Here is a 72,089-nt window from a genome sequence, read left to right as displayed (position 1 = left end):
CAATTTCACATATCTTCCACTATAATAGGGTTTACACATGCCCGAGAAAAACCCATTAGCCACAAAAGTGTCCACATGAATCCAAAACTGCTTTGATAGAAAATGTGGTTTTAACCTTGTAAATTTAATTACTACAAATAAATTCTTAATCAAATTGGAAATATGCAATGGTAAACACTCACATTAACACACATATTTACTTGGAAACCTGAATTGGGAAAACCACAGACACACACACACACATATAACCCATGGAATTCATAAAATACCATTCCATTTACCCTAGATTATAATAAAATTGTAGTTCCTTTACTGAAACTACAAAATCATGGGATAAACCACCATATGCCACAAAACCACTAAAGGAGAAAACCGTGTGCTCAAAACCACTGAAAATGGATGCATAAAATAACCTTTTGTTTTGTTTATTTATTTATTTATTTATTTCTTCTTTCATTTTTTTATTTTGGGGTTCTACCCTTGAACCCCTACATAGGGGGACTTTCAAATCCCTACAACCTCCCCATTATTCTCATTCCTCTAGAGTGCTTCTTGAGTTAAGGTGCACTAAGGCCCTTTGGGCATGCGACAACCGTGAGGTTCCTCACAATGGTAGTGACCAACTTACAAGTACTTGGGTCTTGTACTATGCATCTATAACTTATAATTTTATTCATGTGTTAGTTAGATTATGTGTGCAAAATCCAACATGCAATCATGGCACAAGTATAGTTCCCAATATTCAATTAACTTTCATCTCATGTGCAAGAGTCCAATCATCACATCATTATAATCATTATTCTACAATCTTATGTCACATTCATACAATACAATAATGCTCACAAATGTATTACAAATACAATACAAAGATACAAAAAATCCATGAGCTAGGCCCTCGACCTACTCCCAAAACTACAATAAACCCACTCGATTTAAAAAAAAAAACAAACAAACCTTAAACATACAAAATGACATCCCAAATTGATCCAACCTTCCTTTCAAGACTCGGGTGCAAGAAATTCTCGATGTAGGCATGCGAGGTTGCGCCACGACACCTCTCAACCCTGTACAAAAGTGAAAATATCAAATCTCGTGGCTCACTCCTCCAACTTTCTTGCAAGGTAGTTCGTTTCAACTCCTTAGATAATCTCCATTCTAAACTTAAAGGCCTTCCAAATGGTGCAAGAATAATATCAATTCAACTTCATATGCAAAACTTATGCCTCCCACAAGTTGACCTATCATTATTAACCACCATGGTTTGAGAGGATGCCACATAATTCTCTTTTACTTATGCAAAATGGGATATCCACATGTGGATTATGAATAATACTATAGAAGGGCCAAAGTTTTAACTCTAGCTGAGAGTTGGAGTTAAACCTAACCGCTAGTGGGATACTGGGCTATTTAAAACAAGGCCGCTGAGAGGGGAAGGTGTTCCATTCTATGGATTTGTATCTTATTATATAGTAGAGAAGAAAAAGGAGAGTGTGAGTGGAAGATCACAACAAAGGGGTTTATTGCTCTATATTATCCTAAAAGCACATAGGTCTTTGGTAATTCCACAAAGAGTGTCTTCTCCTTTGTACTTGTAGTGTGTCCATACTAGAAAAGAGAGCAGAGTAACCTCACGTTCTTGCTAGGTTTTCACCTATTATGTTTTATTAAATAAAATACTTGTTTTCATTGTGGATGGTGTATGATTATATTTTTTTCCTATAATTTTCTACAATTGATATATTTCATGGCATAATAAAAAATAACAATTAATAAATCTGGAATCTAAAAAAAATTAACCTTCGTAATATAGATTTTAGTTTATTTATCAAAGTTGTTGTGGTGAAATATTTAGCATAATATCCAAAATAGTTTACAAATCACATACATCCAAGGTTATAAGGCTTTTTGGTTTTGAGAATATAGTTTCCAACTTACAAAGGTATGTGTATTGGCCCACAATGCAAGAATATGTAGCAAGGTTCATTAGAGGAGCATAGTCTATTGTACTAGGAATCTCAATAACATGAAATAGGGACTATACCATCCTTTACCTATACCCACCTTTCCTTGAGAAAGAATTTCCATGGATTTTGTGGGTGGCTTACCAACAAACAAGAAGGAACATGACTACTTGTTTGTGGTATTTGATATGTTTAATAACATGTGCATTTTCATGCCTGGTAAAAAACCATCAATGGGAATGAAGCAACAAACTTGTTCTTTGAATAGGCCAAGGTGCACTTTGGGATATCAAGGAGGAACATTTTAGATAGTTGCACCAAATTTATCAATTCATTTTGGAGTATATTGTGGGATGAGATGGACATGAAGTTAAAGATGTCTACAACGTTCCATCCATAAATAAATGAGAAAATGGAAGTAGTCAACAAGACTTTGACGTAGATTTTGATGGGTTACAATAAGAAGAATACAAAGACCTTGGATGAAAATATAATCTATATATAACACTCTTATAGCAAAGAAATCCACACTTATAATGGTAAGTCCTCATTCAAATATTGTTTTCAATATTTGCCACCTTCACTTATGGGAAAAAAGGAGTGGGAGTATTTCACAAGGGATGAATTAAGAGTAGAAATTTTTGTTGACAAGATTAGATAGATCCATTTACAATTATAGGAGAAGTTGAATAAGTCATAGGAAAAATACAAGGCCAAGTATGATCAAAACGGAACAAAGAAGTAATTCATAGTGGGAGATAAATCATGGTTACAACTAAATGAGGAAATACTACAAAGTCCTGGTAAGAAATTCAAGTCTTTACAATATGGTCCTTCCGAGATACTAGAAAAGGTGGGAGATAATTCCTATAGAAAACAGTCAACCCATATACATGCACATTTACTCCATGGTTAATGTGGAAAACATCAAAATATATGAGCCTTCCATGGTAGATGAGGAGGAGGGGAATGCCCCACCTTCCATAAAAGACTTTGCACCAGATGCTCAAGAACTATTGGAAAAGGACATAGCTTTACAAAAGAGGTATAGAATTACAAGTTAAGTGTAGCATGACCTTTGGAAAAATTGATTGAAATGGGAAAATTATAGGAAAAGTGGAATGGTACTCTAGGAATAAGGTAGAGGAAAAAAATTCTCACCTCATGCAGTAAAAGGTTTTGGGGACCGAAAGCATCAAAAAATGGTAGGTGTGATCTATATTGAATAATTACACTGTTTTTCATCTATCTTGATGCCTTTAGAGTAGGAAAATTGGAGGAATCAACTTGCAATGTAATTTTTATCAGTGAGTCCCAATTTGGAGAATTGAGTTCTAAAACCTTCTTGGGTTATTTTGAGGCATTAAATGACATTTTTTGGGTCAAATCTCTCTCGCTTAAGCATAATATTCCATGAATTATTTTGGACTCATATATCTTTCCAATGATGCAAGAAAGACATTAATAATTGTTCACATGAAAAGGTTATGACTCCCAAAAGTTGACCTTTTGATTTGAACTTCATGGTTCAAGAGGACAACACATCAACCCTTGTTACTCATGCAAAAGGAGTTAGACATGTGTGGACTATGAAAAAAACTATAATATTCAAAGTTGTAACTATAGTTGAGAGTTTAATGAGTCAAACATGGCCACTAGTTGGCTATTAGGATATGTTAAAGTTGGGCCTCTAGGAGGAAAGGGGGTCTTATTCTTTCTTGTTGTATTTTGTTCAATAGTGGAGTAGAGAAAATATCAGTAGGAGTTAGAGAGTATAATAAAGAGGATTAGTGTTTGTAATAGCCTAATAGGCCACAAAATTCTCAAGTAACTCCATAGAGAATGTATTCTCCTTGTACTTTCATTATTTCCATGCCAGAAAAGAGAACAAAGAAACCTCACCTTTCAACAAGGTTTTCTCTTGTAGGGGTTTCCTGAAGAAAACCATTTTGTTCACTATGATTGGTGTGCGACTGTATTATTGTTCTCTTTTTATGTGTTTCATATATTTCATGCATAATAAAAAAATTAGTAATTACCAAATAAAAAATCTAAAAGAATTTAACCTTCATAGTATAGAATTTAGTTTATTTTATTAGATATGTTGTGATGAACTATCCAATAGAATATCCACAATAATTTACAAATTAATTTTGACGTCTACCTTTGTAGCTAGGGATTTCTTTTAGTATCCTTTTTTAAGAAGGAGCTTGAATCATTGAGTTCTCATTTCTCAACATCATTTAAAATACCCCCTATTTTTATTTAATCAAATGTTTAGTTTTTCAAACACACTCATTTCATTTAAATGTTCTTTATAAAAGCCAAGGAATAGGGGAGGGACTCATAACAAGGTGGCACTAGCTCAAGCTTCAATTTGTTTAATATTTAATTTTCACTTCTTTTCCCCTTTAGATATTATATAAATAACCATGGGAAGTTTATGTTCAATTAGGCTTTCAATGGTTTCATGCTTACATAAATAATTTAATAATGACTCTTGAGAACATAAGCATGAATGGAGAAAAGTCATTTTTCATGAATGAAATGAATGTGAAGGGACAAGGTGGAAAATGATATCTGCGAAAGGGAGATGAGATGGTACCTTAGGAAGTGACCTAGTAACATAACCCGACCATGGGAGATGACACCTTTCATGAGCATATGACATCCTACATAGTATAATATGAAAAAATATATAAACTGAGGGGAGTATGAAGTTTAGTAAATCCTACCTTGGTAAGCATTGTTGTCACCAATCACCAAAGGCCATAACAATGTCCAATAAAATATGCATACACCCAATGATCATGAGAATTGCATTACATTCTACCATATGAGTTGAATTATACTTTTGATACTTCATGGTTGATCTAGCATGAGGGCATGAAGGAGAAAATGAGTGGGCTTTCTGGATGTGTGATGACCACAAGTGAGAATAAAATATCTAATATGTTTAGTAACATACACCCTTGGGGGTGCCTCTTCATGTGGTTACCCCTTGGGGTTGACATACCCCAAATTTTCTTGTATATAAATCTTTGAAATATGTAGAACTTAGGAAATTTTTTTCCATGGTTATAAGTATGTAAATAACATGAAATAATGCATATTAAATACTCTACTAGACCTTTGTTGTGCATTGCATGTTTTATTTCAAACCCAATTACATTGGAAAATAATATTGTTGATACTTTATGCTTCTAACATTGATTTTGATCACTATATCTTAATTTGGATTCAACAATATGGATTGTGATATATACACCAACTGCTTATTCCCTTCACCTCCAAGTTTTATGCTTGAATTTTCTATTTTAAAAAGATTCAAGGAGGTAGCTTGGGTAATTTGGAAATTTTCCTCTGGCACTTTTTGTGTGATTGAAATGGACATTCACCAAAATTTGTTACAAAATTTATTATTTATTTGTATACTAAACTTTGTAAAATAAATGTGGTGGGAAAATTAAGAAGGAAGGAAGGAGATGGAAGGGGTAGAGGGAAGGTGATATAGGAAGAGAAGAAAGAGGGGATTAAAGATCCACATATGGATCAAAGGATGGGTCTAAGGGGGAGGCCCCAAAGATCTAAAAGATTGAAATCGATTTTGGGGGAGAGGCCCCCAAGATCTGAAAAATTGAAATGCCAAAATAAAAAGAGGAGAATGCCCAATAAACAAAACCATAAAGAATTTTTTTATCAAAACGGAGAATAATTGTAAAGGCTACATTGTGGTGGACAAACTGTCCTTTTACAAAATGCAACTTGTTGCTTATAGCCTTTTTCGATTACAATACCACGGGTAAATTCCATGGGTGAATGAATACCATGGGTGGATGTCACAATAGCATGGGAAAATACCATGGGTGGATAAATACCATGGGTGGATGCCACTTACTATACCATGGGTGGATGAATACCATGGGTTGATGCCATTTTCCATTCGGATCATTCCTCCCTCCTTAAGAAGAAATGGTCCCCATTGTGTGAAGTTCCCTCCTGTGAAGCCCTTGTTGAATATGAAGAGCCACTGAAGAGAAGGGTTTTATGTGGTTAACCCATAACCATGATGAACGGAGATTTGAGGATAGAGATACCCTGTAATGCTTGTGACAAACTGTGATACTAACAGTGTGCGACCTAGCAAATGGACTTCGATGAAGTGTGGTTTTGTGGATGACCCATAACCATGATGAATGAAGATCTGAGGTTAGAGATACCCTATAATGCATGTGACCAACTTTGATACTAACACTATGCGGCCTAGCAAATGGACTTTGATGAAGTGTGAGTTTGTGGATGACCTATAACCATGACAAACAAAGGTCCGAGGATAGAGATACCCTGTAATTCTTGTGACCAACTGTGACACTAACAATGTGCGGCCTAGCAAATGGAGTTTGATGACAAGGATTTTGTGTGGCTGGCCCAAAACTGTGATGTTGATTGTTGATGAAGTAGCAGGTGCCTACATAGCCTGGGGTGGGAGGGCACATCTCCAAAGAACTGAAGCCAAATGTTTCTATGTTTAAACTAATGAATGTTAAGCAGGTGCCTACTAAATCAGGGTTGGAGGGCACATCTCCAAAGGGAACTCACTCTGAATGCTACTCTGGAATAAATGGACATAGCTCGGTCAATATAACTTGGAATATCTATTATAACCTTTTTTTGTAAACAAAATGACCATTCTGCACCTTCTCGTGAGTTGGAAAGGTTTATATGGATACTTTGGAATCTCAAATTCGTGCTGCAACTGTTCCGCTGTCACAAAAGTTCTGAAAAAATAGATGATTTTAAATCAGTGATATATCCCACATCGGAACTCCGATTCAACCCATTTTTTTTTGAAATTGGGTGATCTTTCAATAGGAGCTCAAATCTACAATCATTGTTATGAAATTCTTCACAAAAACTACATAAAATGATAGGAGAGTTGTCATCCACCAATTGTCGTAAGAAAACATTCTACAACTTAGCTGATTTTAAATCAACGATATCTCCCTCATATGAACTCCAATTCGATTGCTTTTTTTTTTTTTAATTTGGGTATTTTTTCACAAGAAATCCAGATATGTTATGTTTTTTTGTAAATTTTTCACCAAAAATTTCAAATCTAATCTAAAAACTTGCCGCCCAAAAACATTCCTACAAAAAAAATGAAAAAAGAAAAATTCTTCCCGCTTGGACCAAGAAAATGCTTTGTGGAGGACGTAGGACATGCCTGTATTGATACAAAATTTGAAATTGAAATATGCATCAAACCCTCATTCCCATGGAATCATAACCTACTCTGATACTACTGATCCAGATCTTGAGGGTAGGCCCCTAAGATCTAAAAGATTGAAATGGATTTTGGGGGAGAGGCCCTCAAGATATGAAAAATTGAAATGCCAGAAGAAAAAGAGGAGAATTCCGACTAAACAAACCCACAAATATTTGTTTTAATAAAACGAAGAATAACTGTAAAAGCTACATTGTGACAAACAAACTGTCCTTTTACAAAATGCGACTTGTTACTTATAGCCTTTTTCGGTTACAATACCATGGGTAAATTACATGGGTGAATGAATACCATGGGTGGATGTCACAATACCATGGGTGGATAAATACCATGGGTTGATCCCATTTTCCATTTGGATCAAAGGGAAAGTGACAATTAAAAGGAATAAAGAGTTCTTTAGATTCCATATTGCACCTAAATAATGAAGGATGAAGTAGAGGAGATGGATGGGCCAAAGGGACGTGAAGGATGAAAGAATTGGAGGAAGGTAAGGAAATGTAGTTGGGTAGATCCACATCATGCCAAAATTGAATGGATGATGGGAGGAGTAGGATGGGGTAGAAGGTAGAATATTGAACGAAGGGAGGAAAGGAGGGTTGTGAGCTATGCAAATTTCCTAAAGGATGAAGGGCGAGGAAAAGAAAGAGGGATGATGAAAGAGAATAAAGAGGGGCGAAGAACTCCACAACATACCCCTCTTGAATGGATGATGGGAAGATATGGATGGAGTATAAGTGGAATATGATGTAGGTTTTAACCCTGTATAATCAATTACTACAAACATAGCCTTAGTAAAATAAAAAATATGAAATGGAAGACACACATATTAATGGATATATTTTACCTTGGAAACCCAAAACAATAAAACTAGAAAAAATTTTCAGTATATTCTCCTTTACAATGTTAATATATATATATATATATATATATATATATATATATATATATATATATATATATATATATATATATATATATATATATACATCACAATATCCAGAAACCACAAATCCATTTACCATGTATTAGAATAAAATCACAATTCCTTGAGTGAAACTACAAAACCATGGGCTAAACCAACATGCACCACAAATCACTAAAGGTTAAAATTGTGTGCCAAAAACCACCAAAGAAAACACAAAAAACTCCCTGGTATTTTTCAGGGGAACCACCCCCAAACCCCTTGAGTAGGGGGGGATTCACCGCCCTGTCCCCCCCCCCCACCCCCCCCACAATCCTCTTTCTACACCTAATGTAATATCTAACATGTGGAGGTATTCATGCAAAGAATATAAGACATAACAAACATTTTCCCACTTGTTTTTTTCTTTTCACACAAGGGGTCACAAGAGTACATGATAAAAAATCTAACCAAATAATTTCCATCATTTCTATACTCCAATAGAACTTCTTAGTGGTCATATATTTTATTAATAAATATACACCTTTATTCAAAGTGTCTACCTTCACTAGTAGCACCTTCTTTTATTCAATCATATCTCTCAGAAAGTGATATTGAACATATGCTTTTCATTAGAATGATATAATGAGTTCTTTGATAAGAAGATTGCACTATGATTGTCATAAGCTATCCTCATAGCTTGCTATATGAACCCAATACCTGAACACAATCTTTGCAACCATACTACTTCCTTTCATACACGAGTGACTACCATTTATTCAAATTTTGTAGTTGAGAGTGCCACTACATATTGTCTCTTTCTCATCCATTTGATTGTTCCTCCAAATAGGTTAAACACATACCCACATGTAGACATTCTAAAATCTAGATCAGTAACGAAATATGCATCAATGAAGTCATGTATGTCCAACACTTTGTCCATTCCTTGTCTTCCTTGATAGCACAATCCATCACTAATAGTGCCATGAAGATACCTGTAAAACCTATTTACTATTGTCCATTTCTCTTTCCCTAGTTTTGACATATACTTGCTCAATACTCCCATTGCATGTGTAATATATGATCTAGTACAAAACATTACATACATTAAACTTCCAACTACATTAGAATATGGAGCATGAGACATGTCTTCTTCCTTTTCTTATATCTTAGGACATTGATCTACATAATCCTTATGGATATAGTAATATGCACCTTTACTTATTTACTTTCCTACATATTAAACCTTTGTAATATTTTCATAACGTACTTCCTCTGATTTAATCAAATTTTCCTATTTTTCCGATCTCTTCTAATTTCCATGTACAAAATGAAATTTTGCAGTGTTGAGATCCTTCATGTCAAATTTAGAGGACAACTGAGTTTTCACTTCCTAGATGATTTCCCTATCATTTCCAATAAACAACATATCATCCACATATGAGATCAAATAAATAAGATAATCATCAACTAATTTGAAATATACACATTGCTTAACTTTACTCCTTTTGAAGCCAAGTCCTAATACATAAGCATCAAAATTTTCATACCACATCCTTGGTGGTTTCTTTAACCCATATATGAGTTTTTTCAACCTACACATTGACTCTTTCTTTCCTTTCACTGCAAATCCTTTTGGCTACTTCATGTAGGTTTTTTCTTCCATATCCTCATATTGGAATGTTGTCTTTATGTCCATCTTTTCTACTTAAAATTAAAAGAAGTAATAATAGACAAAATAAATATAATATAAGTTAACTTGGAAATAAGAGAAAATATCTCAACAAGTCAACTCCCTCTAGCTGGGAATAACCCTTTTCTACTAACCAAGCATTGTATTTTTCCACTATGCCTTCTACATTCAACTTCTTCTTAAACATCCATTTGTTGTCAATGAGATTTCTTCAAGGAAAAAACTCCACTAGATCCCAAGCCTCATTCTTGTACAAGGATGCCATTTCTTCAACCATGGCTTTTTTCCAGAGTTTTCAATCCTATGAATCCATTGCCTTTCTGCTATAAGGTCTATTCATTATCCTTCAATTGAAAATCTATCTTTTTTAGTTCTTTCTCCCTTGGTAGAATATCTTGTTTGAAAACATCTTTGATTTCTCTAAATACCACATCTCCACTATACACAACCTTCTTATTTTATGGGTTCCAAATATTATAACCTTTCAAACCATATTTATATCCAATAAAGATACACTTTTCATATTTCTTCGCCAACTTACTCCTATTCTCTTTTGGAATGTGTACATAAGCATTACATCAAATATACTAAGAGGTTTAAGAGGGGGTTTCTTACCAGTTTGTACTTCATGTGGAGTCTTTTTGTCTAACCCACCTGAGGGTGATCTATTTACCAAGTAACAAGTAATGTCTAATGCCTTTGCTTATAATTCTTATCCTAACTCGAGTACACCACTAAGCATACTCCTTAATTTCTCCATTAGGGTCTTATTCATCCTTTTTGTAAATCCATTATGTTAAGGTGTGTATGGAGTAGTATTTTTCCTTACTATACCACACTTCTTAAATATTTTTTGGATTCATTCCCACAAAAATTGACATCGTTATCTGTCCTCAACACCTTAATTTTCTTCTCTGTCTAATTTTCACAAGAGCTTTAAACTCTTTGATTTTTTCAAAGAATTTAGATTTCTTATTTAGGAAATAAATCCATGTATTCCTTGAGAATTCACCTATAAATGAGAAATATTACACAAATTTACTCGATGATGGAACTAACGCAGGTCTAAACACATCACTGTGCACCAACTATAATATTCCCTCTGCCCTTGTAGCACCAAAGGAGAATCTTACCTAATTTTTCTTCCCATATAAAAAATGTTCATAGAAATAAAAATCCAAAGAGCTATTAGACATACCTTATACCATACCATTACCATGTAGTACTTGAAGGCCCTTTCTTTGGTGTGTCCCAGTATTTTTAAATATTTTTTGAAATCATTCCCACAAAATTTGGCACCATTATCTGTCCTCAACACCTTAATTTTCTTCTTTGTCTCATTTTCACAAGAGATTTAAACTCTTTGATTTTTTCAAACACTTTAGATTTATTATTTGGAAATAAATCCATATATTCCTTTATAATTCATCTATAAATGAGACATATTACACATATTTACCCAATGATGGAACTAACACAGGTCTAATTACATCACTGAGCACCAACTGTAATATTATCTCTGCCCTTGTAGCACCAAAGGAGAATCATACCTAATTTTTCTTCCCATATAAACAATGCTCATAGAAATCAAAATCCAAAGAGCTAGTAGACATACCTTCTACCATAACATTACCATGCATTACTTGAAGGCCCTTTCTTCGATGTGTCCCAATATTTGATGCCACAACATAGTATTTTCTCCAAAGATTGTAGGAGTTTTTCCATATTCATCTCCAATCGTAAGAACAAAAAATTTGTTGCATCCATCACTGACAATGACTTAAAAAAACTTATAGAGAGTTCGAATCTGAACTCCCCTAAATTATATTGTTGCTCCTTGAACCATTCTATAGGTATTCTTTTCAAACATTATTTTTACACTTGCATTGATCATGTTGTTTATATAAATTTGTTTTTTTTCCAATTCTAGGATGTGTAGAACAACAAGGAGTGTTAGAATCCATCGAACCATGACCTCCAACTTAAATTTTCCTCATCATATGATTTTGGCTGTCAAGTCATCTCCTAAGAAAACATCAACACCACCATATCTTTCATTCCTACAAAACCACTCCCTATGAGGAGTGATATGAAAGGATGCAATTGAATAAACTAGCCAAAGACATAATTATATTGTGCTCTTTGGATTTCAATTGAAATCGGTCCAATATTCTATCGACATCCTTTTTGGTGTAATGCCTAGATCCACAATGATTCATTGATCTTTGTCCATGAATAGATCCCCCATTTTGAGCTTCTACAACTCAAAACTCTTCCCATTGAAGTTGTTGATTTCTATATTTAAACTACTCACCATTTTCTTTTACCTCAGGAATCAATTCTATAGATTTTCCACTTTAATAGGGTCCACCACATGCCCGAGTAAAATCCCCTAGCAACAAAAGTGTCCCCTTGAAGTCGAAACCACTCTGATACTAAATGTGGGTTTTAACCCTACACAATTAATTACTGCAAAAATATTCTTAATAAAATAGAAAATATGTAATAGCAAACACATACATTAACACATAGGTTTACCTCAGAAACCAAAATCGGGAAAACTCGTAAGATTTTTTAGTATATTCTTCTTTATAGTTTAACACACACGCACACACACACACACATTGTATAACCCGTGACATCCATAAATCACTAATCCATTTACTTTGGATTAGAATACAATTGTAGTTCCTTGAATGAAATTACAAAATTACGGGTTAAACCACCATGTGTCACAAAACTGCAGAAGAAGAAAACTATGCGCTAAAAACTACCAAAAACAAATGCATAAAACAACCCAATTTTTTTCCTAGGGTGTTGCCTAGAAGCCCCCTACAAGGGAACTTTCACCCCCCTAACCTCCCCATTGCGCTTGGTGCAGTATATGACATCTATGGAGGAAGTCATGAAAAGAATATAACACATACCCAAACGATGAAAAAAAAGAAAAAGAAAGGAATTTTTTTTTCGAAATATCCACCTTGAAATATTATAAAACTATTTTTTTTAGTGTAAATGTAGATATAAGATTAATCACTGATGGATTATTATTTTGAAAATATATTTTTATATTAATACCTTACATATGACCATAAAAAAAATGAGAAATAACAAGTGCTACGTAGTAGCTAGTCCCTGCCACTTAGTTTAAATATAGGGGAATTGGAGTTTGGATTGCTAAAAGGTGAAACTCTAATGAAACTATATAAATTTAATTAGTGATAGGCCGCTTAGTTTAAATATAGGGAAATTGGACTTTAGATTGCTGAAAGGTGAAATTGTAATGAAACTATATAACTTTAATTAGTGATAGGTTTAAGTCCTTGAATCAATTTTTTAGCAACTATTATTAAGAAAATAAATTATAGTTACAAATTACAATTATAGATGTCATATAAAAATATAAGACAGTTTGAAAGTAAAAGCAATCAAATTTTATAATTCTTTATTGTTCATGTAAATTGTCATGAAAATTGATTGAAAATTTGATTTACCTAATATCAAATGCATCATAGTTCAAGGCAATTACAGATGTAGTAACAAAATAAAGCTAAGAGGACAAAACGTCATTTTAGTAACCTTGCCCACATTTGAGACTACCAAGAAAAACTAAATTATATCAAAACAATGGTTGAAAATGAAGTGAAAGTGTGAATTAACTAAGTTAATCCTGTTAGACCAAACAATGCGCAGCGGAAATAAAATTAAACAAACATACACAGCGCATTAAAAAACCACAAAACCATAACACACTGATTTAACGTGGTTCACCCAACCAATCTGGGCTACGTCCACCAGAACAGAGGCATCGGCAATCTTATTATTCAAAGGAGATTACAACAAATTCTAATTCTTCACACATACTCTCAGCTCACCCTATTTTCTCTACACTCTTTACACACACTCTCAATCTTCTACGGGATTACAATTTTTATAGCTAGAGTATAAAACTGAATCATAAATTCCCTCACAACAAATATAGGATGCACTAACTCCTCCTCAAAAAATACTGGAGCTAATATAGCAACTAATCATATTGTTGTCACATACATGAGATCTTTTCCAAAATTAATTAAAACAGAAAAATCTCAACAATCTCCACCTTGACAACAATTAGCCTGATACCCTGTTCATTTATTATTTTTATCTTTTCTGCAAGCCAAGAGAATCCAGACACCAACGTAGCTTCTCTAACAAAACTTGTTTCGTGAACACGTCTGCACAGTTTTCTTTTGTATGCACCTTTTCAAGAGAAACACCCCTTTCAGTGATAACCTTTTTCACAAAATGGTACTTGATAGGTATATGCTTTGATTTACTATGATAGGCCAGATTCTTAGCCAAATGAATTGCACTTTGACTATCACAAAATAACTTGATGTTGTCCTGTAACCTACCAAACTCACCAATCAAACCTTTCAACCAAACCGCTTCTTTGCAAGCATGTGAAGCAGCTATGTATTCTGCTTCAGTAGTGGATAAAGCAACAATATTTTGTAGCTTTGACATCCAGCTAATAGCTCCACCTGCAAGAGTAAAGACATACCCTGAAGTTGACCTTCTCTTATCCAAATCACTTGCAAAATCGGAATCAACATATCCGCAAACAAATTCACTACTTCTGTTATAAGTGATACAATAATCACTTGTGCCTCTCAAATACCGAAGCACCCATTTCACTGCTGACCAGTGTTCTTTTCCTGGATTTTCCATATACCTGCTGACAACCCCAACTGCATGTGAAATATCTGGTCGAGTACAAACCATCGCATACATCAAACAACCTACTACATTGGCATATGGAATTCGAGACATATATTCCTTTTCTTCATTTGTATTAGGACATAAACTTGAAGAAAGCTTAAAATGGGAAGCTAAAGGGACTGAAACAGGCTTCACATTGTTCATACCAAACCTCAAGAGTATTTTATCAATATACTTCTGTTGTGATAGCCACAGCTTACCATTGCTCCTATCTCTGAAAATCTCCATGCCCAAAATTTGTCTTGCTGCTCCTAGATCTTTCATATCAAATGTCCTAGCCATCTGAGCCTTTAACCTATTGATCTCTGTTATGCTTTTGCTTGCTAAAAGCATATCATCAACATACAACACTAAGATAATGAACATGCCATTACTTAATTTCTTAAAGTAAACACAATGATCATATTCACTTCTTATATAATTTTGACTCAACATGAAAGAATCAAGCTTCTTGTACCATTGTCGAGGCGACTGCTTCAGACCATACAATGATTTCTTGAGCCTGCAAACAAATTTCTTGTTGGGATCTTGAAAAAATCCTTCCGAATGTTCCATGTAAATTTCCTCGTCTAAATCTCCATGTAAAAATGCAGTTTTAACATCTAGTTGTTGTAATTCTAAATCAAGTAAAGCAACTAATGCTAATACAATTCGAATTGAAACAATTTTTACAACTGGTGAAAATATCTCATGAAAATCAATGCCTGCTTTATGAGAAAAACCTTTCGCTTCCAGCCTTGCTTTGTACCTGTCCTTTGAACCATCAACACCCCTTTTCAATTTGTACACCCATTTACATCCCACAGTTTTTCTGTCTTTAGGAAGTTCTACCAGATCCCATGTGTCATTCTTGTCTAATGCCATCATCTCGTCCTTCATAGCTTCTTTCCACTTTTCACTTTTAGAACCTTCTACAGCTTCCTGATAGCACAATGGTTCATCATCGTTAGTGGTTAAAGCAACTAAAGTAACATAATCATCATACCTTCTAGGAGGACGTTTAATTCTTGTGGACCTCCTTAAAGATGTTTCTGGTACTTCCACAATTTGTTGATTATTATTTGTAGGAACTTCTTCATGATAAGCATCTGAATCATGTTCATGATCTACTTGTTCATGACCTGCATCTGAAACTTGTTCATGACTTACATCTGAACCATGTTCATCTTGATCATCATCAATATTTGGACTGTTTTAAAACTGAATGTGTTGAAGCTTAGATACATTATCCTGTTTCAATTTATTATCTACATCTGAACTTTCAAGTGAGGATTCATTAAATTTAACATCTCTGTTAATGATGATCTTGTGAGTAGTATGATCCCACAATCTGTATCCCTTAGTCCCATCACCATATCCAGCAAAGATATATCTTTTTGACTTAGGATCTAATTTAGAACGCTGATATTTTGGAACTAGAGCATATGCATCACAACCAAAAACTTTCAGTTTAGAATAATCACAAGGATGACCTTTCCATACCTCTTGAGGAATTTTGCATCCTATTGCAGTTGATGGTGATCGATTTATCAAATAGCAAGCTGTAGAAACCGCTTCTGTCCACAATTCCTTCTACAAATTGGCGTTACTCAGCATACTTCTTGCTCTCTCTAAAAGAGTCTTGTTCATGCGTTCAGCAACTCCATTTTGCTAAGGAGTATACACAGTGGTTTTATGTCTTTCGATCCCAGCTTCCTTGCAATAATTATCAAATTCCTTTGAAGTAAACTCACCACCATTGTCAGTTCTTAAACATTTAATAGTTCTTCCAGTGATGTTTTCAACTAATGCTCTAAACTGTTTGAAAACTGTAAACACATCAGACTTCTTCTTTAACATGTAGACCCACACTTTTCTAGAGAAATCATCAATAAAAGATACAAAATATGACGATCCGCCATATGAGGTTATAGGAGATGGACCCCAAACATCAGAATGGATATAATCAAGGATTCCCTTACTAGTATGCTTTCCAGTTTTAAACTTCTACTTGCTTTGTTTCCCAAACAGACAATGTTTGTAGAAATCTAACTTAACATATTTTAGACTAGGAAGTAAAGTACAATCAGATAAAATCTTTAAACCTCTTTCGCTCATATGGCCCAACCTTTGATGCCATAAACAAATAGAATTACTGTCATTTTCAGACACTATAGAAACATGATCTGACTATGTTCTTCCTTCGAACTGAAAAAGATTTCCAACCTTCTTTGCTTTCATTACTAGTAAAATTCCTTTATAAATTTTCATTACTCCACCTTGAACAAAGGTTTTATATCCATTTGTGTCCAGTACTCCCAATGAAATGTGGTTTTTCCTTAGTTCAGGTACATGTCTTACATCAGTTAAAATTTTATTTGTCCCATCAAACATTTTAAGCTGAACGGTTCCAATTCCCACAATGTTACATGTGACATCATTTCCCATGTAAACTACTCCATCATTGATTGGTTTATAAGTTTTAAACCATTCCCTATGAATACACATGTGATTTGATGCACCAGAATCTAACAGCCAATGTTGATCATGACTAGACAAATCAACTGATAACACTTCATCACTCATACCTGTCTTGGATGCCGAACCTGTATTTGTCATGTTTGCTTCTTTCTTCTCTGTTGAAGAGTCTTCTTTGGAGGCCTACTGTCTCTTCCAACATTCCTTCTTCAAATGTTCCAATTTGCCACAAAACCAGCACTTTACCTTACTCTTCTTCCCTTTCGATTTTGAACGCGAGTCGCTGTGCTTACCAGAGCATCTTTCTCTAGAACGACCTCTAGCCATCATTGCTTCTGATGTAGAGGTTTCGGAATTCGACCTCTTCCTTGTCTCTTTGGTCAACAAAGCTCCAACAACATCATCAAATTCAAGGGTTTCTGATATACTTAGACTTATAGAAATAACAAAATGATCCCATGACTAGGGCAACGAGCACAATAAAGTTATAGCTTTATCTTCTGATTCAAATTTTACTTCTATACTTTCTAATTGCACCAGGAGAGTATTAAAGACATTCAAATGATCAGTAACAGTTGTACCTTCATATGCAGACTGTACAATTGTCACTTCAGAAGAATCCTATTGATCAAGGATTTTGTCATGTACAGCTTCTCAAGCTTTGTCCACAAACCAGCAGCAGTTTTCTCTGACACGATGTTAAACAAAACATCATCTGCCAAACACAGTCGAATACCGCTCAGAGCTCTTCCATCCAATTCATTCCATTCATCATCTGTCATGGTGTAAGGCTGTTTGGATTTTCCCAACAGCGCCTTCGCCACGCCTTGTTGCACAAGCAAATCATGCATCTTCACTTTCCAGATTTCGAAGTTATTTTTTCCATTGAACTTCTCGATCTCAAAACGAGCACTTTGAGTTTTTGCCATGTTGTATCAAACAAAATCTCCAATTCCAAATTAAAAAATTCCTCTATCGTACCGTGTAACCACAATTTGAAAAAAAAAAAACAAAAAATTGCAGGTTTACCAGAGAGAAAAACTGCCTGGCGCTCCTTGACAGCGGAAAACCCGCGCCTAAAACACAATCCACTGCCTGGCGCTCCTTTGACAGCAGATGAACCGAGCCAGAATAAAATCCTTGTAAGTGACAAAAAATTGGCGCGCTTAAACCCATCGCTTCCGCGCCAATCGGGATAATGGAGCTCTGGCGCGAGTATTAAACTCGGATCTGCACCAATTGGCATGTCTGTTCCAAAATAAAATGCGCTAACCCGTTCACTGTCAGAAATTGGCGCGACTGTCTCTGCCGAAACCGCGCCAATCGCCAAAACTCCACCTTCAGCAGCTCTGTAACACGCACCAGCTCCACAACCAGAGACCTGTAGATTATGGGCCCTCCACGCTTCTACTGCACCGCTCTGATACCACTTGTTAGACCAAACAATGTGCAGCGGAAATAAAATTAAACAAACATACACAGCACATTAAAAAACCACAAAACCATAACACACTGATTTAACATGGTTCACCCAACCAATCTGGGCTACGTCCACCAAAACAGAGGCATTGGCATTCTTATTATTCAAAGGAGATTACAAAAAATTCTAATTCTTCCCACATACTCTCAGCTCACCCTATTTTCTCTACACTCTTTACACACACTCTCAATCCTCTACGGGATTACATTTTTTATAGCTGGAGTATAAAACTGAATCATAAATTCCCTCACAACAAATATAGGATGCACTAACTCCTCAAAAAATACTGGAGCTAATATAGCAACTAATCCTATTGTTGTCACATAAAAGAGATCTTTTCCAAAATTAATTAAAACAGAAAAATCTCAACAAATCCTATAAACCAAGAAATGTTGAAAATGGTTTAGTGGATCAATTAAAACATACATACGGGGGACAAATAGTGGCGATCAATCTGCCTAATTGCATTACAAGTACACAAAGACTTCTGTAGATTTTGCAGAGATCAATAAACAAGTTATACTTTTGTGTCATAACTTTAAGTGTTATCTTATCAAGTTCATAGAAAAGGTCCAAATTACTATATTACAGACTGTGAACATATTTAACTACAAAGTTAGTGCAAAGTGATTACAAATTTGTAAATGTGGAACGTATAGAATCTTGAGAATTGTTACATTTATCAAACCCTGAGAACTGTTACAGTTGCTAAAAGAAAGGATCTGAGCACAATAAAACCTTCAACCATGAAGGCCAAATAAAAGGTATGTTACCAATTTAACCTTAGTTGTTTTGACAAGAAATATGACCAGGAATTAGAGCGGATCTTCAAGTCTATTGTAGTGGATGCAATAGTGTTCAAAGAATATTATGTAAGCACTCAAGCCTTTATATAGTAAACTTTCACCATCATGAATAATTTTGGAAACAATGAAAAATAATTTTTACGAGAAGTTGGACCAATCTATTTTTTTCCAAATAATTGAATTTCTAAAATAGTAAATCCTAGTTAAACTCTTAATAATTTCTGAAGTTTTATTAAAATTTTCAAAGCATGCTAATAATTTTCGATTTTTTATTAAAATTTTCAAAGCATGCTAGATAATTAAAATCAAATTAGCAAATCACAAGTAAAGATGAGCACAATGTACATTAATACACAGTTTACAGGAAAAACGATGGCTGCAATAATACACAATGTACAAGAAAAACGATGCGTGGGGTGTGTTATCACAAAATCAATGTAAAAAAAACAGTTCCGGGAAGGAAGCTATTTCTGTGCATTTATGCAAAACATTTAATCACTTTCTCTACTTCGATCTTCCTAACGTTGATTGGCTAGCATGAATGTTAATGAATTGTTTGATTTTTGGGATTTTACACTCAATATTTTCGCCATTAGAACATCAAATTCTACATCCCGTAATGTTATTGGCATTCAACTTGGGTTGGGTTCCAAAATAAGGGCGGGATCGTCTTGCCTAATAAACAATTTATATCATTCTCGAATGTGAAATAAAAGATAAAAAGGTAAGGAACCCGAGTAATCAGCTAGCCATTCTAGGTAACTCTACGTGATAACAATTGCAGTGAAGAGGTAACTCCACGTGATAACAATTGCAGTAAAGATTACCTCCACGTGATAACAATTGCAGTAAAGAAATGTGTCGATACAATGAAATTAAACAAGAAATTAACTAGGAAAAAACGGAGACTAATGTCCCTACCTCTTGAATTGTAACTAGGAAAAAACGGAGACTAATGTGCCTACCTCTTGAATTGTTTTCTTGACTCAACATCCCTCTACATTGTCTCCATATATACCTGCAAATTGTCAAAGCTGATCCTATTAAAAACAACCCAAAAAATGTGTATAAATCTTAAAAAATAAAAGTTACAGATATTAAATCAAATCCACCATAATAATAACACTCACTTGATCTCAACAACTAGATGGATGCTTATCGAACAGAGGAACACCCATCTACGTCGATTCTACTAAGCACACAACTCACCTTACGAGAGAAAAAAAAAAATCAAACCTTTTCTCCTTTTTTTCCTTTTTTACCACATCTTTTTAATTTTCTAATAAAATTTATTAGATAAGAAATCATTTATAAAATCACTATTAATATTGACTTTTTTTATAAGGTTTTTCTCAGAAAAATTAAATTAAAAAACATAAAAATTATAGATTTTTTATTTCCCTTTTACTTCTAAAAAAATCTAAAAGTTAAATTAAAAAAATCAATCATAAACTTAATTTTTTTTATAAAATTAAATAAAAGGGAAATAAAACTAAAAGAAAATAGTAACTATTAAATTAAAAAGTTACTAAAATCTCATAATAAAACCTCAACCAATTATTTTAAAAATAAATGAATTAATAATAAAAATTCAATTTCAAATATTAAAATATAGATATATGGCAATTTGTTTTGTGAAAAACAAATTAATAGGTAGTGAAAGACAAAATTGAATGGTTATACCATGCATGCCACATAATAACCACTAAAAAATCTTCACATAATTTAAAGTGGAAAAAATATTATTCTTGTCATATATGATAAATGAACTACATGCTACATAGTCCTGTTCAAACAAATTTAAGCTAAATAATTGGTGATAGGGCCATTTTCAAAAATATCATTCTAGAATATTAAGATTTGCAACCCATCTATTCATCTCTAAAATAAATTATATTATTATTTATAAACAAAAATATCTAAAATAAAAAAAATATTATTATTTGTAAACAAAAATAAAGGAGGAGAATGGATATATTATATACAAAAAGATTATTGAACGGTCATGATATGAATATAAATGTGCTGGATAAAACTTTTGGTTAATATAGAACCCTATAAAAATACTCATATAAACCACTTCAAGGGAATTTTATTTTCGCGTCATTACCATCTTGATACAATCATTGGGAGGCAATATACTAATTGACAGCTTGATGAACATATTAATATTGAAATAGCATAAAGAATGAAAGATAATCTTTGATCATTTTCACTTTTGATAGGGCCATGCACATTTATATTGTGTATTGCTGTAATTGTAATTTATATATATATATATATATATATATATATATATATATATATATATATATATTTATTTATATTGTGTATTGCTGTAATTGTAATTTCCTATATATATATAGGAAAGTAAGATATAGTATTATGGCAATGTTAAAAGTGTATTGCATAAGTCTTGAATTTTAAAAAAGAAGAAGAAGAACGTAAGCTATTGAAAAGTAAGATATAAATACATTTCTTTTTTTTGTTATTTGATGTACAAGAACAAATTTTACTTTATATGTAATTTTTGGGAAATTTTATATATAGATAAATTGCTATATTGTATTAAGTTTTTGTTCAAACTTATATTAGTATATAAGTTTAAATTTGACAAAATTTTTTACAAAATTTCTATAATTGAACCTTACAAATTATTATTTTTAAAAAATAATTTAATTTACTTTTCTTTAATTTAATTAATTATTAAATTAAACATATTATTGTTCATTGCCTAATTTAATGAACCTTTATAATATATTTATAATCACTCCATAAAATTTTATTTTATTAATTTTTTAATAACTATTATTCTTAAAAAAAAAAAAACTAATGATTCACCACCAACCTAACAACCTGCAATATTTAATGATTTTCTATAGCAATAAAGACACAATCTTCATAAATAATTAACTAATTTTAATATAAAGCACACTGGCATCTTATCCCAACGTAATAAGCCCTGCAATCAAATAAGTCAATAAATCCTATTAAATTGTGAAGAAATGACAAATTAATTAAACTATATGCCTCTATAGGGAGAAAAAATAATCTCACGTCTTAATCATTACCTTCATCTGAATAAAATTAAATAATCAAGCGAAGTACATCAAATTTCCAGGATTGTTCACCGAATCAATGGCTCGAGAACGTGTAGGCAACTTTCTTCTCTTGAATTGTGTGTCACGACGCCAACAAAAAAAAGGACAAACGTGCATTGGTAATACTGGTTATTTATAAACATTGTAATTTATTTTCTATATTTTTAGTTATTTATGTTGGAAATCTGAGAGATATTTGGTGGTATCATAGATTTGAATTATAAAATTTATATATTTTAAGAGTATTTTTTCAATTACAGTTGAATTTATTTAAATAACAGTTGTATTTTAAAAGTTTTTGTTTTTGTTTTTGTTTTTTTTTTTTTTACAATTGAATTTATTTAAATAACAATGATATTTATTTAAATAGTCAAAAATACATTTTAAATAAATAAAAATCACAAATTCACCGAAAAAATATATCTGCTAATTTGGAGGAAAAAAATCAAAATGTAAAAAAATGAGACTGCCGCACTATAAAATAAATATAATAAATAATAATTTAGTATAATTAATTATTATAGTGTTTAATAATTCATTTAATTAATTTAATATAATTTCTAAGAAGTTGTTTAATTATTTAATGTTTTGATTTTTTCTTAGTCAAAATTGGTGATACAATTTTGGTAGAGATTATGATTTTTTATTGTTTAAAATACATTTATAAATACATAAATATACTCAATATCTTAAGACACTTTTGAAGCACTCTACTAGTGCAAATGATGCAATTAAAAATTGCAGTTCTAACAATTACTTATCAAATTTACTAAAAAAAATACGAAAAAAATAAAAACTTTTAATAATTACATTATACTAATTTTAAATTTCAAATCTATTTTTCCATATATATAGTAGTAATACTGATAAATAAGGTATCGAAAAGTTAGACATACATTAATTAAGATAATGACATATATTTAATTAATCTAATATAGTTTTTTTGTTATAGTCCCATATAGGTATCTAATATAATATAATACTTCACTTCCTTTCATATAATATTAATAATTAATTTGCATAAAAGAAAAAGTCAACAAAAAAAATTATTATTATTACCCAATTTTAAACTGAACATTTACCCTGAATTTATAAATAAATTTATAAAGTTCAATCATTGTTGGTTTAAATTTAATATAAGTAGCTGGAATTAAAAAAAGAAAACCCACGAGAAATATTAAATGCTTCTTAAATGTCCTACATAACCATCATAATTTATGACTTGTATACTAAAATTTTCATCGATGGAGACATCTGACAAGCCCTCCGCCATATATTGCAGGTAATCTACTGATTCCATCCCTCCTTTCGTCATCATCTGCTTTTCCTTATGGTCTAAGTCTGTTGCAATGCTCTCAAGATCAAACTTTGAAAAAACGACTCTTGCAACACAGTGTTGACACAATGGATTGCACATAGATTGGATTTATGTACCTCGTGGTACAACAATCCTCCATTGGTGATTTTCTGCGTGGCCATATGCATGGTAATGGGAGTTGGAGATGGTTTCGATTCCCTCGCTTTGTGAAACCATAGCTGGTTCTCTATGTTATACCTGCCACATATTAATTTCTTTGCTTGCAGTGGACTCCAGAGCGCAAAACGTTCTCACCACCATTTATGATCAGAAGGTGAAAGGAAAAATATATATACATATATATAAGGTATTAAAATATCAAAATATTCCCGGAGGCAGGTGGAGTGTCACAAGTGAAATCTTCCAAAACATTTTGCATTTTATGAAGATGTCTGTGAAGCAAGCAAGTTGCAGGATTATTGACACCTATATTTGGGTAGCTACATGTGGATCGCCCCTTGTCCTTCCACGACTCTTTGGGTGGCATATAAAAATCTCTCCGGGTGACATTATAATTGCAGAGCATGGAGTTACCTAGAAACAATAAAAAAATATTATTTTATATATCTATGTACAATTTAATTATTATTATCATTAGAAATAGTTTTCATTTGTTAATCACTACAAGAAAGAAGGACATTGATGAGTGTTGAAAAATGTCACCATAATCTTAATGCTGATGGTCAAAAGAGCCTCCCTCCCCAAAAATTGAACATCACGAAAGGTGGCGTTGCCAAAAGTATAGGTGTTGTGGTGACATTCAAGGTTTATCACCAATAATGATTTATAATGACAGATATTAATCGTCACCATTTCATATGAGCAATGGTGAGAGACCTGATCTTCCATCACTAAAAAATTGAACGTCACCAAAGATGGCATCACCAAAAGTATAGGTGTTGTGGTGGCATTCAAGGTTCGTCACAAATAATAATTATAATGACAGATAATGACTGTCACCATTTCATATGAACAACAATGATTTATTGTGATGGACCTTTCATGGTCATCACTATTGATGCATATACATGTTGACGTTCATTGACCGTCACCATTTCATATTTTGGTGAGGGTAAAAAATTGTCACCATAAGCTCATTGGTGACAGTCGAAAAAGCCATTGTCACAAAAAATTGAACGTCACCAAAGGCCGCATTGACAAAAGTATAAGTGTTGTGGTGACATTGAAAGTCCATCATGAATAATGATTATAACTACAAATAGTAATTGTCACCATTTCATATGAACAACAATAATTTATGGTGATGGACTTTTTATCGTTGTCACTATATATATATATATATATATATATGGTGGTGTTCGTTGACTCGCAATTTCATATTTTAGTGAGGGCCGAAAAATGTCACCGTAAGCTCATTGATGATGGTCAAAAGAGCCTTTGTCACAAAAAAGTAATCATCGTCATTCCATATGAATATCAAGGCATGATGGAATCGAACCACCAACCTCCTGCTTGCAAAGCAAATGCTCTTCCATTGAGCTATCACCCTTTAAAGAATTAGACTTTTAAAAACTATATCTTTAAACTATATAGATTATAAATTCTACAAATTTAAATAAATTATAAATATTTGTAAAGTCTTGGAAAATATTTTAATAAACAAACAAAATAGCATTGAAGTTGCAGGTCCCTACCTAATGGTTATAGAAGTTATGAAAAGTGGGTGAAGGGAAATAAAATTAAGTATAAGGTACTCAATATGTTCAGTTTAATATTAAATTAGAAGTGAAGCTTTGAAAACATATATATCTTATAAATGACCTACAATTATCAAACCTAAAATTTACAATTACACCAAAGATTGATTTCTCTCCTTGTCAATCATGTAAATTTGTTGTGACAACATAAAAATCTTTCTCTAAAAGGTTGATTTGCATGCCAAGAAGTAAAAAACAGTGAGTATATATGATGCAATTATGAATAATGAATTACATGCTTGAATCCTACTAGACATGGGGTCTAGAAAACTAATTGGGATTGCTTCTCATTAATATTAATTAATTCAAAATGTCAAAATACAATAATCAATAATAATTATCCTCAAATGTAACCATTAAGCATATGCTAAAATTGTAAGCACAAAGTTTGGCTAATATCCATTAAACCAACAAAATATCCAAGGGGAATTCAAGCACCTCCAAATCCACACCAAGCACAGTTATCCAATGATGTAATTACATGGATACAACAAAAGCACTCTCTACCTCTCAATGATAACTACGTCCTCCCACAAGTACTTCAACTAGCAAAAGGGTGTGAAGACAAGAACCTCAAAGAAAAAAGAACTACACAATACAAAAATACACTTCATCTCTTCTCTACCTTTATTGAATAAATCTAAGGGAATAACAAAAAAATCCATAGAGAATAGGATTAGAGTGGGAAAAATAAAGATGATAAGAAAAAAATAACCAACAACGAAATCTACGAATTTGAACATGTGTCCACATGTACTCAAATATTAGAGGAAACAAAAAAACCTGGCATGATTGCTTATGCACATCATAAAATGACATTTACTTCTTTAGTAAAAAGGAAGAAAATTCCTACCTCTTTTCTATTGCCCTCTAGAATAAATCCTCTATGTATGGCATTGGGGTTTTGTGCTACACTCTATTCTTACTCTCCAACATTGAAACAAGATTGGATGCAGAGGTAGCAAGTCCCTGCAAACTTAATTGTGTAGGCCAGTATACTACAATGTTGGTGCTTTTTTATACTTCCCCTTTGTAACTCCTAATCAAGTAAAAGAAGAGGCTTTTAGGAAAAGGCACTTGAAGAAGAAATATAATCATCAACTACATAAACGCTGTCTAGCCCTATATTCCATAGTCATGTAAGCCATTGATTCTTTTGAAAAAATTCTAGCAATAAATGATGCAAACAAGGGTGCAGACCAAAATCCATTAAACCAGCGTTAAGGAATAACACGTCGTATTGATATTTGAAGTGAAAGATTGCATCAAGAGCTCCACGATCATGTATCCATGTTGTAATACTATTGCTTTCCATTCTTGGTTGATAATTATTGAGGCACTAATAACATTGTTGATTTTTGTTATAATGCCCTCCATTTGAGACAAATTACAGAAACACTTCTCAACCAGTTTTGTGAAGATTGTAGAAAAACATAATCAACAACGTTAATGAAATAATATTCATGAACATCAAAACTACTTTCACATGGAAATTACATATTATTAGGAATTTCAGCGTAAAAGCAACAAAATACATAAACATCATAATTAAAGATTATTAGGAAGTTCACTGTAAAAGAAACATAAAGTCTACAAACATCACAATTACAGATTATTAGGAAGTCCAATGTAAAAGAAAGACACAGTCTATAAACCATAGAATATAGGGCATATTTTTATCAAAACAACGCATATGAAGTAAAGATCCTACCAGGTACAGAAAATTACAAAAATAGATAGACATGCATGGCTTAAATAATGCAATAGCAAAAAAACCTATAATCAAAGTAAGGCCTCCTCAAATTATGCAATGTTTAGCATACCTGGTAGGCCAACAAATAAACTTGTTTTCCAAGAATTACTTGCATAATGTAGAGGAATGTTGTCTATAGCATCTTCACTTGACTCGCTTTCAACTGGCTTCAATTCATGTATGAGAGAAGCATCAATAGTAGGTGAGAAGCCAAGCCAGGCCAAAATTAAAGAAAAGAACATGTGGCCAATCTAAACAATTGGAAAGCCATGTGTAGTAGAGGGCTCAGGAGATCGTGGTGAGACTCATTCGGTTTGATCCATCATCGTAGGTAAATGCTACTTTCTATCATCAAATGATTGAGCCTTATTGACCTAACATACACTAGGCCAAAATTTAACTATGTTGTTTGCTAACTTTTATTATTCACACAAGAACCAAAGCTAAGTCACTAGAAACCAACAAAACGAATTGAAATATATTCATGGTCTTATGCAATACAACTTATAATACAAGAAAAATGATTATTTATTCTTGATAGGATACATGAAATCAAATCGTGGAGGTTCCATTGATGACAAGTAATCCACCTCTATATTTGTTTTCTTTTTAGGATCTAGTCCTATGTCACGGGGGAACAAGAAGTGGAAATTTTCTTCTCAATCTTCCACTTAAGCAAAATATTGCACAATAGGAGGATGTCTTTGCAAAACTGCTACATCGCATACTTGCAAGATTGGGTGTACTACATATACATTAGAAGATCTTGTAGTGTGTCAATTAAGGTGTTTTATAACTTGTTTGCAATCCACTATTTCATGAGAACACAAAATACATCGAGGTTCAGTACAATTCAAACGAAAACATGCTCAACAATACAACATGCAACTCCAATTTTCTCCACTCAATATCAACGTACAAATATATTCACCAAGTCACTTGCATGTGAGAATCTTGAGGAATTCTAAGTCTCTCTCTTGTACTTCTAAGAGTCTGAATTAATTGAGGGGGGTGCTAGAATATTTACATCATAGTATATGTAAATAAAACAATATATGTAAATAAAACAATGTAAATGAGGTGTTAGGCAGTACCAAACTTACAAGTAGAATACATTTAGCATGTTCTATTAGAAGTCTCAGAACATGTTTGAGATCCTAATATATATGAACTAAGTTAGGGATTTTGTATAAAATATGCATATGCTCCAATGAATAAATCAAGACTGCTAAGTATATATTTGTGTTGTGAAGTTTTGTATCCTACACCAATATGGAATAGGTATTGTTATCCAACTGAAAATTAATGTACATGTCAAAGACAAAATCAACAAGAGAAAGATATTTCTATGAATTTTTCAGGAACAATTGCTACACTACATATCTTTGAATTCCCCAGTGTGTAAATATATTACTATATTTAAAGCTTTAACATATTATAGGATGAAAATCATACCTCCCTAGTTAATGCAGAGCTTCTCTTCCATAGATAATGAGAGAATATGCCCTTATGGATGATGTATTTTACTATTTTTCTGCCTATTTTCATTCACTTGCAACGCTAATTGGAGTGATAAAGCTCTACGCTGTGCTAACATTCAAAGATTTACACAACTATATAAATCATCTACAAGGACATGAGACAATAGATCCAAACTCCTAGTAGGAACCTTTATGGATCATGCTAAGAAGGACAGTTTGACATTTCATCGCTAATTATTAACTGCCAGAGTAGAGGTATTGATGTTGGATGGTAGTAAAAACATTCCATCTATCTACGTCTTTTATGAGATTTTTCTAGGTTAATTCCTAAGTTAAAGCAACAAATCTTTGTGATCTCATAGTCAATGTTGCAATGCAAATATTATTTTTGGGAATCTATCACTGAGGGTCCAAAAATAAACTAATCATAAATGTTGAGGAAAATATTGGAAGTTGGTCACTTGTAGATATAAGTTATGAAATCATTGATGAGTCTATTTTCTTCTAAAACTAAATAAGAGTTAAAAATTAATGGAGGAATGTCAACACACCACTAAAAAAATGATTATGATGGAATGGTCATTTTTCCAAAATTCTAAGAAAAGTTATGCCAGATATAAACCACGCTACATCTAGTTATTCACTAGCAAAACAAAATTTCAAAGGTAAATTAGATGGTCTCTTGTACTAACTATTGTGAACCTCAATGAACTCGAATTCTTTGGGCTTGTGGTGTTTTCAGTATCCGATTTTTCCTTGTCAACACTTAAGAATTTTACTTCCATATACAACTTTCATATAAGGTAATGTTCCATCTACAACTTTGATATAAGTTAATGTGGCTGTGATTTTTAGTATCTTCACTAATCTTTACCTTCGTGGTGTTTCTAATTTTTGAGGTGCATATAACCCTTTCAACTATAGTATTTAATCTCGACACATTTAAGCTTTGATATGTGGAGAGGATGAAGGTTTCCTTGAGAAAAAAGAATATGGAACCTTGTGAATGATGCAAGTCACAAGAGCAAGATAATTATGTGGTTGATATGTTGCCATATTAGGTTCAGTACGAATTCAAACACAAATATGTTCAACAATACAACATGCAACTCCAATTTCTCCACTCAATGTCAACATGCAGATATCTTCATGAAGTCACTTGCATGTGGAAATCTTGAGGCATTCCAAGTGTCTCTCTCATGTACTTATATGATTTTGAAATTATTGAGGGGGGTGATAGAATAATTACATCATAGTATATTTAAATAAACCAATGTAAATGAAGTGTTGGGCAGTACAAACATATAAGTAGAATACATTTATTCCATTCTATAAGAAGTCGATTAATAACTTTGAGATCTTAATCTATATGAACTAATTTAACTATTTTTTATAAAATATGCATATAATCTAATGAATAAATCAAGATGGCTAAGTGTATATTTTTGCTATGAAAATTTGTATTCTACACCAATATGGAATAGTTATTGCTAGCCAACTGCAAAGTATTGTGCATGTCAAAGACAAAATCAACAAGAGGAAGCTATTTCTATGAATTTTGGGGCACAATTGCTACACTACCTATCTTTGAATGCCCCTTGTGTAAATGTATTACTATATTTAAAGCTCTAGCATATTATATGACTAGAAGAATACTTCCCTATTTAATGCAGAGCTTCTCTTCCATAGGTAGAGAGAGAATATGCCCTTATGGATGATGTAATTTACTATTTTGCTACCTACTTTTAGTCACTTGCACCTCTAATTGGAATGATTAAGCTATACACTATGTCGGCATTCAAATTTTACACAGGTATATAAATCATCTACTAGGACTATGAGACAATGGAACCACACTCCTAGTAGACACCTTTATGGAGCATGCCAAGAGATATAATTTGACATTTCATCGCTAATTTCTTAATAGACAGAGCAGAGGGATTGACCTTGGATGGTAGTAAAAACATACAATCTACCTACGTCTTTTATGAGATTTTTGTAGGCAACTATCTGAGTTAAAGCAACAAAGCCATGTGATCTGAGAGTCAACGTTGCAAATATTGTTTTGGGGAATCTATCTATAAGTGTTTAAAAATAAACTAATCATAAATGTTGGGGAAAATATTGGAAGTTATTGAAAATTATTGGTCGACATATACTTGGCCTAAAAACCTCGAAAAATATCAGAAACATTGGCAACTTGAAAAGCTTGGAAAAAATGAAATTACTGGCATAAATGCAATATATTTTGAGAGAAATCCAAGATATTTGTAACATTGCTCCGAATCGATAAATTATTAGATGGAACCCTTCGAAAGGTGTCAAGAAATTATATGGTTGTTGGTGAGCTAAGCATTTTCACTATTACTCCACAAATGTATACATCTTAATCTGGATTGTATATTTTTTGCAATTCCATCAAATCCAAAATTCTTTTTGCTAGTTTTCAAGCTAGAAATGTTAGTTTCTCTTGTTATTTTGAGTGGCTGAACAACAATTCAATTTGTAGGTCATATGGACTATAGGATAACCAAATTTTATTTGACGAATATTTTCTAGAGGGAAAATATTGACAAATTATCTCCTTTAATTCTGCAAGCATATATTTCTCCACCATCTCCAAACCCCTTGGGTATACATTTCAATAAGGATATTGATTTTAGGACTTTCATTCTTTCCCTTATTTTATAAGACATATCTCTTCTATAGGTATGTTTTTATTTTTAATTTATTAATTTAGAGTACTTTATAACTGGGGTGCTGACATAAGCACATAAGGAATGCTACACTGAATAAGCAAGGCATTTAAGTTCTTCATTATTAGACATATATAAGACAAACTCCCTCCTTGTCCCTAATCATAGCACCCTAAATATCAGGGACTCAATGGGACTCCAGAGAGAACATGGGATGTCATAAGGGACATCAAACATTATCACAGGAAAATCAAATATAGAGTTTAGGGTCTAGATAATTAGATATCATCTTTAGCTTGCAAATCCCACAATATTCTAATGTCCCCTCCCTACTTGTAAAATCTAATATGCCCTTCACTCAAGAGTTCAAAGTGTTCATTGGTTTGGTTAGTCACTGCTCTTCAATACCAAAAAAATCAGTATAAGGACAATTTATTTATAGATATAATTTATAAAATCATTGATGAGCCTATTTTCTTCAGAAACTAAATAAGAGTTGAAAATTAATGGGGGAATGCCAACACACCATTAACAAACTGATTGAGGTGGAATGGCCATTTTTCCAAAATTCCGAGAAAAATTATGCCAGATCTATATATAAATCACATTATCATTTGTCTTGTAGGCTACATCTGATTATTCATTAGCAAAAAAAAAAGAAGCAAAGGTACATTTTATTGTATCTTTTACTGAATATGGTGAACCTTAATGAACTTGACTTAGACAGAGAAATCAAAAGAAGAGAGAAATTCGTCCATGAACAACTTCTACAATCAAAACACCATGAGAATAGAGGCATACCAGTAAAATGAGCGTTCATGGACCAAGGACCGAGGGCAGAGCATTGTATTTTATCACACCAAAAAATTACATTTATCACATTTAGTAATTTAAACATGTTGACAACTATGTTACAAAGTGCCACATATTTAATTTGTATTATTAAAATGTATAAGATATAATCTATTTTTTCTTTGTTTATGCATTTATATGTACTACATGTCCTCAACAAACGTCATATATGTGTGACATGTTGTCAACATGCATTGGAATTCCCATGCAGGAGGGCAACAATGGTCTCACACCTGCAGTTACATTTGATGCAATGCATTCCTTTCAAGCATCTTTATCATCACCCAACACCCAGGCGAGAGCCTAGTTGAATCGACAAGCCTTTGTCTATTCTCAAAGTGGCTCTACTTTCTACTCCATGTCTAGATGTGGAACTGTTCACTCTAAATCTTTATATGCATCCGCATCTACGTCCACCTCTAGGGTATCACTGTTGCTTTCCCTGAGAATTGGGGATATTATGCGGTGGTGCCAGCTATATTATATCTTTTGTTGTATGTGCCTCTCCCATTTCTTTAGATACTGATACATCTAGCAAAGCAAGCACCATATCTACCTACTTACATACCAATTTTAGTTTAATCAATACCTAACGATTCAAACGGAAGAGGCTATTTTAGTCTTGATCTGACTTGGGCAAGTAGAGCTCTTTCCTAAGAAAGTAGGGCCTGGGCTAGGGATAATAACCGAAGCTTATCCAAGGGGCTTATGAATGAGGTGCATTTCAATGTTTTTATCAATCAACTTAGGGTATGATGATGTATTTCTGCATACTAACTCAAGTAAGGGTGGCCTTGGTGTTACTACTATGGCACAGAGATGGATTATTGAATCCCTATTGTTCATAAAGAATACATGCCCCTTCCTTCTTGCCTTCCCTTAAGAGGGATCCCTAGCCCATATATGTACCAAGAATAGGGATAAAATGGCATTCATCTCCACTTCCCGTCCCCACATTCCATATATATGGGGCATACACGAAGTAGGGATACCTGTAGTTCAAGCTCTCTAAAGAATGGGACAATGGCTTCTTCCTTCTTATTAACCAACGCAATGTTGTTAGGTATTTATTGACCCTTGAAAAAATCGTGTTTTCTTGATTCCACAACTTAAATACACCTTATTGGTGTGCCTTCCCCTGTATCTCTCAAAATTCCTAAATCATTGCGCGAAAAAACTATAACAATGGGAAGATTTGAGTAATTTGCAGTGTAGTCATGTTGTTAATTTATTGGTAAAGCGACTTCACTCCTTATGGCAGGCATTTTGATTTCATGGATTTCATCTATTTTTTGACATCAAAAAAGTCAAATAAAGGAGTAATAGTAACACAAAAGGAGGGGATTGAGGTGTAGATAAGGGTTTTTGGTCCTTTGCAAATGACCAAGGTCAAGTGCTTTATCAAAATATGCATCTCAATAGGAGGATGCCAGATAGCTTTGCAGAATCTAGAATTGTTCCTGGAAATGATGTCATTTGGGATATGCATTCCCCCAAAATGTTTCTCAGCAAGGAACTATTGAGGGAACCTAAACCAAAAATCGATCTAGTCATTTAGCAACTGCATTCTTAGCAAATCTATTATAATTCCATGTAGGTTTTAATTTGATAGATTCAATATCCATCCATCTAGAAGCTTCATCTATCAAACATGGCACTATCATTCCAAACTTCTCTATAACTTAATGTCAAATTCACATCGGCACCAAGCTATACCCTAACATCAATAACCCTAGAAATTATACCTTGACATCAATAATTTAAGAAACTCTTTTAAAAAAACTAATAAATGCTTTTAAAACAACTTTTAAGGAGTTTACAGAAATCACATAAAATATTGATCAAGAAAAAAAACACAAAACACCGGATGACAATTGAAAATTACATCTCAAACCACTCAATGCAAAAAAACGAAGCATAAAAGTTCTTTTATATTTAAAGTTATTCTATTCATCTTTATTTACAGGCATGAACTAGGAGAAAAGATATCTCGTAAAAGTCCAAAAATAGTTTACCCTATCTCTTCATTTATGGTTTTTTTTTCTCAATGAACAAGACAGTCAACAACTACTCCATCTACTATATCTGATGCAGCGTACATATTTATCCCCTTAAACCACACGTGTTTCTGAGAAAAGAGTTTGTTAGGATCTCTACCATGTCCTCACAATGTCTGCATACACATGCACAAAACCTCCATGTATCATTTAGCTCAGTCGTCGCAAATGAGAATTGACCGACTGTTTGGATTTGGCATGTTCAAGGCCAAATTCTGGTAACAGAAAGTGCAACCTCTCATTCTGATATAAAAGCAAAACTCAATGAATAAAGTGGGTGAAGAAAAGACAATAACAAGCCTCTCGAGTATCACTATAGATAACAGACTGTCAAAAGGTTCCCGTGTACCTACATTTGCATAGTTGCATAGTTTTCTGGATAATTAGGCTGCTGAGATGAAGTTTGTCAGGTCTGAGTTTGATATAAAGAAGATGTTGAAGGAGGTACACATTATGGACCTGATGATTGAGAGAAGCTTGCAGAGGGGAATGCTAGTGGTGGAAGTCCTGATGGGGTCCGCTTAAATTGATCCACTCGACCTAAATTCCTTATTGCAACAATTCATCCGCCACAGCCAATGCGATATCTGCATATTAAGCTCGGTAGTCTCATTTATTTACTGTGTAAGAAAATTCAACTAGAATAAACCTGGAAAAACGCAAATTGAAAAAACATCACAAAAATGCAAAGATATTATATTACATGCGCGGGTGATAGATTAACTAATGTATGGGCATCACCACCTTAAATCCTCTTTCTAATCATGCTTTTGTCAGAATTTCCAATATCTTTCAATACGCGGATTCAATACCAAACAAAAATTATTTGAGTAGCCGACCAAGATATTCATTCACTTAAGTTAAGACAAACACATTTTTATTAGTATTATAAAACAAACAAAAGAGGGTTTCACAAAGAACCAAAAGAGGGCATCCTGATTGTCCTTATTGATACTCCCCACGCACAAAAATTATAAACAGTAAGGTAGCTAGCTATATAATGTACCCTGGTTATGTTTAAAATATACTATGTATGACCTTACATTCATCTCATTTTGCCAACATCATCCTGACAAACTCCTCATAGTTGACTTGACCATCTCCATCAACATCAGCCTCACGGATCATCTCATCAACTTCTTCGTCAGTTAGTTTTTCTCCCAAGTTGGTCACCACATGTCGCAGCTCTACTGCAGATATGAAACCATTTTGATCCTTGCCAAAAAACTTGAAGACCTCTTTCAACTCTCCCTTTGAGTCAGTATCCTTCATCTTTCAATCCATGAGATTCAGGAACTCTGGAAAATCAATTGTCCCATTTCCATAACCATCAACTTCACTGATCATGTCAAGAGTTCCGCTTCAGTTGGATTCTATCCTAAAGAGCGCATAACAGTGCCCAATTCCTTGGTGGTAATGCATCCATCACCATTTTTGTCAAACAGACTGAAAGCCTCCTTGAACTCTGCGATCTGATCCTCGGTCAACTGCTTCGCCATTTTCACTCGATAGTCGGATCGAAATGGGTAAAGGAAAATCGATTAGCTTCACAAAAATACTCAGCCTTAGCCTTAATATCCTCCACTTTATCATCAATGTTGGTAATAAACTCTAGTCCGTTAGATCAGTCAAGGTGATGGACGGTTGTGGATGGCCAAACGATATAAAGACACACACATATGTATCATGCTAAATATGATCAACATATATATAAGTGGGTATGCAATCTAATAGACAAATTTAGTAAACCAAAACCGATTATCCGGAAAAAACAGGAGCCAAAACAAAAGTAGGATAACCCAACAACAAAACTACCCAGACATATTCATCTCATGCTCAATTTCACTAAACTACAACACTATGTCTTGTTCTATAGGTTATTTTCATGATTTAATTCAACACACTAGGCTGTCAGAATCGAATCTAGGACCAAATTAAACCCTAGAAGAACCCAATTGTAGAAATTTTATTTCGAAGTCTAGAGATTTGATACTTAGAAAAATAAGCATCCTTCGTCTAGTGCAATACCAAAAAATTCTCAAAGAAAAAACGCACAATTCCTTCTGGAGGCAGAGCTCAGTGTGATGTGGCAGGAACCTACTTCAAATTGAAGAGATAACCCTGTTGAAGATCAAGTTAAAAATTAATTCTCAAAGATCTGCGTTTCAAAGTATGGACTATGAGCAGATCCAGTGATTTTGATGCCAATTTCAGCAATCCGACGGTAATCTGAAACATGCAAATGCTCCCGCTCGTCCCCGTTTTCACTCTGGCTCATGGTTTTCACTAGCAAAGAAATATGAACAGGGGATGTAAAAAAATTAATTTAATAGATGTTTGACATCCGTTGCCTCCAAAATTTAATTTAGTATTTGTTTGACATTTGATTTAGTATAAGCGCGGGGTTTGAAAATGGAAATGATTCCAGTAAAATGTCAAAAACATTCATGTCATAATAGGTTATGATAGTGACTTTAGTGTGTTAAATCAAAGAAAAAATGTTTGACCCTTTTACTTACCATTTTGGTTAAAAATTAATGATAACTAGCATATCTTTGAAGTAGGGGTTGAAACTCACAAGTGAATTTCTAAATACAAGAAAAGTGTGTTGGATGGTTGTTGGATTGTCATAGTTGAATGTACGTTAAAGAATTTTCTAGGAGAAACCATGTTTTCATTTGTAAGTAAAATCAATTAAAGGTTAAATATTGATAATGTTTGAGAATATGGTTGAGAACTTGGTGTGGGTATTTCAAATGCACATATGACCATAAAGAATATTACAATCTTGATCATTTTATGAAAAGAAAAATTCTAAGAGAATAATGATTCCATGATTGCCATTTGATTACTTGACAATGTATGATCAATTAAAAAAAAGAATCAGCCTTCACCAAGTCCATTTATTTTTTCTACATTTTAGTAGTTCGAGGAGATAGAGCAATGGGTTGTTGGATTAAGAATAAATAGGTAGTGATGATACTTTGTCATGAACATAAATGAATACTTGTGTTTACCATATATGTGATGTCTACGTTGTTTCCATATAGGTCTACCATGTGAAGTCCATGTCACCTCCTAGCCCACATTATAGACATTTGTGGGCTAGAATGAATCTATCTACTTCAATTTTCATTAGTTTGGGAAAATGAATTTTTTCCTCTGTATGTATAAATGATAAATTTGAAATATAGAATGAAAAATTTGATCATCTTTCACATCAATATTTTCCTAATAATATCTCTACTCTAAAAATCTTGCTTGCTTATGTGGGAAATCACTATGCTACTTAACCTATAACATATGCAAAAAAACTCAAGCAATGCCATGTTTTAGCTTTTTATATGATACATAAAGAGGGTGTGAATCCTAAAACAACTTGAAACATGCTAGAAAATGCATGAAATAACCAAAACCATAAGAAACAAGACATATCTATATGAAATGTGAAAGATTGAGGAGGGCATTAATCACACAAAGCAAGATTGTGTTGAAAAATGCATGAAATTTACCATTTGTAATGGACAACAAAGTAATTTTTTGTGTGCAACTCTTTTTTGAGGACTTGTGCCAACATATCAAGATGGACTACTACTAAATGTTCCTTCTTTCTTCTATTATCTTTGATATTTTAGTTATTAAAATTTCTTTGGCCTTCATAATTACATACCCAAAATAAGTTAGTTATATCAAGGTTTTTGTGCTAAAAAATATACTCTTCACATTACTATGGAAGAGATCCTTTACATCATTCTACTACATGTACGAATTGCATCAATTAAAATTAGAATAATTGATATGGTTCTAATAATGAAATATATAAACTACAATATGTAACACAAATGTTTTTGATTCTAGATATTATCAACAAGTGAAAAAATCAAGATTGATATAACCTTGCAAGATGGACAAAGTTTTATATAGATTGAGCCCCTTTGCATGGGTGGTACCAAGGATCTTTGTAGGAATCACAATGAATACTTAGATAAATTCAATGAAAAACTTTTGAATTTCATTAGTCTCTTTGGGAGGAGATAAATTCAACAATTGTTTATCTAGCAACTTTGTCTTCCTTATATAGTGAAATGGCTAATTAGGTACACTACAACTTTTTTTCCCTTAGAATAACAAAGGTGTAGACAATTAGTTCCAAGAATAAAGTTGCATTGATTCACAAATTTTAAGCAAGCTTCATGAACCATCAAACATGGATGTAAGGAGAAGCAGTGGTCAAATTTTAGACTTTGAAGAAGAGATTTGACAAGTACCACATACACAATTAGCATTTAATATACCTTTCAAAATGGAGTGTAGGATCATATATTTAGTCCCCCTAGTGAAAGAGTTATGATCAAAATGGAGTCTAGGATCACATATTTTATGTCGTCTAGTGAAAGAGTTACAATCATATATGAACCTAGACATAAATGATGTAAGACAAAATAAATTTAGGACAAAGTAACCTTTGTATTACTCAAACAACATAATAATGTTAATGTTCTAATCTTACATGCAATACAACATTAGGCAACATTATAACTTTATCACTTTAACTACTTTTTCATTTCTCATAATCTCTCATGACAAAATAGTGACAAGCATCCCCACTTAAAAGAATTTTGGACAAGACCACATTTAATGAGTTCTAGTAGATATAGGATAAAAGTGGAGATGTCACATAAGGTGTCCTTTCACCTAAATTCATTTAAACATGTAACTACCATAATGACTTATCTATCTAAATAAGTTAGAAGGCACAAAGGCATAGTCTAACCTATAAATGAAATGGCATTTTCAGAGCATTTTGTTTTGGTTAATTTTAACCAAAATTTGGGTGATATTTCTAAAAACTCAAGTCTAAGTTGTTTAATTTGTACAATTTGAGTGCCTCAGAGGTTTTCCAAGGTGTTGAATCCATTTATGCATTCAAAAATGTATATTAAACAATAAAAAATCACCATCTTACTTGAAATTGTATTGCTAGATTTTGGTGAAAAAGTATACTTCGTCTATAAGTTAGACTACGCCATATAGAAATGATGAACACATTCCATATCAAATCCATATATATATATATATGGAGTTGATATGGAATGTGTGTGTGATTTATCACATGCTTAATCTAACTAATAAATGAAATTGTTTTTTTTGCTGGAATCGAGCAATACAATTTTGAGCAAGATTGTGATTTCTTATTGCTTAAAATTCACCTTTGAATGTATAAATGGATTCAACACCGTAAAATACCCTTGAGGTACTCAAACTTTGCAAATTAAACAACTGAAACTTATTTTTAAAAATCTCTACAGGATTCTCGGCAAAATTGACAAGAAAAAGTGTTTGGAAAATGGCTATTTCATCTATTAGTTAGACTAGTTGAGCAAGATTATGATTTCTTATTGCTTAAAATTCACTTTTAAATGTATAAATGGATTCAACACCCTTAAAAACCCTTTAGGCACTCTAAATTTTCAAATTAAACAACTTAAAGTTGTGATTCTTAAAAATTTCAACAAGATTCTGAGAAAAATTGACAAGAAAAAGTGTCTGGAAAAAGGTCATTTCATCTATTATTTAGACTACACTTGAATGTATAGATGGAGTCAACACCCTAAAAAACCCTTTAGGCACTCTAACTTTGTAAATTAAACAACTTAAAGTTATGATTCTTAAAAATCTCTACAAGATTCAAAACTGACAAGAAAATGTGTCTAGAAAAGGTCATAATATTAATCTCTCTCTCTCTCTCTCTATATATATATATATACATATATATACATATATATACATATACATATATATATATATATATATATATATATATATATATATATATATATATTATATATATATATATATATATATATACATATATATATATATCTATCTATATATAGATATAGATATAGATATAGATATATAGTGTAAATGATTTTTTAATTTCACAAATAGAAACTTTTTACAATGAAATGTAAACTTTAACAATTCAAAGTAAGAGGGAAACTCATGATTTTAAAAATGAAAATATTAAAAGGTGTCATCTAATTTACAAATGAGAAATAAGGTTTTTTTGGGCCATTTTTCGCTTTATACAAAACTCCAATTATGACTAAAATAAAAAGAGATGAAGAATACAAATTTTGATTTGATTTCAGCCCCTTAAATTGACATTGATCTACAATATCTACATTTATTAAAAAAGACATTTGCTAAAATGTAAATATAAATATGACATGCAAAAATGAAAACATTCAAATGTTTGTTTAATTTATAAATTACAATTAAACTTTTAAATAAAGTACAAATTAGAATTAGATTTTTTGAAATCAAATACTTCAAAATATATATTTTTTAAATCGTATAAAATTGCATGACAAAGAGTGACAACAAGTTCCATTGCATGCCAAGGAGTGTCAGAGAGTACTAGGGAAACACAAGAGAGAACTAGGTCAAAATGCATGGAAATGAATGAATATGAGGGTGTGATAAGGAGTGTAAGCACCAATGCCTGGAGGTGACCTAGAATGGATTGATTGATATTGAATAACTAAGGGAATAAGGTGTCATGGAGGAAGCACATGCACTAAAGAGGGGAAAATAGGATTTGAATAAAAATGCAATAATTAAGAAGTGGTGGGTGAATAGAACGAAGGGGATTCATCACAATACTATGGTAATGAAGAGGAGTATTAGTGAGGATGGAAACATAGAGGCATGAGTAAAAGCGTTCAAAAGGTTTCAAAGGTGTTGAGAGAATTACCAAACATTTGTTCAAAGAGGGGGATATAATAATTAGATAGTTCCCGGAGAGAAGAATAGGTGGGGAGAATATGTCTAGAAATTTGGAAGAGAAAAGATAAGTGATGGCACAAGGAGGTGAGCATGTTCATTTAGGTGGATCATGATTGTCCAAAAGGAAGCCTTAGTTTGTAAGGTATTAATTAGCCTATGTAGAGAGATATTGTCACAAAGGAAGAAGAGGAAGAAACACTTGGTAATGTGTTCTAATTGTTTGAGCTAGAGGAAGGTCAAGTAGTATACATGCTACAACCTAAGAAAAGTGGATCCAATCTAAACCAACCCCCCTATGAATTTTAAAATCCTAGAGGTAGTCCCAACTTTTTCTTCTACTTTTGACTTGAAAGCACCTTTTCTTAGTAGTTTGGGGTATAGTAGTAGTGAAAAACAAAATGAAGGTGGGAATACAAGTAGAAGAAGTGGCATATGTTATTCTTGAATTTTAGTTCAAGTGGGGGAGTAGGCTTGATTATTCAAACAAGTCCATAAGGTTTTATCTTGGTGAATAATCCAGCCAATGATATGGTTATAGTAGTTCCAAGATCTTTATGAAGGGTGCTAGATTATAAGTTGATAATGTTCCTAACCACATTACAGGGGAATCTTCTCTAATGGTGCATGAAGTTCATATACATTGATCCCTAGGGTGTAACTAATACCTTGGATGAATTAAAGGTGGAATTTATAGCTAAGTTCTAGAGGCTAAACATTGAACAACAAATTTTCACTAAGATAAAGGATATTAAGAAAATGGTTGAGAAAGTTCTTAGGAGTATGATGAAAAATTACAAAAATCGATCAACAAACTTTCCTATACTATCCATGAAACTCAACACAAAGAATGAATCATTCAAAGTTTGTTGCTCTTTAATAGTGTACCATTAATGCAATAGTCATGGGTGACATAGAGAGATGCCTTATCTTAGGCCATGAAGATAGAATCTTGTAGGGTGAACATCCATTCTACTAAAAATTGTCATGCTTGGTAGGATCTAATCACTATCATCATCTTCCTTAGATTTAAACTTCTTTGTCTCAACTTCAATATTTTCTTCCTCATCATCCTTGTTACAGTCAGAAAGGATTTACCTAGAATCTTCCTACAGATATTTAACAGATTAAGAAAATCTTACAAAAATATTGATAAAAACTCTTTATCAAAAAGATTTAGTGATGAGTATCAATATCATAGTCCAAAGAAGAGTCCTAGTGGGGGTTTGGAGTCACGGGTTAAGGGTCACATGTTAAGAGGATAAGGAGTTAGGGCTTAGGGGGTTCATGGATTTTAGGTTAGGGGTTAGTGGCTTAAGGTTTAATGGGTCAAGGGGTTAATGGGTTATGATTTATGAGTGTATGAGTTAAGGGATTATGGCTTGGGGGTTAAGGGGATAGGGAATTTACTGGTTATGGGTTAAGGGGATATGGAATTTACTGGTTATGGGTTAAGGGATTATGAGTTGTGAAAATGGGGCCCACAATCCCCTTATCACTACTATTGTGGGTTGATCCCCTATCAATTTCTCTCATTTCCTTCCCTCTAGGCCCCTTAGCCCATTTGACATTAGGTCATAAGTTTCCTTCTCATTCTCTAATTCTAGGATTATAGATCTTACTAAACCATGCTTGGACCTCCCCTTGCCCCATTCAATACACAACAAGATACCCATCCCACCTTTTTGGTCATACCATTCAACTTCTCCTAATGTTATGAACCCCCAAATTTGGTCCCAATACCCCTACAACTACACCCTTGGGACCCCTTGGCTAAGGGATTAAATGCATTAGGGTTTATGGGTTGTGATAAGAGAGACTCTAATCCCCTTATTGTCCAGGTGCTAGGGTGTGCCAATGCATGCCAAAGAGTGTTAGGGAGTGCTAGGGAGACACAAGGGAGCACCAGTTTCAAATGCATGGAAATGAATGAATAAGAGTGTGTGACAAGGGGTGTTAGTGAGTTCCAGGTTTATTAAAGAGGGAGTGAAAAGGTATGCTAGGTAGTGCCAAGGAATGCTAGAGTGTCAGGGTGGCATGCCAAGATGTGCCAGGTGTTAGGGGGTGTCAATGTGTTCCAAGGAGTGTTAGGGAGTTCCATGGAAACACAAGGGAGAACTAGTTCAAAATTCATGGAAATTAACATATAAGATTGTGTGATAGGGAGTGTCAGTGACTTTCAAGCACTGTGCTAAGGAGCGAGTGACAAGGCTATATGCTAGGCAGTGCCAAGGCATGCTAGAGTGACAGGGCATGTTAGGGAGTGGTAGGGTGTGTTGGGGAGTGGAAAAGCATGTCAAGGAATGTAGGGGGTGTTAACACGTGCCACATAGTTCCAAGGGATTTTTAGACGTGCAAGGTGTTATGGCATGTCAAGATGTAAATTATATTATTTCTTAGTTGTTTTATGGCCACAGTTGGATGTGAGCCTTGACTTGGTAACTTGTAACTTTTTAAGTGGGATAAGATGAAATTGGACATGAGCAGCCTAAGATGAGTTATAGTCATTTCTTAGGTGAACAAGGCATAATCTAGTTGTAGTAATTAGAACTTGCTCAAGTTGTTTTAGTCAAGGAAGGACTTGGTTGGGTTCCCAAGTCCCAAAAAAAGTAAGGGTAGCTATGAGGGCATGATAGCTAAGGAGTGCCAGGGCATGTCAAGGAATGAAAATGCATGCTAACACATGGCAGATAATGTCAATTAATACTTAAAAGTGTTAGGGAGTGCTAGGGAATCACAAGGGATAACTAGGTCAAAATGCATGGAAATGAACGAATACGAGTGTGTGCCAAGGAGTGTCAACGAATTCTAGGTGTCCCAAGGATGAAGTGTGTTAGGAGATGTTCATAATAGGACTTGTAGGAGGAAATCTTATGGTTGTAAGGGGTGTAGGTTTTAACCCTGTACAGAAATTACCTACATACGAATTCTAAAACACAGAAAATAAGCAATGTGAGAGCATAACACATAAAACACATATACACAGAGATTTTCCCCTGGATCCCAAAACCGAGACTGCCAACTTGATTTTTTTATTATGTTCCTTTCAATGATATAATACATATTTATACATGTCGAAGCATCCAATACCATGGACTGAAAACCATCGCGTCCAATACCATGGACCGAAAACCATTGCGTCCAAAAAACATGTGCGAAAATCATGCACAAAACCATAGGTGGGTCTGCCCAACCTAACATAGGGTCCAAAACCAAAATTTTCTGGGACGCTACCCCAGACCCCATAAAGTGGGGTTATGGGTGCCCCTCAAACCCCCTGTTAACTACGTGGAAAGAATATAACACAACCCAACATTCTCCCACTTGTTGTTTTCTTTCCACAGGGGGCCACAAGAGAGCTTAGTCATTTTTCCAGCCCTGAAATGCCCATTGTCTCTCTACACCAAGAGAACTTCTCAAAGCTCACAAATTTTGTTAATGCATCTGTAGTATTCTTCAAAGTGTCCACCTTTACCAGCAACACCTTTTTGTCTTCTATCATATCCCTCACAAAGTGATACTGAACATCAATGTGCTTTGTCTTTGAATGATATGCGGGGATCTTTGCCAAGAAAATAGCACTTTGGCTGTCACAGTCTATCCTTATAGCTTCCTATACTAACCCCATACTTGAGCACAATCTCTGCAACCAAATTGCTTCCTTGCTTGCATGAGTGGCTGCCATGTATTCTGCCTCTGTAGTTGACAGTGCCACTACAAATTGTTTCTTACTCATCCAATTAACTGCACCTCCAAATAGGTTAAACACATACCCACTTGTATATCTTCTCTGATCCAAATCTCCAGGCCAGTTTGCATCAACAAAGCCATGAATATCCAACACTCTGTCCAATCCTGGTCTTCCCTGGTAGCACAAACCATAATCACTAGTGCCATGAAAATACCTAAAAACCCGCTCCACTACTGTCCAGTGCTCCTTCCCTGGTTTTGACAGAAACCTGCTCAATACTCCCACTGCATGTGCAATGTCTGGTCTAGCACAGACCATTGCATACATCAGGCTACCTACTGCACTTGTATATGGAACACGGGACATGTCTTTTTCCTCTTCTTGTGTCTTGGGACACTGTTCAGCAAATAACCTCACACCTATAGGAAGAGGAACCTTCACCAGTTTACTATCCTGCATATTTAACCTCTGTAATATTGTCTCGACATACTTCCTCTGGTTTAACCAGAGCTTCCTCTTTGCTCGATCTCTTTTAATTTCCATGCCAAAAATATAGTTTGCAGCACCAAGATCTTTCATGTCGAATTTGGAGGACAATTGGGTCTTCAAATCCTGTATAACTTCTTTGTAATTTCCAACCAACAACATATCATCCACATACAAGACCCGATAAATAACGTGGTCACCAATTAATTTAAAATACACATAGTGATCTGCTTTGCTTCTGGTGAAGCCAAGTCCCCATATAAATGTATCAAATTTCTAATACCACATCCTTGGTGACTGTTTTAACCCATATAGAGACTTCTTTAACTTACATACCAGTTCTTTCTTACCCTTCACCGCAAAGCTTTTAGGTTGCTTCATGTAGATCTCCTCTTCTAGATCCCTGTGAAGAAATGTTGTCTTCACATCCATCTGTTCTACCTCAAAATCAAAAGCAGTAGCAACAGATAAAAGTAATCTAATAGAAGTTACCTTGGCAACAGGAGAAAAAATATCACCAAAATCAATTCCTGACACCTGGGAATAACCTTTTGCTACCAACCGAGCTTTGTATTTCTCCACTTTTCCTTCTGCATTTGTCTTCTTTTTGAACACCCATTTGCTGCCAATGGGTTTCCTTCTAGCCAACAACTCCACTAGATCCCAAGCCTCATTTTTGTGCAAAGATGCCATTTCATCAACCATGGCCTCTTTCCAGAGTTTTCCATCCTCTGAATACACTACTTCCTTCACAGTTCTGGGATCATCATCAGTAACATACAAAGCAAAAATTGAATAGAAAGTAGATGGACTATACCTTTTTGGTTACCTTCTTTCTCGAACTGATCTTCTCACAGTTGGAGTTTGTGGCTCTTCATCTTCTGATTCCTCCTCTGCTGTAGAGTTTGATTCTTCCTCCTTTAGCTCAAACTCTATCTTCTCAGGTTCCTTTGGTTGGAATTCATGTTTAATAACATATTTCACCTCTCTGAACACCACATCTCGACTATACATAGCCTTCCTTGTTAATGGGTTCCAAAGCTTATAACCCTTTAAACCATCCTTATACCCAATAAAGATGCACTTTTCAGATTTACTATCCAACTTTGTTCTTTTCTCCTTTGGAACATGTACATATGCATCACATCCAAATACCCTCAGATCTGAAAGAGAGGGTTTGTTACTAGTCCATACCTCTTGTGGAGTCTTATCCTCCAACACTGATGAAGGTGACCTATTGACCAGGTAACATGCAGTATCCACTGCCTCTGCCCAGAATTCTTGTCCTAACCTAGCACCACTGAGCATGCTTCTTGCCCTTTCCATCAATGTCTTGTTCATTCTTTCTACAACTCCATTTTGCTGAGGTGTATATGGAGTAGTCTTCTATCGTGCTATACCACACTTCTTGCATAATTCTTCAAATTCCTTACTACAAAACTCTCCACCATTATCTGTCCTCAACACCTTTATTTTCTTCTCTGTCTGGTTTTCCACTAGCGCCTTAAATTCTTTAAACCTATCAAAGACTTCAAATTTCTTCTTAAGGAAATATATCCATGTAGTCCTTGAGAAGTCATCTATAAATGATACATAGTACACAGACTTACCCAGTGATGGAACCTTCACAGGTCCAAAAACATAACTGTGCACAAGCTCTAATATATGTTTCGCCCTCTTACCACCAGAGGGGAAACTCACCTGATTCTGCTTCCCGTATACACAATTTTCACAAAAATCAAAATCCAGAGAGCTATTACTCATACCTTCTACCATACCATTACAATGAAGTATTTGAAGGCCCTTCTCTCCAATATGTCCAAGCCATTGATGCCACAACATGGTCTTCTCTACAAAGACCACTACATTTTCTACTCCACGTTCAGGAACCAAAGAACTATTGCACCCATCAATAACAGTGCTACCTTGCAGCTTGTACAGAGTTCCAATCCGAACTCCCCGCATCATACCAATGCTCCCAAAACCATCTTGCAAGTATCCTTCTCGAACACTATTTTTACACCTTCATCATCTAGCCTTCCTGTCATCCCCCAGGAAGACATCACCACCATCATATTTCTCATACTCACTGAACCACTCTCTATGGGGAGTGAAGTGAAAGGATGCACCTGAGTCAATCAACCATGCCTCATGATCTACATGTGTACTTGAAGAAGCCAAGTATACATCCCCACCTTCATCTGAGGTGGTTTTCGCCTCTGCAGAAGGAGCCTCATCAGATCCCTTTCCTTTGTCAGGAGCTTTCGATTTACAGTCCCTTTTGATGTGGCTTTCCTTTCCACATTTCCAGCACACCACTTTTACAAGTTTTCCTGGAGATTTAGATCTCCCTCTAGATTTAGATCTCCCACTCGATGACTTATTTTGGTTTCTGTTATGGGACTATCCTCGTACAGACAAGGCATCACCATTTTGGCTCTCTGTATTTTTCCATCTCATCTCCTCTGTCAACAAGGATGAGACTATTTCATCAAAATACAAGGCAGTTGCATTGCTACCTATTGCAATAACCAGACTATCCCAGGAATCTGGTAGAGAACACAACAAGCTGATGCACTTATCTTCATCTGAAATTTTAATATTAACAAATGCTAACTGACTTACCACAGTATTGAATTCAGATGCTCTATCACCGAGTCTCCATCTTTCATCCTTAGGTTATACAACATTTTCTATAAGAACACTTTATTCACTAGAGCCTTAGATTGGTACAGAGTCCCTAACTTGTCCCACAAAGCCTTCGCCGTAGCTTCCCTTGATACATTCAGCAATACTGAATCTGAGACACACAATTGTATTGTGCTCTTTGCCTTCTGATCCAACTTCTTCCATTCTTCATCAGACACTCCTGTTGGTTTAGTACCCGGATCTACCGCGATCCACTAATCTTTATCCACCAACAGATCCTCTATCTTGAGTTTCCACAACTCAAAACTTTGACCATTAAATTTCTCGACTATATCTTTCCACTACTCACCATCTTCTTTCACCACTAGAATCGATCTTGCAGATCTCCCACTGAATAGGGTCTACCATAGGCCCGAGCGAAACCCCTCAACAACAAAGGCATCCCCTTGAAGCCAAAACTGCTCTGATACCAAATGTAGTTTTTAACCCCGTAGAGAAATTACCTGCATACGAATTCTAAAACACAGAAAATAATCAATGCAAGAGCATAACACATAAAACACATATACACAAAGATTTTCCCCTGGATCCCAAAACCGGGACTACCAGCTTGATTTTTTTATTATGTTCCTTTCAATGTTATAATACATATTTATACATGCCGAAGCATCCAATACCATGGACCAAAAACCATCGCATCCAAAAAACATGTGCAAAAATCATGCACAAAACCATAGGTGTGTTACACTAAAAAATGTCACCATGACCACTTACAGTTAGTATGGCTCAAATCAACAGTCATGCTACCCTCTTAGGCAAGTCTTATGCCTCTGCTATCCATCTCAAACTCAAAGAAGAGAGAAAGTCTTGTCAAAAATATGTTTATCTCTGGGGTCGCAGGTTCTCTCTAGCCTTACCTGCGGGGACGCTCACAATGTTCACAAAAGGTGCGTCCTTGGACGCTCTGTATGTTAAGGGACAGGTGCGTCCTTCTGTAAAAGGCAAAATGCGCGAGTTTCATCTTAAAAAAGTTACTTGTGGTTACTTCTAGAACATTCTAGAGGTCGGTTTGATGAATTGGATGCGCCTCCAGTTGGTTCATGTATCTCTATTAAGGAGGAACTTATCCCATCAATAAGGGAGCTATCCCACCCAAAGAGGGGGATTATCCCATTGATGGTGGACCTGAATAACCTCTTTACAGCACTATAAATAAAGACATTGAGCCAGAGGGAGGAGAGGTTGGAGCTATACATTTTCTTTGGGTAAATGCTGCAGGAATTAGGACTCCCATTTAGAACCTTGTGAGGAGAGATTGTCTTTGCTTGATTCTACTTGGAAGTGGGTGAGCTTTGTCAAAGTAGAGGAAAACCCTTGATGGACCCTGGGAGGAACTTGCACAACACTAAGGCCAGGTTGTAAGAGTTTCTTTGTTTCGTTATTAATACAAACTGGTTTATTTTTCTCAATAGCTTGTGTTAATGGGTTATTTCATGTGTTCCTTGGTCTGCATGTTGAATATATGTTTTATTATATGAAATGCAAGTGCTTGGTAATTGTTTGATTGTTTGTGGTTGCAGGAATTGACTTGAAGGAGGAGCTCATCCGGATCGGCAAGGACGGACTACAACAACCGCGTTTTGGAATAAGGTAAACCTAAACACTTGTAGTTTTCATGTTTTAAAAGGTATATTTAGAGAAAGATCACTCCATTTTGTCTTGTTTGTCGCTAGAGAGTTTAGACTCCTAGGGAGGTCAGTTGTGTCCGCACAAACGACTTTTTCCGCCACGACAAATTGGCGACCATACTGGGGAATCCATTAATGAGAGAGTCTTTTCCTTTGTGTGAACTTTGCTCTGTGAAAATCACTTTTATTTTCTGGTTTTTGACTGTGAGAATTAGTATTTGGGTGGCTTAGCTTTAGATTTAGTTAGATTTGGTTTTTCTCAACTTTTCCAGAAGGACGCACCCTCTGAGTACTGCACAGTGCGTCTTTGGACGCGCTGTTGCCGTTTGCACAGAGCGGGCCCGCACCTGTTATAACGGGTTGCCTGCGTCTTCCTGTAAAATTTAGGAAAATTCCATTTTTTGCTTTAATTGCTTTTAGATTTTGATTTTTCTTAGTGTTTTCTACCCAGATCCTTTAGTACCCTGTCAAGAATTTTCACCTGAACTTGTTTTGTGAGCTTTGAGTGTTTTAGTGGATTTCAACGAAGTTTAGGCCTAGGGTTTGATTTTTCAATAGGTCCTGTAGTGACTTTGACGGTAGAAAGTTGTCCAGCCTTAGATCTCTCTGGTTAGTCAGCCTTCTTAGAAGTCGGGCCTGTCGTAAAGTCTCCTTGTGTGAGCAGCTTGCCATTTAAGTTGTTTTGGGTCAAATTTCGAATTACTTGTTTATAAAGTGTTGATTTCCATTTTACAAAAGAACAAAAAGATTAGAGTTTTGTTTTGACTAGTTTTTGGTTCTGCAATAAGCTAGTCCTTGATTTGATTGTGATCAAGTAAAACACCTTAGAATAATCATTGTTGGTTTTGGCCTCGTTAAGATTGCTTAGAGTAAATTTACCTTTTAGTTTGCTTATGAGTGCATTTTCATAGATTTTAATAGTTGTTAAGATTGATTTTTGGTTATACTAGATTTATTTGCTTTATTAAAAGAAAAATACAAAAACATCTTCTTTAAAAGTCTTGTTTCAAGTAGCTTTTTGTTTTTGAAAGAGAAAAAGAGTTTTTTCGTGCATGTAAAGAGCGGTCATGTTTTTTATGCTTGGAAAAGACAAACGAATTGTTTCTTTGATTGTCTTCAATTAAGAAGTTGCTTTTATAAAGATTGCATTCTCTCAACTTTTTAGTTAAGCAATTCATCGAAAAAGTAAAGTAGTGGGTAAATCATCCTAGGTGCATTTTGTAGTGGTTTCGAGTCGAGTCAACACACCACTGGTTTCACTTCCATCACCTTTTGACTTAAGAAACAACCTTAAAAGTAACGCTTAAATTAAAATCAATCTAGTAATTTTTATTTTTCTAGGGCTCTGAAACACCAACATAGCTTAGGCTAGGGTCTTGGAGTAGGTGAGTACTTAACTCTCCAAGACTACAAAACCAAACAGATAGTTTATCTTGAGTAGATTAAATCCAATTGTTTCAGTTATACTCTGGGAAAGCTCCTCTTAAAGGAGAAGCACGAGCTCGTGTCCGAACCAGTGAGGGGATCATTCCTCCCTCGTTGGGAACGACGCCAGACAGTACGTATTACAAACGGTAAACCTCGGATTAACCATTGTCGAGGAGCCAGGGGTCACTTATCGGTAAACCTTGGATTATTGTCAAGGAGCCGGTAAGGGGATTGAGCTTGTTACTCTGCCCTTGCGTGCTGTCGGAGTTTAGACTGTTCCCCCAGGTGTAATTGTTGTGATTGGTAACTTTAGTGACCATAATCTTTAGGTTTCTACCGAGGTGACGGTGGAGGGAAGGTCCCACTGTACCTGGAGCAGACGTCGGTTATACTCACTTGGATTTTCGGGGGGTTCACTTCACTTCGAGACGGTTAAAGTGGAGGAACTTGTGCCGGTCTATTCATTAAGCAGGTTGCCGGGGTAACTGTTCCACCCGCCATTTCTGTACTGAATCCTGCGAGGTTGGGCCTAATCACCAACTAGCGCTTTTGGTCCGGAAGACTACTGTTTGTGTGTGGTTTGACGCTCTAGATTATTTAGGCGTGTGCTTCAAATTTGTTTGCTTCTTTAGAAGACTTTAGGTGGTTTGATTTGAAATTTTTACTTTGTTTTCGTGTGTTGTAGTTAAAAATCTTTAATTGTGGCGGAATTACCGAGACAGTCCCGTAGACTTCGGGGCCAGTCTCCTGAAGTTGTTTCTGTGGCCGAATTGTTGAGAAGATCCCGTAGACTTAGGGGATCCCCTCCTCGAGACAACCCGGGTAATTTAGAAGGGTTAAAGGTCCTTGTAACTCCTCCTAGTGACAGTAGAGTAGGTTCACCTGAAGAAGGAGAATCTTCCTTGGTAGTCCATCCAGATTACCAAAGTTTAGAAACAGGTTACAATCCCGAAACTGTTACAGTTTCCGAGCTTGCTGGTAGTTTTTCATCTGCCAGTGAAACAGGCGAAGAACCTGAAATTTCCGAACCTGTTACTCCAACTTCTAGTGTCCCTGATTCACCGAGAATAGAAAGAATTATCACCGAAAATCTACCTTCTGGTTTGATTGCTATAGAAGAACTTGCTCCAGAAGAAGATATAGGTGTCTCTCACCTTGAAGGTCAACTTACTATTGATCTAAGGGAGCGTGAATCCATCTTTTACAGTCCTCCTAGAAGTACTTCTTGGTACCTTGCGTTAACCAATTTTTTAACAACTCAGTCGGTTTTTCCACACCTCGTACTCCTTTTCCACCTGGAGGTATTCATACTCCTGTAAATATGTCTGGTCAGTCGTCCGTGTTTACACAAAGTCCTGAATCTTTTTTACACGGCGGTCCTTCTGTTCCCACTGGGTATCAGTCACTTTCTGGTACCTTTGCGGGGGCATCTCCTCAACCCATTGATCATGGGTTATTTGCTGGAAACAGTGGTAATATACCATTGGGTGTAGGAGACATTTACATGATGTCAGGTTCAGTTCCCGTTTCCCAACCTCAAGGTGGCCAATTACCGCCTGGGGGGCAACCGCAGTTAACGCCTGGGGGGCAACCTCAAGGTACACAAATCGTGTCTGGGGGGCAACCTCAAAGTCAGTATGTACCTATGGTGCAATACTTGCCTCAAGGTCAACCTCAGCCTCAATATGTACCCCAAGGTCAACCTCAGTATCAATATCAACCTCAAGGATGGCAACCTCAAGGGTATCAACCCCAAAGTTATCAACCTCAAGGGTACCAACCTCAAGGTCAAGGTCAACCCCAGTATCAGTATTTACCTCAAGGTTATCAACCTCAAGGTCAATACTCAAGTCAAGGTTATCAACCGCCTCAAGGTCAGTCATATGTTCCAAGTATGGGAACTGCACCTTACAATTATCAATCCTACCCTCAATCTGGTTATGGATCTCAGTACCCTCAACCTGTTACGGGTCAGTACCCTGGAATGTTAGTGTGGGATCCCTCACAGGGTCAACAGGTGTTGCAGCCAAGTGTACAGATGGTTCCTCAAGCTGGACAACCCGTAGTTTCTGGTCCAACCCAGCAACCGCAACCTGTCCAGCCAAATGTTCAAACTTCTGTAGCTTCGGTAGTTACTCAGCCGTCAATTGCACCTAGTACTCCATCTCAAACGGCTGCTGCAACTATCGCTACATCTACCATACTTACTTCTGGAGTATCGACGGCTCCAGTTTCTACTGTCCCTGTTACCACACCTCAGACATCTTTACCGTTGTCTGGATCTACGATTCAAACCACGGTCCAGATGCCTGTAGGTCAGCCTGGTATAAGTACGGTTGTGACTACTCAACCTCAATTTGTTCAACCTCCGTACCAGGGACAGTACCAACCTGGGCAAGCTGTCCAACAACCGGTTTACCAGTATCAACCGTATCCTGGGTACACTTATCAACAACCTCAACAACCCCAGTACGGTCCGGTTAATCCTGGTTTTCCAGGAGGATATAATATCCCAAATGCGACTCCTGTTCCTAGTTATCCTGGATATCCTCCTCCTGGGGCTGGTATTGTGACCCAGAGTTTTAGAGATCCTAACCGGCAGTTACCGTTTATTGCAACTTTGGATTTACCCGACTTGACGCGCCTAACGAACGATCCAATTCAATATCTTCAGTTCTGGCCGCCAATGCCAAATAAGTTGCCCAGTGATATACCCAAGTTCGAAGGTAAGTCTGGAGAGGATCCGTCCAATCATGTGATGACTTACCACCTCTGGTGTGCTTCGAATTCTATCTCAGATGATTCCATCCGCTTACGTCTTTTCCAGCGTACACTCATTGGTCTCGCGGCCAAGTGGTACATTGAGTTACCACGGGCCTCTTTTTACAACTTTAGCCAGTTAGCTACCTCGTTCTTAACTCACTTTCAGTTGCCGGTCAGATACGATAACGGCACGGAGTTATTAACTTCACTAAAACAATCGACGTCCACGTATATTTCTGATCACATTCATGAGTGGAGACGTCGAAGGAGATTAGTGAAAGTTTTTATCCCGGACCAAATCTTAGCTGAATGGTTTGTCAAATCATTATTACCGAAGATTACTGAAGATGTCGCTAAGGCCGGAGTAGTTACTGAGGAGCAAGTCATTGCTCAGGCACAATACCTTGACTTAGTTTACACTCAGTCGGGTACGTTACACGAGAAAATTCCGGATCTTCCAAAGTCGAATCAAATCGCTGCTGCTCCTTCGGGATCTCATGCCGCTGATGGTATGATTGGTATCGTGACTACGAAGAGCAAGAAGAAGTCTTCCAAGGCTTCAACTACTCCAATTATCACTTTGCCTGATTCTCCGACAGGAGAGTCTTCTCCTGAACTCACCGCCGACATTCACGCTGTAGAGTCATCTACGGCCAAACCAAAAAACGGTGGAAAGAAGAAAGGAAAGAAGAAGGCTAAAGCAGACAAGGCTCCAAAGGAGAAAACTGAAAAGTCGGAAACCAATGACGAAAAACGCAAACCTCGATATCCTTGTCTTATTTGTGAAGAGGATCATTTTACGAGAGATTGCCCTCATCGGGCCGAGGTTGTAAAAATAGTCAAAGGTTCTCCCACTCCTGCTGTGTTAAAGAATCCATTTCCAGAGCAGGAGAATAAGATGATAGGTTCTTCTTCGAATGCCAGTGAAGAACCCATTTTGATGATGTCTCATGTGAGGATTGCGACTCGATCGCAAGATTATGGTAGTAAGGCTCCTGTTGATGGCAAGGAAGCAGAATCTTCTCACTCTAACCCATCAACCTCAGCTCCTGGTTCCGATCCACTACAGATCGAAAAACCTAACCCAGACTTAGTGATTAAGCCGCCCGCCAAGGGTGTACTTCGAAGGTCTGCTTTCAATCCACATGCGAGAGCAGCCCAGAATTACAACATTGTTGAGGACTTAGCTGTTTCACCTTCAGCAATGTCGGCACTCGAAGTGCTGCAATCATGCCCAGCACAACGGAAATTGCTTTTGTCGGCTATCGGAGCTGTCGATGTTCAGGACCCGAACCTAATGATCTTTGATCTAGAAAATAGTACACCACGTCTCCCCCATCAAATGGCTTTCCAAATTCCAGTGATAGTCAAAAACAGGCCTATTCATCGGACTGTGATTGATGAGGGAGCTTCTACGTGTATTATGTCGATTCAATGTTGGAGATCGCTTGGTTCTCCTTCGTTGAACCAATCCCCCACCATCCTTAAGGCCTTTGATGGCCGTGGGTTCCGTCCGTTTGGTATTCTACAAGAATTGCCTATAGGGGTTGAAGGTAAAACCGTTAGTCTGGATGTGGAAGTGGTTGATGCCCCTCTAGACTACAACCTTCTTTTGGGTCGAAGTTGGTCATATGCTATGACAGCGGTCGTTTCATCGGTCTTCAGAGTAATTAAGTTTCCACATAACGGTAAGATCGTGACTATTGATCAGCTGACATACTTTTCATCCGACCCAGCCTCTTCAGAGAGTATCCAGCATGTTGGTAAAACGACAATCCCTTATAGGGACGTTGGTGTAGGTTTAGTTAAGGATTCCGGTTTACTGGGAACTTTTCCTCTCCCTCCACTCAGCGCAGATCCTTCGTTTGCAACCATTCATATGATTACATCAGAAAACATTATTTATGATGATCCTTGGTTCGTCCCATCTGACTCTGAGATAGACTCACTCGGTGATGTTATGCCTTTGAGTCCATATGAAATTGCTTATGAAGCTCTCATGTCTTTTACTGACTTTCATTCAACCGAAGTCGACCAAATGAATGTGGTCAGTGAAGAGTCACTTTTCACCTCACCCTTAGAACGGATAACGTTTCCCGAAGTCGTGTCATCTGACGAACAACTTCGCGAAATCCTAAGTGTAGACGATCTACCATGGGAAGATCTCCATCACAGATCTTCGTTTTTACCTAAGGATGATGCATTTGAAAATGATTTTTCATCTATCTTTACCGCTGAATATGTCAAAGACGCTCAGGATCCAACGAAACATTCTGATTCAGAGTTGAATTTAGGGAATATTTCTCGTACTATTCCCATTGATATTTCAGTGAAGCCCGGAATCGAGGAAAACATTCATATAGGTGCCGCATGTACTGAAGAAGAAATCCAAACTTACAAGGCCCTATTCCAAGAATTCCGCGACGTGTTTGCCTGGTCTTACGAGGAAATGCCGGGAATTGATCCTGCCATTGTTATTCATGAAATAAAGACCTACCCGGATGCTAAACCCGTCCGGCAACGGTTGCGTCAAATTCACCCTCGAAAAGCGGCTGCGATTAAAGCAGAAGTCGAAAAGCTGTTGAAAGCAGGTTTCATTTATCCGATCCCGTTAACGGATTGGGTATCGAATATTGTTCCGGTCAACAAGAAACAAGGAACAATAAGAATCTGTATCGACTATAGGGATATAAATCGAGCTTGTCCAAAAGACAACTATCCTACGCCTTATATCGATCAAATTATTGATGATTGTGCCGGAAGTGAAATGTTTTCCTTCATGGATGGTTTTTCGGGCTATAATCAAATCAATATTCTACCTGCCGACCAACCAAAAACGGCATTCATTTGTCCATGGGGGACATTTGCTTATTGCAAGTTACCTTTTGGGCTTAAGAATGCCGGGGCCACTTTTCAACGGGCGATGTCTTATGCATTTCATGATATCAAGCACATTGTGCAACCCTATCTCGATGATTTGCCTGCTCATTCTTTACATCGAGCTGATCACCTTGTCCACCTACGAGCAATCTTTATGAGGTGTAGGCATTATCGAATTCGGTTGAATCCCCACAAGTGTGTTTTCTGTATAGAAACAGGTCGATTGCTGGGATTTGTTGTTTCAAAAGCCGGCATTCGCGTCGATCCCTCGAAAGTCGAGGCTATCATCAAATTGCCTCCTCCTTCGAGTTTGCGCCAACTCCAAAGTTTGCAAGGGAAAGCGAACTTTTTACGCCGATTCATCCCAAACTACGCCGAGGTCACTAAAGGTTTTACACGGTTGTTGAAACAGAATGCACAATTCTTTTGGGACGAGATTGCCCAACAATCTTTTGATGCACTTAAACACGCGTTGACCCATGCACCGTTATTGCATCCTCCCAACTACAACCAAGACTACTTCTTATACCTCGCAGCTTCGCATTCCACCATTGGAATGGTGTTAGTTCAAGAAGATGAATTCGGAGCGGAGCATGTGATATATTATCTTAGTAGGACCTTGAATCCAACTGAGCTAAAATATTCGCATGTGGAGAAATTGGCCCTGGCAGCCGTTCAAGCTGTCCAGCGTTTCCGTCACTACATTCTTCTCCGCAAAACTACAGTTATTTCGGATTGCAACCCTATGATTTATATTTTGACAAAACAACTGCTAGGGGGCAAGTACTCTAAATGGATTGTTATCCTGCAAGAGTTCGACTTGGAGTTCGAGAAGTCCAAGTCTAAGAAATCCTTAGTTTTTGCGGAATTGATGTGTGATTTCCCGAGTGCTGACACAGAGACTGTGGCAGAGGAGTCCATTGCGGACGAATCTTTGTTTCTTATCAGTACTGTAGATCCGTGGTACGGGGATATAATCATTTATCTCCAAACCCAAACCTTTCGGCCTGAAGCTTCCAAAGCGGAACGTCGAAAAATTCGGTTTCAATCCCAGCCATACAAAATTATTGGAGATACACTTTATCGCCGGGGGCAGACTTAGTTTTTCGACGTTGTTTAACTCACGAAGAGGCTGAGAGGGTTTTGAATGATTGTCACTCTGGAGCATGTGGCGGTCATATGTCTGGGTATGCCACAGCTCAGAAGGTGTTGCGCGCTGGTTATTTCTGGCCGTCTATGTTTAAAGATTGTATCATTGCAGTCAGGAAGTGCCACAACTGTCAAGTGTTTGATCGCAAGATGCGCGCTCCACCTGCTCCTCTCCACCCTATAATTGCCGTTGGTCCATTCGCCAAATGGGGTATCGACTTTATTACTTGTAACCCTCACTCGGCGGGGGGCATGCGTATATCATCCTTGCGGTTGATTATTTTACTAAGTGGGCCGAGGCGATGCCTACATTCGACGCAAGCGGCAAAACAGCTGCAGTTTTCGTATTCAATCATATCATAACTAGGTTTGGTGTCCCACAAGCAATCATTACTGACCATGGGAGCCATTTTCGAAATGTCATGATGACTGAGCTTACAAGCCAGCTTGGTTTGCGCCACGATAGCTCTACTCCTTATTATCCGCAAGCCAACGGTTTGGTTGAGTCTATCAACAAAGTTCTAGTTACCATGATCCGACGAACCATTGGTGTTCATCGGTCGAATTGGCACAACATGTTATTTTCAGCGCTATGGGCATACCGAACCTCAGTGAAAAATTCAACAGGGTTCACTCCTTTCCAGCTAGTTTATGGCTTAGAAGCTGTGTTACCCATTGAATGCGAAATCCCATCACTTCAAATGGCTGTCGAATTACTTCCAGCTACTTCCGAAGAGGAGACACGTTTATTGTACTTGGCTAAATTAGATGAGACTCGACGTGACGCTACATTGGCAATCGAGACTCACGCGAAACGAATGAAAGCTCAGTATGATAGAAATGTAACCCCTCGAAGTTTTTCGGAAGGAGACCTAGTACTATTATATGATCAAGCTAACGATAAGCTAGGTGCCGGAAAATTCGTTCCCATGTGGCATGGGCCCTACATTGTAAAGCGAAAGCTAGCAAAAGGGGCTTATGAGCTAGTTGACTTTGATGGGGACTCTTTGGGTAAACCCAGAAATGGACTTTACCTAAAGAGGTATTATGCTTAAATGATGGGAATGGAGAAATTTTTAGATAGGTTAGATTTTCTTTCTAGCTAGCAAGTGTGTTAGTTTAGTCAGTGTGCTTAGCTTAGAGAGTGTGGTTTTTCGTCGTTATTCTGGCTTATCTTGGTTTTACTCTTGATATTGCAGATGTCGACGCCTCTCCAAACATATATTGGATTTGCTGATGGTGCTTGTCGTAGTACACGGAACATCTCTTCCGCAGCTTGGGTTATCTATTCGCCCTCTGACGAGTTAGTTTCTATGCATGGGGTAAGCCTCGGTCAAACAACGAACAACATTGCAGAATACAGTGCAGTGATTGAATTATTATCCGAATCTATTTCATTTGGAATTCGACGTTTGACAGTGAGGTTAGATTCTGAACTTGTTGTATTACAGCTTAATAGAGTTTATGCCATTAGGAATCCTGTGTTATTAAGGTTGTTTTTGAGAGTGCGTCTCTTGGAACGTGAATTTGATTACATTGAATATCAACATATTCCAAGGTCTTTGAATACATTAGCAGATGCAATTGCTTCTCGAATGTTGGACAGACATTTACGATAATCATGCAAGTAAATTTAAAAACATTTCATCACATATGTTAAACAAGATAAGCCGGTAATAGTGATATATATAGATAGAAGTGTGTCAAAAAATATATACATCGTCTTCGATCATAGGTTGAAAACACCTTATGATCGGCAAAATGATAGTACAAAAAGTCAAAATGTCACATGTGACTACAAAAGTGACTAGTCAATCACTGGTGGTGCTCTCTGTATGACACCACTGCGCGGGCTACCTTACGCAAAAATCTCCTAAACGGTCCAAGGACCGCGACTACGAAGCGCTGAAGCCGGGTAGGAATGTCATCCATAGTAGTCTCAGGTATATCTGCCGTGAGACGCTCTAGATCATGCTCCAACTCAGCTAGTACTTCCGCAGCCGCGTCCTGTGGGGCCGGTACCGGTGCAGCTGGATGTAGTCTATCAAAAGGCCGGAGGTTGGCTGGACGCTGTGGACCAACATCTGCATTTTGAAAATTTTACTGTTAGTTTTGAGACGATATATATGAAAAATAAAAAATACATAATTAGAGAACTTGTGAAAATAAAAGTACCTCTGTCATCCCATTGTTCTCCCGGTGGAAGAACCATGTCCGGATCACCTCTAAAATCCACTCCGGCATACGGAAAGTCCTGTATCGAAAAAACCTGGTCCTCTAACCAGTGAAAATAACTATCTGAGAATCGAACCACTGTCGCACCCTCGTCAGGATGCCGGGCCATCACCGCAACCCATCGTATCAGCTTTGGCTCCCGAGGACCCAAGATATCAACAGTGAGTTGCTGAGGGATCAGCATTGGAACTCTCTCCAAGGCAAAGCTCACGACTAGAGGCCCATATCCAAAAGTCTTTAGTCGTCCGTTCTTTGCCTTGGTCAGTTGGCTCTTCATATGAGCCGACACAGCTTCACACCAGTTGAAAATGGTGCCTTGGTAACAGTCAATTGCCATCCGCATTTGGGATCCGGAAGCAATGTGTAAAGCGGCCACGCCGCAAATTCTGGTAACCGTGAACGCTATGACTTTGAGTTCCGGCAAAGTGATGTGTTTTATCTCTATGCCTTTTGAATGGTGAGCCCCAGGTGTGCACCACTCGTCGCGGAGACTATCAAGGGATTGGCCACCCGGCCTAGTCCCCGCAAGACTGAGTTGCTCACCTCTGTTCGGCAAGCCAGTGAGAAAGTATACATCCGAGGGCTCTATCTCGAGCTGGTGCCCTCCTATGTAAAAGCATTGTTCTTGAACGTTCCATCGCTCAACCAGCCATTCCAAGAATCTTACCTGGCCCCTCATGCCCGGTATGGTCCAATATTTGTATAATCCGCATGCTCTTAGGGCATCCAGGGAAGGTTGATGATTTATTGCAACTTCATCATCCTCTACATGCTCTCTTTCTCTCCAATCTAACATGGTTAATACCCTGCACATCAAAAATAGCAATTAGAAATTGATTTGGGAATTTTTGGTGGTTTTTTGAGGGAGTTGGGGTTTTGAAATGCACACTTCTCGGAAGACGCACCCTGGCTTTGTAGCACAGGGCGCCCGGACGCGGCTGGCCTAAAGGCGGGCCGCGTCTTCCGACCATTTTCCCGTATGAGAAAAAGTCGGGGGACGCGGGTCACCCGAAGGGCACCCGCGTCCGCCGAGAGGCGCATTCCAAAACCAAAACCCCCCAAAAAATGAAACTAAGACCTAAAAATTGATTCTAAACAGATAGAAATGCAGAGCAGGATGTGTAAAATACCTGGATAAGACGGCGTTCGATTCCGACGGTCGGATTTTCCGCAGCGACCACGGGAAGTTTCTTGTCAAAAGCTCCTTTTTCAACCTCAACAGTGAAATGGTAAAAATGACATGGTAAAAGGTCTTTTTATAGGTTTTTTGGATGAATTAGTTCATTTTTTACCATGAAAAGATGTTTTTCGATGTATTTTTGCCTATTTTAAACAGGTATGAGTAATGTGTTGCTTTTGTGCAGGACAAAGGGTTTCGAGGGAAATTGTAATTTTTCACAAACAAAAATATCAGAGTCATCTTTTAAGCCCTTTTCTGTCTCCTAAAACATGAAAAGATCGCCGAGCGTTTCTTTTACACTCGTTAAAACGGAATTAAAAGACGGTCCCCTTTTAGCTCTTTTCTGACCGCAAAATCAGGAAAAGATTGCCGGGTTTTTGTCGTTTCGAACTCGATAAGGAAATAAAACGACGTGTCCTTGATCGCTTTTTACTTTTCAGGTCAACGACACTATTATGAAAGTACTCCTTGGTCGCAAGATCAAGCGGTTCCCCCAGGTATTATTTTATACTTTTTCGGGCTTGAGGGACACAAATATACGAAAAATTTCAACGTGGAGTCTCCTTTTGTTTTTTCAGACTCTCTAAAAATGAAAAACGCCGAGTTTCTCCTATACTGGGCTCGTTAAACTTTTACAGTAAAGGACCTGTTCAATTACAAACAGGAACGAACCACTCCTTCCTAGGGTTCGAATTTAAACTAGGTTGGACTTGTCCGAAGGATGAGCTTATAATCAAGCATATGTTATCCTCCTCAAGCTTGTTAAAAATAAAGAGGTACTTGCCAGAAATGGTGGGGGAAAAGAGAGAAGAATGAACCTGTTTGTTACCTTTTGTCTCAAAAGAAACTTTATTACCACTCTTGAACACGACACTTTTCATTCACCTGGGTTGGGAAATCTTTTACCTCACAGTTGACCAAACCACTTTGAAAGTCTTTAACCGGGTTCCGGGGATTAACTTTGAGTTATTCGTCACCAAGCCATCTGTCGTGTCGTTATGTGTTCAAGAGGTCTGCAAGCAAAAACTTTCATCTGCAAAATACTTGTCATCCATTTGACCATCCCTGAGTCAGTCCTTACAGCAACATTTCTTCAACTTGAACAATGATTTCGTGTTGCGGGCTTGCCTGCAACGGGTCGCTTTCTATCGACATCGATACATTATCTAGAAAGATGACTTAGGAATCGACAGCACCTTGAAGTCTGCATGCATCAATGGCAGGTTTCTCGCCTTTGACGTCAGTTTACATCATTGACTTTGATCAAAGGATTCCGTGAAGTGTTCGACATCAAAACATCTATTCACATTTCACGGGTTGTGCTTGGTACTTTGAGAACCATTGACATTACTGGTGGTTTCTCTCACGCTTGTTAACAGTTTGCATCATCGACTGGTAATCAAGTGGTTTCTAACATGTTCGACATCGAATCATTTAATCACATGGCTAGAATCGTACCAATTCGGGAAGTAGAAGTGAAGACCCTGGATCTAGTTTCTACCATCCAGGCTGCGAGGAGTTTTGTATTCATTATCTATGTAGACTAATCATAAACAGATGGCTGCGTCCATACTGTGTCTACAAAAGTCTATAAAAATGATGTACTGCAAGATCATTCCAGTATCAGAATAGTTAGTCCATTAGTTAAAGTTTTGAATCTGAGTATGGGAATGCCTACCTCAGTGATGATATAATCTTATACATGTATTTTGTGTTGAAAATTGCAGGTTCCAACCAGGTCATCCACAAGACAATCCTTGAAATGATAAAGCGCTTCACCCTTCCTAGAATTACAAAACCCTAAATCTATTCCAGGCTTCGCACTTTAGGGGGCAATTTGTTACACTAAAAAATGTCACCATGACCACTTACAGTTAGTATGGCTCAAATCAACAGTCATGCTACCCTCTTAGGCAAGTCTTATGCCTCTGCTATCCATCTCAAACTCAAAGAAGAGAGAAAGTCTTGTCAAAAATATGTTTATCTCTGGGGTCGCAGGTTCTCTCTAGCCTTACCTGCGGGGACGCTCACAATGTTCACAAAAGGTGCGTCCTTGGACGCTCTGTATGTTAAGGGACAGGTGCGTCCTTCTGTAAAAGGCAAAATGCGCGAGTTTCATCTTAAAAAAGTTACTTGTGGTTACTTCTAGAACTTTCTAGAGGTCGGTTTGATGAATTGGATGCGCCTCCAGTTGGTTCATGTATCTCTATTAAGGAGGAACTTATCCCATCAATAAGGGAGCTATCCCACCCAAAGAGGGGGATTATCCCATTGATGGTGGACCTGAATAACCTCTTTACAGCACTATAAATAAAGACATTGAGCCAGAGGGAGGAGAGGTTGGAGCTATACATTTTCTTTGGGTAAATGCTGCAGGAATTAGGACTCCCATTTAGAACCTTGTGAGGAGAGATTGTCTTTGCTTGATTCTACTTGGAAGTGGGTGAGCTTTGTCAAAGTAGAGGAAAACCCTTGATGGACCCTGGGAGGAACTTGCACAACACCAAGGCCAGGTTGTAAGAGTTTCTTTGTTTCGTTATTAATACAAACTGGTTTATTTTTCTCAATAGCTTGTGTTAATGGGTTATTTCATGTGTTCCTTGGTCTGCATGTTGAATATATGTTTTATTATATGAAATGCAAGTGCTTGGTAATTATTTGATTGTTTGTGGTTGCAGGAATTGACTTGAAGGAGGAGCTCATCCGGATCGGCAAGGACGGACTACAACAACCGCGTTTTGGAATAAGGTAAGCCTAAACACTTGTAGTTTTCATGTTTTAAAAGGTATATTTAGAGAAAGATCACTCCATTTTGTCTTGTTTGTCGCTAGAGAGTTTAGACTCCTAGGGAGGTCAGTTGTGTCCGCACAAACGACTTTTTCCGCCACAACAAGGTGGGTCCACCCAACCTAACATAGAGTCCAAAACCAAAAATTTTCGGGACGCTGCCTTGGACCCCATAAAGTGGGGTTACGGGTGCCCCTCAAACCCCCTGTTAACTACATGGAAAGAATATAACACAACCCAACAAGGGGATAGACAAAGAAATTTCAAACAAAGGGAGACTTTGGGTTGGGCGCAACACTATTTTTCCAATGCCTTGGTTAGGTTCCCAAGAAGCAAAAAAAATAAGGCTATCTACGAGGGCATGACAACTACATAGTGCCAAGGTGTGTCAGGGAATTATAGGAAGTAATAATACATACTAGATAGTTCCAAGCCATGTTAGGCATGCCAAGACATGCCAAGTGCTAAGTTCTGCTAGGATGTGTCAAGAGCCAGGGTGTGGTGTGAACACATGCTAGGGAGTGTTAGGACCAGGTGTCAGGGAGACAAAAGGGAGCACTAGTTTCAAATTGATGGAAATGTAGTGTCAATTAGTTGCAGGTGTGCTAAGGAGGGAGTGACAAGATATGTTAGACAATTCCAAGGCATGATAGAGTGCTAGGGAAGCATACCAAGATGTTCCAAGTGCCAAAGTGTGCCAATGCATGTTGAGTGTTAGGGGGTGCCAAGGAAACACAAGGGAGCACTAGGTCAAAATGCATGGGAATGAATCAATAAGAGTGTATGACAAGGATTGTTAGCAAGTTCCAAGTGTGATAAGGAGGGAGTGACATCGTATGCTAGGAAGCGCTAAGTCATGCTAGCATGCCAAAGCGACATGTGGCCAAGAAGTGTTAGGTGCCATTGTGTGCCAACACGTGCTAGGAAGTGTTGGGGGGTGCTAGGGAAACACAAGGGAGCACTAGGTAAAAATAATGCACGCAAATGAATGATTAAGAGTTTATGACGGGAAGTTTGAGTGAATTATAGGTGTGCTAAGGAGGGAGTGACAAGGTATGCTAGGCAGTGCTAAGGCATGCTAGATGCTAGGGAAACCTGCCAAGATGTTCTAGGTACTAGGGTGTGCCAATGCATGCCAGGGAGTGTTATGGAGTGCCAGGGACACACAAGGGAACACTAGTTTTAAATGCATGGAAATGAATGAATAAGAGTGTGTGACAAGGAGTGTCAGCGAGTTCTAGGTGTGCTAAGGAGGGAGTGACAAGGTATGTGAGGTAATGCCAAGGAATGCTAGAGTTCCAGGGAAACATGCCAAGATGTGCCAATGCATGCCAGGGAGTGTTAGGAAGTGCCAACGAAACACAAGGGAGGACTAGTTGGAAATGAACAAATAAGAGTTTGTGATAGGGAGTGTTAGCGAGTTCTAAGTGTGATAAGGAGGGAGTGACAAGGCTATATGCTAGGAAATGCCATGGCATGTTAGGGAGTGTTAGGGTGTGTTAGGGAGTTCCAAAGAATGCCAATGAATGTAGGGGATGCTAACATGTGCCACATAATTCCAATGGATTTTTAGACGTGTCAGGTGCTATGGCATGTTAAGATGTAAACTACGTTTCTTAGTTGTTTTATGGCCACAGTTGGACATGAGCCTTGACATGGTAACTTTTTAGACAGTGTCACTCCATGTTGAGGAGTGTTGGGGAGTGTCATTGCATCACAAGGGAGAACTAGGTCAAAGTGCATGGAAACAAATGAATAAGAGTTTCTACCAGGGAGCGTCAGTGAATTTCAGGTGTCCCAAGGACGAAGTGTGTTTGGAGAATTTCATAATAGGAATTGCAGGAGGAAATCCTACGATTGGGATAAGGGGATGGAAAAAGTAGTTTCAGACAAAGGGATACTTTGGGCTAGGCACAAAACTATTTTTTCAATGACTTGGTTGGGTTCCCAAGTCGCAAAAAAAGTAAGGCTATCTATGAGGGCATGATGACTAGGGAGTGCCGAGGTGTGAAGGGAATTCTAGGAAGTGCTAACGCATGATAGACAGTTCCAAGGCATGTTAGGCATGCCAATACATGCCAAGTGCTAAGGTGTGCTAGGTGATAGGGTGTGGTGCCAACACATTCTAGGGAGTTCCAGGGAAATAAAAGGGAGTAGTAGTTTCAATTGCATGGAAATGAATGAATATGAGTGTGTCATAGGGAGTGTTAGCAAGTTATAAGTGTGCTAAGGAGGGAATGACAAGGCATGATAAGCAGTGCCAACGCATGATAGAGTGCTAGGAAAGCATGCAAAGATGTTCCAAGTGTTAGGGTGTGCCAATGTGTGTGAAGGAGTGTTAGGGAGTGTTAGGGAAACACAAGGGAGCACTAGGTCATAATGCATGGAAATGAATGAATATGAGTGTGTGACAGGGAGTGTTAGTAAGTTCCAAGTGTGTTAAGGAGGAGTGACAAGGCATGCTTGGCAGTGCTAAGGAATGCTAGAGTTTTTGGAAACATGCGGCCAAGATGTGACAACGTGCACAAAGAAGTGTTAGCTGGGAGTGCAGTGAAACATAAGGGAGGACTACGTCAAAATGCATGGAAATGAAAAAATAAGAGTTTGTGATTGGAAGTGTCAGTGAGTTCTAGGTGTGCTAAGGAGGGAGTGACAAGGTATTCTAGGCTATGTTAAGGCACACTAGAGGCCAGGGCGACATGCCAAGATGTCATAGGTGCTAGGATATAGCAACACATTCCAAAGACTGTTAAGGAATTCTAGGGAAACATAAGGGAGAACTAGGTCAAAATGAATGGAAATGAATGAATAAGATTTTGTGACTAGGAGTGCCAGGGAGCTCTAGGTGTGCTAAGGAGAGAGGGACAAGCTATTCTAGGTCATTCTAAGGAATGCTAGAGTGTTAGGGAAGCATGCCAAGATGTGCTAGGTGCCAAGGTGTACCAATGCATGCTAGAGAGTGTTAGGGAGTATCAGGGAAACTCAAGGAAGAACTAGGTCAAAATACGTGGAAATGAACGAATAAGAGTGTGTGACAGGGATTGTCAATGAGTTCTAGTTTTGTTAAGGAGGGAGTGACAAGGTTATCTTCTAGGGAGTGCCAAGGTATGATAAACTACCAAGGCATGTCATGAAGTGCTAGGGTGTGCTAGGGAGTATCAAAGCATCCCAAGGAATGTAGGGGATGCTAACACACACTAGATAGTTCCAAGGCATTCAAAGACATGCCAAGTATTATGGCATGTCAAGATGTAAAATGTGTTGCTTGGTTGTTTTACGACCATGGTTGGATGTAATGATCCTTTCTTAGTAACTTGTTAAGTGGAATGACTTGAGATTGGACATGAGTAGCCTAATATGAGTTACAGGTAGTTCTTAGGTGAAAAAGGCATATGTTAAATTTCCACGGCATGTGAGAATTTGGGTTTGGTCTTACAATATTTGATGCAAACACACTCAAGTGCCACGACACATGCAATTTTCACAATGAAGCCTACACACATCACGAAATCAACTAGTGCACATGACAATTTTTAATTTTTTCCAACCCTTATTCATTATATTACAAACTATAATACAACATGCTAGAGCTCTCGTACCATGGATTGTGTCCCTTAACAATCACACTGATACAAGGAACACAATTAGGGCTTGGTGTTAGTCCTTTGAAAACCAATCTACCTTCAACAAGCAACACTTGACCTACTTGTTGATGGTGGCCACACACAGCCCTTTCAGTCCACGTGTCCTAAACACATTTGGCAGGTCCTCTTACCTCCCATTCTACGACTCCTCAATCTACCTCTATCAATGAATTCAACACCTTTAGGTTACTGAACTCAACTCAACAAACTTTTTCCTCTATCTAACTCCTTTTTCCTTCAAGGTCTGCAACACTTAATGTCTTCAATCAGCTATTCACAACCCCGTTTCTGAACAACTCTTTGGTCTACCCACTTTTTCTATACAGCTACTCCAAGATGAAAAGTCTAGGGCTATGGACACTGCCCTTATTCTCATGGGCTCAATCCTCTACAATCCATTGAACTAGGGCTAGTTGGCTAGCCCACTTGACTGCTACTTTATTCCTTCAAAGTCTGCATGTCCTTAGGCCCAATACACCTACCCTTCTACTAGTCTTGTTGTCCTTCACAAGTATAGGACTTAGGGCTCTTATTTGATAGTCACCTAATAACCCTCCAACTGTACTTGGACTACCATCAATTTTCCCAACAAATTCAATTCTTTTACTGATCTAGGGCCCATAACATTGCCTTCATTTAGGGCTCTTTAAATTTGCGACCTAATAGTGATTTGGGTCCTCTCACAATCATTATTCTTGTGTACCAATTTCTTTGTCTAATATATGAAAAAATCTGAACTACTCCTCTTATCATCCTTCTAAAAATTTGTAGATAATTGAAATAGGGTCGCAAATCAGCCACTAACAATCTATTGAATAACTGTTTATAGGCTGCTTCAAATCTTTGTCCAAAACTCTATGGACAGTCCACCAAAATCAACTCCTCTTCATGTCAATCCATTCCTCATATGGCACATTTCTTCTTCTCAATCTTCTACTCAGGTTCCACCCTTCTTTGCATATGTTATCTCCACACATACTTTTTCAAACCATCTTCCATATATGTGGTCTATATTTCATAGATAAACCTTGCTATAAGGTTCAGGACCCCTCTTCTTCTACACATACTTTTCACAGTCTTAAGGGCATACCTTATGGATTGAACATGCTAGGAAACTACCCTAACTAGAGAATTATACTTTTTTTCTAATTTCTTACGAACAAACCCTATCCACCTATAGAAAAAATAGCAACTCTTACCTCCATAAGAGACTCGGCCTAGCTCATATGGATCCATAGATTCTAGTCATTTTTTTGATTGAATCTTGACCTAAAATTCATATCTCTATGACTCTCAAACTACGGTTGCCTCAGTCAATGTTACACCTACAACTACTTCTGTTCTGGCCCTAAATTTCAGTGCAGGCCCTCCTCCATTTGTGTTGGTCTTTATCACAAACCTTGGGGACTCCTAACCACCACAAGACAAGGTGTCAACCCTCTTTGCTATTTCAAAATCCAATGCAGCCTTCACACCAAAACACCATTGAAATCACAAGCCCAAATTCTCATGATCCACCTCTCTTGAGCTCGATATGCTAGAAGAGAACCAACAATATGCCATCCTACTTCCTAGCTCGAAGCTATTAAGGTATGTGACATTCTTGTGAACCCTCACATGATGATCTTGCTCTTGGAGAATGATCACAACCTCCCTTTAACAACCCTTACTCAAACCTCTAACTCGACCTACTTTAGGACTACATCTCTGCTGGCCTCTTTGATCAAATGAGATCCTTCCCACTTGATGTTCTTGCCTTCATACTAAGGCATCTTTAAATAGATTTTCCTAGCTAGGCCTCGTAGGAACCCTCTAGAACTTGTGGGTTTTATCCACTTATACCTTAGAAAATATTAATTTTCCTTTTTAATTTTATTTTATATTTTAAACCCCATCTTGGGTCCAAAACCCCTTCGCTTGGGTTCTTTACCCACAAAGCCTTTTGTGACCCAAATCGCACAAACCTATCTCACTAGGTTCATGGAGTACCTCCCAAGCTACACAATTCAACAACATAGTCTCGTTGTAGTAATTGCAACTTAGTCTCGTTGTAGTAATTGCAACTTAGTCAAGCTCTTGTAGTCAAGCGAGGACTTGGTTGGGTTCCCAAGTTGTAAATTAAGTAAGGGTACTTATGAGGGAATGATAGCTAGGGGGGCTCAAGGCATGCCAAGGAATGAAAATGTGTGATAACACATGCCAGACAATGTCAATGCATGCTGAGGAGTGTTAGGGAGTGCCGAGGCATCACAAGGGAGAAATAGGTCAAAATGCATGGAAATGAACAAATAAGAGTGTGTGCGAGGGAGTGTCGGCGAATTCAAGTGTGCCAAGGACAAAGTGTGTTAGGAGAAGTTCATAATAGGATTTGCAAGAGGCAAGCCTACGGTTGCGATAAGGGGCTCAACATAGTAGTTTTAGACAAATGGAGACTTTGTGCTGGGCACAACACTGGTTTTCCTTTAGCTATTATTTTTATATGACATGTGGCACACTTTGGCCGAATTCTCATGTTTTAAACTATTTTAGAAAATTGCATATTGTACATTGTTGTGTATAAGTTTTGGGGCACTCGACTTGTGCTGAATTATATCTTGTGTGTCTTGTGCATCTTGTGGTTCTTGCAAACTCTCAGTTAATGCTCTATTGTTTATATGAACTATGTAGAAATTAATGTGTAAATTCTAAACTGCTCATGAAATTTACTAAATCACAAGACTAGAATATACTCTATTAATTTACAGAAGAAGATTCATGATTGAGAAAACATATCATAAAATGCACAAATATTTATCACAAATACACAAAGGTTTATCTACGGGAAAGCAACTGCTCAAAACCCGTTTTATATGTATTGCATTAATCAAATAATATGGATGAATACAATATGCTTGCTCAAGCTTGAGCACAACCTGCAACTGTATATTCTATCCTCTGCCTAACTGATTGAACCTCGCCAATAATTAGCCAAATTTTCCAGCCTCCAAGCTCCTATTTCCTTGCATTGTTCCCCTGGGAAATTTCCCCTATTTTTTAGTAATTTCTCACCAAGGAACTGTGCAATTACCATAGGTTAATTCTTTGGTTGCATGCACCACTTGTACAACTTGGATTAGTTTAAAATTGATAGTACACTGCCCTTGAACTCCAATATCAATCGGGGAACTTGAATTCTCTGCATGCGTCAATTATTTTGGGTTGATTGATCAGTTAACTAGTTGATCATTGAGTGTGACTGAAATTACACTGCACAAATTGACCCTTCATTAGTTCTTCTGATAGATAGAACTAGTTAAAACTGACAATGACTCAAATTAACTGAAATAGGTTTCTACAAATTAGTGAGCAATCATGTAGGATTGAACTCAAGTGTCTCCAACTTAAATTAACTGAGTTAACTAAGTGACAAATGCCATGTCACCTTAGTTAACTACCTCCAAGTATTCTGCTGAAATTGAAATTCTAATTTTAATCTAGTTTGACCAAGGCAAAGTCAAAACAAGAATTTCTTGTTTTATTTTCAACAAACTAGACATACATGTGAAATATTGCATGTGTAAGCTATGTTTCTTGGTTTTTTTATGGCCATGGCTACATGTGATATTTGTATTGATAATTTCTTAAGTGGGATAATTTGAGCTTGGACATGAGTGGCCTAAGATGAGTTATAGGCAATTCTTAGATGAACAAGGCACAATCTACTTGTAGTAGGTGCAATTGGTCAAGTTGTTGTGACTGAAGTAGGCCAATGTCACATGAACTGCAGTAGCTAAGGACTTGATTGGGTTCCCAAGTTGTGAAAAAATGTAAGGCTATTTTTGAGGGAATGAGTGCTAAGGCATGCTAGGGAATGCTAACATGTGTCAGATAATGTGAAGGCATGTCAAATATGCTAATATGTGCCAAGTGCCAAGGCACAGAAATATGTTCAAGGGTGTAAGAATACGTGTCAGGGACTATCAAGGAAACAAAAAAGAGAAACAAGTTAAACTATAAGGAAATGAACACATAAGAGGGTTAATAAGTCATCAATTTACCTTTTCCAAGAGGGGCATGCTAGGCACACCAACTCTAGGTGCCAATAGGTGAAAAGTTCCAAGTGTTAGTGCATTCTAAGTTGAGGGTCGGCTTCGGATTATCCGAAAGGAAGAATTGGGGCCATTAAAAAACTCAAATCATCCTCCGTTACTTATCATCTACTTTCCAATAATTTATCTCAAATAACTTTAATATTAAACCATTCCAAAGCATATTAAGGCATCTCAACGAATGCTAGACATGCTAAGACTTTCCAAGCACAAACATGTGCCAAGTGCCAATTTGTGTTAGAGAGTGATATACATGTTATGAAGTGGGAGG

The 72,089-nt window shown here is 36.6% G+C and overlaps 1 pseudogene; it reads right to left on the bottom strand.

The window, feature by feature from the left end:
- Positions 1-35,406: 35,406 nt before the first annotated feature.
- LOC149217646 (calmodulin-like) lies at positions 35,407-35,860 on the bottom strand (annotated as a pseudogene).
- Positions 35,861-72,089: the final 36,229 nt, after the last annotated feature.

This window comes from Pinus tabuliformis, chromosome 1_1, assembly GCF_031772625.1.
Source record: "Pinus tabuliformis cultivar Carrire ecotype Pingquan chromosome 1_1, CPIR1, whole genome shotgun sequence".
NCBI classification, from domain to species: Eukaryota; Viridiplantae; Streptophyta; class Pinopsida; order Pinales; family Pinaceae; genus Pinus; species Pinus tabuliformis.
The sequence above is the reverse complement of the archived record's forward strand: the minus strand, read 5'-3'. Positions and strand labels throughout refer to the sequence as shown.